This window comes from Bicyclus anynana, chromosome 12, assembly GCF_947172395.1.
Source record: "Bicyclus anynana chromosome 12, ilBicAnyn1.1, whole genome shotgun sequence".
Taxonomy (NCBI): domain Eukaryota; kingdom Metazoa; phylum Arthropoda; class Insecta; order Lepidoptera; family Nymphalidae; genus Bicyclus; species Bicyclus anynana.
In genome coordinates, this window is record NC_069094.1 from 16,288,616 (window position 1) to 16,360,704 (window position 72,089).

Here is a 72,089-nt window from a genome sequence, read left to right on the forward strand (position 1 = left end):
AATTTCTTTTTAATTATTGCACAGATAATGACTGCTTTTTGGTATTCTGTACGACTAACGCATCTCTCGCAAAGTAGTATAAACACAGCCTAACTTTAACATAATTAACACTTCGCGCGATACATTGTGAAGCATCGCTCGATCTCGTACACTAGCCCTAACAATCGCATATTTTAATGACCCTTAAGACATAGGCGATAGAGACTAAAATCATGTTTTTTCATCTCAAGTGGAGACTGTACAGTACTCTCCTAATTCTCATTAAAGTAATATTATGATTCGGTATTAAATAAAGCCGCCTCTTAAGGGAGGATTTTCTGGGGGAAATTGCGAGCATACACTCCAGTCACCGCACCTTGAATAAATTTACCGCGTTTATGCTAATATTTCGTTACAAAGTCAGGATAGAGCTTTTTATTATACTCAGGGACACGATACAGCAATTAGTCTTGTAATGTGAATTGTATGACACTTGATTTTGTAGTTTTAGATTAATCGATTGATTCTAAATTCAATGTACCAATGCAATTCAACAAACGAATGCTCTTAATTAGCGAAGTACTCGTAATACTGCCATGCATATCTACTGCAAATAGAATTGCCGTTTTAAATTTGAATGAATCGTTGCTTTTCTGTGGCAAAATAAGGGAAGAATGATATTTTAAGCGTTCGGATGGAAACCAATTTATAAACTTCAGCATATCAGCCAATGGATGTCACTGTTGGACATAAGCCTGTCGAAAGTCGTCCAAGCCTGCGCACCTAACGAACCGCAGCCGCACCGCAGCCGTACCGCAGCCGCACCAAGTGACTTCGAACGGGAGTTAGCCATTCCGGCACCTTAGAACATCAACATGCTTTCTAGTAGACTAACAATATCAAGCGAGTCAAAAGAAGTCACAGGATGCGGACGGTTGAAACCACGGTGTGTAGCATTCCCTATAAACCGGAGCTTTCAAACGAATAAAATCACAATCGATCCATTCGTATAAAACCTTTTTTTTTTTGTTACATACACTCGTAGAACCTACAGTGCCAGAGACACACATACAAACACATACGTCAAACGTATAACACCCTTCTTTATTACGTCACGGATTATAAAACATGTCTTCAATAAATAAAGAACGAGTAAAGCTCCTTTTTTCAATCAATGTATCTTCATCACAACACAATGGAATTAATATTTAATTTCAACGTATTGGGACATTTCAACATAAATCTCCGATTAGAAGAGAGCACGGAGAGAATAAAAGAGCCAGCAGCCATTTATCTGTCCCGGGAGACGGAGTGGCGAGCGGGTGGAAGTAATGTGGGGAACTAGCGTTTGATTTACTACTGGGGATTTGCATTTTGTTCGACGCCACTATCTTCTTTGAGGGTAAACAGTATAATGTGTCTGTATAAATAAACTACTCGCCAATCTACTTGTGGTGGGTTAAAAATCTAAATCTAGAGGGTGATGATAAGAATATAATTAACTAGCTTTATAACTGCTACCCCTTGTTTACTAAATCGTTGTTTGTTCGTTTGTTTGTCTGTTTAATTGAACGCGCTAATCTCAGGAACTATTGGTCCGATTTGAAAAAATCTTTCAGTGTTAGATAACCCATTTATAGAGGAAGGCTATAGACTATATATTATCTCCGTATTCCTACGGGAACGGGAACCATGCGGTTGGAACTGCGCGGCGTCAGCTAGTAATAACTAATAATTAATCAGCCGATGGACACCCACTGCAGGGCATAGACCTCTCGTAAAGACTTTTAAGCACCACTAAACCAATCAGAAAACATTAAAAAAATAAAATTCTAAGCTGTCTGAAATTAAATAAAATCATACTAAAATCGTATTTGTAGGGCGGCGTATGTAATGATGTTAAAATAAATAAAAGAAATAAAAGCCAGACGTCACATGACAAAGTTTTATGCAAACGATACAAAGCGGCACGTTGTTCACGTAGCGACGATGCTTCTGCAAATCCTTTAGGACTCAACGACTTGCATCTCGAGGCACGATCGCTAACATTCACGTTGCACGTCTTAGCGATCGTTCATCGCTACGGTGCACGGAGATATTCCTCACGTAACTATCGGAAAATTTCAGACTCAAACGGTGGGTTGAAAAGCCCGCGCTGAAAGCTTTGGCTAGGTCTGGGTATGATATTAGTTTAGTGTGTATATATTCGTATACTTATAAATATATTACGGCCTCCGTGGCGCATTGGTATGCGCGGTGGACTTACAAGACGTAGGTCCTGGGTTCGATCCCCAATGGGTGGATTGAGGTTTTCTTAATGGTTCCATTTCTGGTTGGTGGGAGGCTTTGGCCGTGGTAGTTACCACCCTACCGTGTAACTGTTTCAAAATGCCTCATATAAATATAAGAGCATAAAACATACACTTTATCAAGTGTTAATCTTCCAAAGGTTAAAATATTTTAATTGGCATATGATCGTCTATTGATTAGAACCCAGTAATCAACATTATGTCCATAATAACACAAATACTTTTAAAGTCTCAGAGGTAACAGTTCTCGTATCACGGATTCCCTAAAGTATAATTGATACACGAACTCTTCGTGGTTTATCAATACATGAACTCTGCGTAGTATATCGATACACGAACTCTTCGTGGTTTATCAAAACACGAACGATGAGTACGTTGATAAGGTCGTTTAAATAGTTACGCCTTCTTGAATCATATAAGACCACATTGACAGCGAGTGGCAACACAACATTCAGGTTTACCCTGAACGTCAGTATTACTCTCATTGCTGTCTCTGAAGTTCTAACAACTCACAGAAGAAAATAGTGCTTTGGGTGCGCGAGTGAGACTTGAGTGAGCGAGTGAGATTAGTTGTGGCATCTTTTTTATAAAAGATGGTCATTGGCTCCAACTCCTGCACAACGACGGTGGTCCTCTCCCTGAATTTGGTGAGATTAGGTTTATTTAAGAACCAGGACCCCCCCCTTTTCGTGAGGGTATAAGTTCATTGGTATATAAGCGTGAATGGGTGAGTTCCACATAGTGGAAAGATAACTGATTGTCAGACGACAAGTAGAGCAAAGCACACTGTAAACACTGTATAAATACAGGCCTAGCTTCCACTATCATCTTTATGTCAAGTAGAACAAGGCATCACTGTATAACTAGTGTAACAGGCCTAGCCTCTAGCTGGCAGTCTTAACTTTCAGAGTATCCATTACTCTCAAGAGAGTGTAATGCGTTCGAAAGAAATCTAAAAGATTTCACACCATAGGCCGCTCGGCCCTGTGTATAATTAATAAGCCATCAGAAGGTAATTAGTATGTAAAGTTTCACATATATGCTCTTAAGCATTAAGGAGTTCCTTCATGCGAAGACACTCCTGGTTGCATCATCATTTTGACTCATAAGTCAAATTTCACACCATAGGCCGCTCGACCCTGTGTATAAATAATATGCCATTAGAACTCAATAACTATGTAAAGGTTCTCATATATGCTCTTAAGCATCAAGGAGTTCCCCTCATGAGAAGACACTCCTGGCTGTATCATCATTTTCCATAAAAGTCCCTACTGTTCGCCCAAACAACCGACTTCGTACTATGCTTCCATCATACGATGGAAAAGCACGGGTAGAATACATCAAGCATTCAGTCAGCTGCTCTAGCTATTCATACTGAAAGCGCCACAGGCGTCAGCCCGCATGCTCCCAGTAAAGTAGTAAACATGCTCCCGGCGTCATCTGCCAATGAAAAATGAAAGATTTCCAAATAATATTTTTTCCAGTGATTTATCATTAATCTCATGTACTGAGCTTATTTTGATGAAAATCTATTTTTTTTTTTTTTTTTTCTAAGCACCTATTAAGTTAATAAGTATGCATAATTTGTATTATATCTATATAGTATGTAAGACTTAGAGTCGTCACAATCAACCCCCTAAATTCTATGAAGTCCTGCGGAATAGAATTTACTTTTAGGAATTTTCATAAGTATCTATATTTATTATATAAAATTTTATTGTGCCTATTAATTATTTATATCTTCAATTTATTGAAAGGATTCCACAACCCCCTGACATTTAAATAGTTATTTTATTGATCACCGAAGAAATTTTATACCTTCGGAAAAATTTATTAAATCCGTCCACGGACGAATCACCTGGTTTGGAACTCCATCGGCAGACTCTACCGAACATAATTCCTCCAGGTACGTAAGTTGTCTATAGACTACTGCGAGCCCCGACATCGAACTGAATAAAAATTGGAACTTTGACTTCGGGATGCTCTAGCACCTTTCGTCACATTCCAAATGCTTGACGCCGCACCTTACGAATAAAGTGCAACTAGTAAAGTCACATTGATTTAGAGCTTTTCGACTCTCGAGGCTCTACGTTGAGATACATGATAAGTTGCTTTTTGGCGTTAGAGCCGTTTGATCGAATTCTAAAGATTTCACACCATCGGCCACTCGACCTAGTGTATCATATAAAAGCCATCAGTAGGGTAGCCTAATCTGCCTCACGGCGGTATAGTACCACCTTAATTTATAATTTAAAATCACTTTTATTATACTTCAGATTCATATTACAACCCCCAGACCTCAAGGGTTTCTGACTTTAATCCGTACCATAAACTAATTACATAAGAACTTTTTACCTCTTCTGACTTTTCCATTTTCACGGACAACAATTGTAGGCTTACGCCAATTTAATAGCCGTTTTTGACCTATCCTGGTCACGGCACCAATTGTAACTGTTTCAAAATGCCTCATATAAATATAAGAGCATAAAACATACACTTTATCAAGTGTTAATCTTCCAAAGGTTAAAATATTTTAATTGGCATATGATCGTCTATTGATTAGAACCCAGTAATCAACATTATGTCCATAATAACACAAATACTTTTAAAGTCTCAGAGGTAACAGTTCTCGTATCACGGATTCCCTAAAGTATAATTGATACACGAACTCTTCGTGGTTTATCAATACATGAACTCTGCGTAGTATATCGATACACGAACTCTTCGTGGTTTATCAAAACACGAACGATGAGTACGTTGATAAGGTCGTTTAAATAGTTACGCCTTCTTGAATCATATAAGACCACATTGACAGCGAGTGGCAACACAACATTCAGGTTTACCCTGAACGTCAGTATTACTCTCATTGCTGTCTCTGAAGTTCTAACAACTCACAGAAGGAAATAGTGCTTTGGGTGCGCGAGTGAGACTTGAGTGAGCGAGTGAGATTAGTTGTGGCATCTTTTTTATAAAAGATGGTCATTGGCTCCAACTCCTGCACAACGACGGTGGTCCTCTCCCTGAATTTGGTGAGATTAGGTTTATTTAAGAACCAGGACCCCCCCCTTTTCGTGAGGGTATAAGTTCATTGGTATATAAGCGTGAATGGGTGAGTTCCACATAGTGGAAAGATAACTGATTGTCAGACGACAAGTAGAGCAAAGCACACTGTAAACACTGTATAAATACAGGCCTAGCTTCCACTATCATCTTTATGTCAAGTAGAACAAGGCATCACTGTATAACTAGTGTAACAGGCCTAGCCTCTAGCTGGCAGTCTTAACTTTCAGAGTATCCATTACTCTCAAGAGAGTGTAATGCGTTCGAAAGAAATCTAAAAGATTTCACACCATAGGCCGCTCGGCCCTGTGTATAATTAATAAGCCATCAGAAGGTAATTAGTATGTAAAGTTTCACATATATGCTCTTAAGCATTAAGGAGTTCCTTCATGCGAAGACACTCCTGGTTGCATCATCATTTTGACTCATAAGTCAAATTTCACACCATAGGCCGCTCGACCCTGTGTATAAATAATATGCCATTAGAACTCAATAACTATGTAAAGGTTCTCATATATGCTCTTAAGCATCAAGGAGTTCCCCTCATGAGAAGACACTCCTGGCTGTATCATCATTTTCCATAAAAGTCCCTACTGGTCGCCCAAACAACCGACTTCGTACTATGCTTCCATCATACGATGGAAAAGCACGGGTAGAATACATCAAGCATTCAGTCAGCTGCTCTAGCTATTCATACTGAAAGCGCCACAGGCGTCAGCCCGCATGCTCCCAGTAAAGTAGTAAACATGCTCCCGGCGTCATCTGCCAATGAAAAATGAAAGATTTCCAAATAATATTTTTTCCAGTGATTTATCATTAATCTCATGTACTGAGCTTATTTTGATGAAAATCTATTTTTTTTTTTTTTTTTTCTAAGCACCTATTAAGTTAATAAGTATGCATAATTTGTATTATATCTATATAGTATGTAAGACTTAGAGTCGTCACAACCGTCAAAGACCAACCGCCAAGCGATTTAGCGTTCCGGTACGATGTCGTGTAGAAACCGAAGGAGGTGTGGATTTTCATCCTACTAACAAATTAGCCCGCTTCCATCTTAGATAGCATCATCGCTTACCATTAGGTGAGATTGCAGTCAAGGGCTAACTTGTAAATAATAAAAAAACAATACAAACACGTCATAACATAAATTAAATAGATGACATAATAATGTATAATTAAAGTAAAATAACTAAATGTAAAGGCTTGTTCGGATTACTCTAGCAGTTTAGTAAAATGCTAAAGTAGTCCGAACTAGGCTTTAGTGCTTTATTTTAGTAATGATAAATTAGTATTTTCATAACATTTCAATTCAAATTAAAATAATCAAAATAAATGTACCTACCTCTTACCTTTACCTCAAAATAAATGTACGTACCATCTTATTAAAATTAAAAATAAGTCAGTAATTCTAAATATCATTTCTCAATGATTGATTTTGGAAACAAAAAAATATTTATTTAAAACATTTCCCTGAGATTTGCGTATTCAAGCAAATTCAAGGTAATATCAATTGATTCAAATAAGTCTTTTTTTCTTACTTTTCTTAACATTACTGATTCACATTACAATACATTACAGTTTTTATACTCTAATGAGGAATTTAAGTTATATTCTAACGAGGAGTCCACAAACTCGCCAAGTGGCAAACTTACTTTTTGGAAGTTGGTAATAAAATGACACGTTTGAGACTTCAACTAATTGGCACACCGTTAACTGACAACAACCTCCCCACTGGCACGATTCAGGAACACATTCCTTGGAAATTTATCGCCCAACTACCTCCCTACCTACCTGCCTGGGTATATCGCATAAATAAGCGTTTCGCGCCATTAAAGAGCGATAATACTGTTTTATTGTAATTTTATGCGCCATATTAGCTGTTCTTTTGCACAGTGGAAATTTTAAAGGCCCTTTCGATGAAATGGTTACTTGTAATATGCCCCTTTTATTTATTTTTCAGGTGGCTAAATTACAACATTTCTTGACATTCTGTATTTGATACTCTGAACTACGGTTAAGCATGCTGTAGCTAATAAAGGGGCTAAAAAAAACCCTTGCGTCACCCAGGCAAGGTACCCACATGATCCATTCTGTAATAATTAGTGTATCAGATGGAGAAGGACTAGAGTAACAGTTTTTAAGACTTACCAATCAATATTCGTCCTCAAAAGATGATGCAAAACATACCATGTTTCAAAATCCTCGGTTTCGAACTGAAAGAGAGGAAGTAACAAAGGACCTGGGACAAGAGCTGACAGTAAGTAGTAATCTAATAAATGTTAATAGGTATATAATAAATGGTATGTAGCTAAGAACTTTCTTGTACATATAACGAGTATCAAGGAGAAGTATGAAAGAGAGAATGGGAGGTAAAAGAGAGACTAGCAACATTGGTGGTAGGCTTTTTGAAAGGAACATATAGCTAGCATATAGAGGGTAGAATGGGTTTTTAGCCGGTAAGATTCTCAACACGCGTGTCTTTGAGAATTTTACCACATATAGAACAAAAATTCCTCGAAGCCTCTACCCCCACCCGATCTATTCTATATTAAATAGTGGATCAGGTGGAGAAGAAATTGAGTGGACGAGAAGACTTGCCAATATTTGTGCCAAGGTCTCAAAATAATCAAAAATCTCAGAAGTAATTTACACCAACCTTGCCTCAAAGAGAGTGTCTCAGCAACTATGCGATGGCCGACAGAGCTTTCAAAGTGGAATTTCCTCTGCTTTAATCTGGGAAATTGGATAAGTTCCGTCACACCACTCGAAATTTAACTCTATAACTTTTGTCCGCCGCGGAAGGTTTAACTTGAAACTATGTAATGGTCCAATTTATTGAATTTCTTCATAGATATACCTGAGGTACGGTTGAAACTTTAAATGCCAAATAGTTTGTTACCGAGTTAGAAGGGAGGTAGAAGGGAGTTGCTTATTCAAATTAATCGCTCTCTATATTAAAAAAATCTAAAATGTTAAAACGATTTCTCTCTATTGCAGTTGTCGAGAACTATTTTAAAAAGGGGAAGCTTTCTCAGTTCAAATGTATACATTTATATTCTATTCCCGAAAGGTGGTTTGCCTCTAGATGTAGTAGTGACTTCTAACGTGTGTGTGTGTATCATAAATTCGTACAACCATAGATTTAAGAGTCGGTACAGAGTACATTATAATTCTATGCGTACAACCGTCTTTAAATGTCAACACAGCATATACAAAAGGAGACAACATGCTTTTACTTTGTTGACGTTCAGTTTCCTTACACAGACGCGCCTATCTGTATACATAACCGAATTCCTATAATAATATATATATTTTATGTAAGTATAGTACTATTTTAATATATAATAGTCGGTAATGACTTCATGACCGACTTCACTTTTCAAAAGTTCAGCAGCCTGTATAAATTTATTTAATTTTATGTACCTATAACTTCCCTTTTTAATCAACTTGATTAAAAATCTACTTATCATTTATATCATTATTATTTTATCGAAATTGCGTAGTACGAGTATGATGTGAAAAACTCGGATCTTTTATCGGAAACGGCATCATTATATTATGATGGATTTTATTACAATCCGGGATAAAAAGGCTCAAAGTACTTTACATTCGAATTCTGATTAATATGAGCAGTGAATTATAGGAATCGCTCGTGGTTAGTCATTTCAGTGGAATTTAATATTTAATTAAAAATGATCTTGCACATGCTGCGAATAAAATCTACACAAAATGAGTATCTGTACTACATTCAATGTAAATATAGTTGAGAGGGAATAATAAAAAAAATCAGGCAGATTAGATTTTTTTTGACATTATCTTTCGTAATTCGGCAGTATTTCTACGAACAGTCAGACTATATATATAAAACTTGCAGACTGTTTTTTTTTACTCGTAGAGTTCTTTTTACTGAGAGAAGACAATAAAAGGGGCAACTTAATCAATGCATACCCAAAAAATTATAAATGATAAGGAAGTGGCTGACTGTGATTTTTAAACAACGATGTTTTCTCAAGTTAGTAGTAATTTACACGAATACACAATTGAACTTTTTTTGTCATAATTCATTACTATTGTGCAATCAGCTGCAACAGCTTTAAAGCAAATTGCTTGTGGGTTCTTCATGGCATGTGTAGCTGGCCTTCCATTGAAGGCCATGCGAATCTAATTTATTTGTCAATTTTTTGCGTTTCATTTGTAGTACTTTTGTTTTTTTTGTTTTTTTACAGGTTTCTATTGAATGACTGAAGGCAGTAGCAAGTTTGTTTTCATGGCGATTTTTATAACATTGATCTGAGTTCAACCTCTTCTTTTACTGTTTTTATCTCAAGATACTCATGTAGTTCCGATATCTTTGTGAACCATGGAGCATTTGTGATGGTTTTCAAAACTTTGTTCTGAAATTTTTGTAGTATTTCCAAGTTTGAGTTTTTGGCTGTGCCCCACAGTTCAATAGCGTAGGTCCACACTGTTTTTATTACTGTTTTATAAATGAGCAATTTATTACTGAGTGAGACAGATGCTACTTAAATCTATACTAATATTATAAAGCTGAAGAGTTTGTTTACTTGAACGCGCTAATCTCAGGAACTACTGGTCCAATCTGAAAAATTTTTTCAGTGTTATATAGCCAATTTATCGAGGAAGGCTATAGGCTGTATATTATCTCCGTACTCCAACGGAAACGGGAACCACGCGGGTGAAACCGCGCGGCGTCAGCTAGTATGAATATAATATACGAATTTCTAAAACAAACAGTACTCATAATCACTCTCGCTGCCGGAAGCGGAATCGTTAAAATACCATAAATAACATGCAAATGCTTACTCCATTAAGAAAGTGCTGTAGTATTATTACTGGGGCTCTCAGCATCTGTGCCGAATACAGCATAATAGGAGAGATAAGTGAAATGTGGCGGCAATTGTTTCAAATTGCGCGCTAAATTAGCGTTGTTTCCAAGATGGCGCAATTAAAGATGGCCGACAGGCGAATATGCGCATCGGGTGTTTTCAAACAATTTCTTTCAAGTGAAAATGTTTTGAAAATAATATTAATTTATAATCGAGAGGTATAGGCATAGGCATTCGATTCCTAATTAAGGATTTCAGGAAGGCGTAATTAAGGATTTCAGAAAGGCTGCGGTAATCGCTAGATATCACTGACCAGTGACCAGTAGTGATGAGCTTTTCCTTGTTTCTAGAAATTTTTAGTACAAATTTTCAGCCTGGAGTTTGGAAGTTGGTGCCTCGGATAGCACGTTACGATCTTGAATGTTAACAGCGTTTCGCGATAATAATACTTATTGTCACCGTACCCATGCTATCTGAAAAACACTTTAAAACATTGAATCCAAGCTTTTTTTTTTAATATTCTTTACAAGTTAGCCCTTGACTACAATCTCACCTGATGGTAAGTGATGATGCAGTCTAAGATGGAAGCGGGCTAATTTGTTAGGAGGAGGATAAAAATCCACACCCCTTTTTGGTTTCTACACGACATCGTACCGGAACGCTAAATCGCTTGGCGGTACGTCTTTGTCGGTAGGGTGGTAACTAGCCACGGCCGAAGCCTCCCACCAGCCAGACCTAGACCAATTAAGAAAATCTCAATCGGCCCAGCCGGGGATCTAACCCAGGACTTCCGTCTTGTAAATCCACCGCGCATACCACTGCGCCACGGAGGTCGTCAAAAAGCTTATAATTATGTACATTATTAGATTAAGTGAAGTAAAGTGAAGTGTAGTTAGTAAGAGATTTTCACAACGTTCCTATTTTTTATTATTATGTCAATTACAGCCAGCTGCACCTGACTTTAGATACAAATAAGTTGTCGCTATAAATAGCCAATGCTTTCATCTTCATTATCAATCCATATTCGGCTCACTGTTGAGCACGAGCTTTCTCTCAGAATGACAGAGATTAGGCTAATAATTCACCTCGCTGGCCCAATACGGATTGGCAGACTTCACACACGCAGAGAATCACAAAAATTTTCAGGTATGTAGCTTTCTTTATTGTTGGAAGCATGTGATATTTATTTTTAAACTGGAAAGTTGTAGACGCATGCTCCAGACTGATTCAAACCTACGCCCTCTGAATCAAAGGCAGAGGTCATATCCACTGGCTATCGCGGGTCAAATGGATTGCCGAAAATAAATATCATTAGAAACGAGATACATTTAACCTTTTTAACGGAGTCACAAAAGATATCGGCAACATTGGCCTGTGGTTGCCGACATGAAATATTATACACTAAATATATCTGCCCCGGGAGAACATTATGGGCTGAACGATATTGAATTGGAGTGTTCCCGGGGAAATGTTTCCGTTTGCCACTTTTTACGGATATTATTACTGCCTTATTGCTTTGTTGGTTTATTTGTTGGATTGTGTGGTCCTGAGTTGAGTCTTGGTATTTATTTATTTTATTTATTTTTAAGAAAAATCAACAGCGTTACCAAGAATACAATTATACAATATTTCCTGTATGTTACAGCCAGTTACAGATTTTTCATAGTTAAAACAATTATAAAAAAAAAACATAATGTGGAAATAATGAAACGACAATAAAAGGAAATAATAAAAAAAGAGAAAAAAAGTCACATTAAAACGTATGTAGTGAACGTTGCTATGAGATATTGTGTGTGTGTGTGTATGGTTGAGTGTGGTGTGTGTGTATGTGAGAGTGTGTGTGCTAAGTGTTTAACTATTTAGTTTCCGTCAAGATGTCGCTTAAAAGTATTTATTGAGTATCAGAATAAGTCAATTTGTGAGTATTCCTCATTGTAGCTATCTGTAACTCTGGTCATTACCGAGTTTTTAGTAAAGATTTTCCTTTTATGTGGCACTTGGAATACATTTGTATACCTAATGTTTTTGTAAATATGCTGTTCTTTAAGTGAGTTCGATTATCAGATCAGCTCATCAGCTAGGCTATTCTAACTGTAACTGTCAATGCAACGCTGGACTGGGTCCACTAATTATATTATAAAATCGAAAGGACATTTATCACGAAATGTCAAAATGGCAAAGAAAAAAGAGGCAGAGGGTGTGCTAAGAATGGATATTGTGACAGGTCCGGATTAAAGAGGTTTAAGGGAGGACAAAGCCATCGGCTAGTTTAGCATAAAGTTACCTAGTTAACCAAGCTTAGCTTTTTTATTTGTATATAATAACTGAAGGAATACCTGATGATCAGTGGAAACCATAAAATCCAGCCCATAAACTATGTAAACTAATCTATTGAGGTTTAAGTTACTTAATTGATTATGAAACAGGGCTAAAACTCACGTGATATTAGGTCGGAGTATGCCCGACTAGTTTTGAATCCATACGGGGCCCTTAGTCATGAGCTGGTTCTTGCAACGCGGCATGATCCAAACTGCGAAGCGGCGGCGTGACGCGCAGCTGCTCGCATCGCGCGCTGGGAGAGGGGTTGAGTGGTGGGCAGTGAAGGTTCTGTTACACTCTCCGACGGTTCATTAATGTCCTGTACGGGTTTGAACCTAGTCGGGCATACTCCGACCTAATATCACGTGAGTTTTAGCCGTGTTTCATAATCAATTAATATGAATAACACTCACGATAGTTTAAATTCTAAGCTAGTTATTTCGAGTTGAATTCAAAGTTGTCTTAAGTTAACCTATATCGATTCTTAGTGGTGTCTGTGTTTGAGATAAAATGTAGTGTTTAAGTTATATACCAGGCTATCAATACTTAATTTAATCCACGCAAATAAAGAAGTGTTGAGAAAACGCGTTTACTGTGAAATCACATCGGCGCCGGAGCAAACAGCATCCTCCCTCGGATCGGATGTTTTATCTCTTAAGGCTCTTACAAATTACACCATTCACTTATCTTGTGTTTCTAATGTAAATTAAAATGTTTTGCGCTTGGTGGACTCCGGCGAATGGATGGGAATAGACGGGAAAATGGAAGCAAATTTCAAATTAAAAGTTTTTATTTTATTACCAAAGGAATTGGATTAGGAGCTTTTTTTATCTAATTACAAGTTTGCGTTTAATTGGTTGTTGATTTGAACTAATGATGAGTTTTTAACGAGCGCTAATTTAGATTTTTCAGCTAACTGGTACTGCGTGCGGTAGAGTAAGGTCCTTTAATAGTTGGTTGATACCCAGACGGTTTGCATAGAGCGAGGAATATGTTTTTTGGACTGTATTTGTTATACCTATGTCATTGCACACATAATTTTTTTTAAAGAATAAGAACAATGTACCCACGCTCGTCCAACTAGTCGGGATAGACTGTATTGGGAGTGGGTATGACCATATCCAGAAGGCGGGGATCGAACCACCTCTCGGTGATGACTGCAACTCCTTTTAAAATAAAAATCATAAAAAATCCAAAATTACGTAGGCAACTACACCTTTTTACAACCGTGTGTAACATGATGCATGTCCATTGTCCGTGTGTGTAACATGATGTCTGTGTGTGTAACATCATGTCTGTCTGTGTGTGTAACATCATGTCTGTCTGTGTGTGTAACATGTCTGTCGAGGCCAGCGTGTAAACAAAGTTACGATGAATTTCGAGTTAAACTCACAGCGATATTGTTCGACACGGTTAATTGAATTTCCCAAAAACCCGGCGAGAGGATACAAAAGTTTGACCTCTTTCGTCCAAAATCATGTTTCAATATTTATAATAAGTTAAAATTAGCAATCCAAATTACCTGGTTAGGAACAAATTAATTCCCGGTGGATGTCGGGGTCTAAAATCCTGTCATTTTCAGTGCGCCGCGGAGAGGTCAGATTTACATAAAATTTGCATAGAATTTTGCGAACAATCCGCGGGGCGCCAGGTGGTCGGGGCCAAGCATAATAGATTAAGTTAAATTATTGTTACAGCGGCTCGTATCAAACCATTGGACAGATTTTAATGTCGGCACTAACGGAACTAAATCATTAACTTCTCATAAAAAGTTGTTTATATCCATCCAGTCTTTAAGGTATCATTTCACTGTTTTCTTGACGCCCTACCGTTTCACCAGTATAATTTCCGTTTCCATGGGAATAATGGGAGCCTATGTCACTCGTTGAAGATGGAACTTTTCTAAACAGTTTTGAATTATTTAAAACCAAAATCAAATGTTACACCTCTATAACGTTAGCTTAGATTAGAGGTATACGAAGTGCTAGATGTGCCATTAGAGTAGAAATAGTAAAATTAATTTGTCATATTTTTCGTGTTGGTCTCATGAAGGAGCTAGGGTGTAAAAACATACTACGTTATTTCATCTTAGTTTTAATTCACCTCTTTTGTGTCGTTACTACAAGCACTTAAGTAAATATCCAACTCAATAGAAAGTTTACATTAAATTTGACGACGGCTTTGCTAAGTCACCTCTGAGGCTCGGATAATAGTTTAAAGTGCCGCTCTAGCCTTTTGTATTAGCATAATATAAACTATCTTCACACAAGTTCTTGGCATAAATAAGGATGGCTCATCTCATAGATTTGCCACACACTGAAATATTGTGGGATATTCCTGATGATACAATGTGTTGCAACTCCTCGCACACTAAACATATGACGTAAGCTGTAAAGTTGAAAATTATTTGAATTACAGTTTTAAGAAGAGAGAGAGAGTTTTTTTTTGTGTTAGTAGTGAAAGTCTTGGGTTTATACTTGATTGTCTATCTCGTCTTTCGTCGTCCGTTTAACTATGTGAGACTTTTAGTATAACTGATAGTTGGCTGAGGCATCGGATACTACAATAGGTCTTTGGCATTGTGGTGTATGGCTAAACTTTAAAATAAACGTCTTTTCTTTCTCTCTTTCACTAGTTGTATATCGGGCTTTGAGTAACCTTTGTCTGTGTGGTGTCATACCAACAAACTACACTTAGTTTTTTTTCAAAAAACCATTGGTTATATAGACAAAACTTCGCAGGGCATGCAATGAACACATACCACAAAGTATCACCTAATTTCTATTTTCTGGGTTCGATCCCCGGCTGGGCCGATTGAAGTTTTCTTATTTGACTAAAAATAGACACAGGTCGTAAATCGTACAATAAAATAAAGTGGAATAAATAGACTAAACATACCTAGAGTCTTTTTAAATACATTAGACTTTTTACTCCCACAGTAAAAAAAAATACATAAAATTAAAAGTGTTATTTATAAAAATTATTTATTAAATCTAATTTGTTTCTGTACTCGATGTATTAAAAACTAGGTCACATTGTGATTAATATCAGACATGGAAAAATAACAAAATGAATTCCACGCTATGAAAGGATCTGAAATCCGCTAGGTTCCATAAGCTTATTGTCAAACGTATTATCCGCAAAACTTTATACAATAAAAAGCCCTTCTCTCTGAGACTGTAAGACGACTTATTTCAAAGATTATAGGTATTATCTTCGGAAACCCAATATATATCTTAATTTATACCAAGAAAACAGTGTAGGTAAGTGCGTGTCTTTTTAAAAGCTTTTGAAAATAAATATGTCAAAATTGCCTTAAACCTTTTTTGTACGATTGTTATTCCTTGGCACTTTTTGAAACTTTTTCTTCAGAGCAAAATATTAGTGTTCTTTCATATAAAGTCTGACACATTATAAAATGTCTGTATTTTTTTCGGTAGAGATCTAAAGTTTTATCCTTAACGTCGTATTTCGGGGTTTCTATTTAAAAAGAAAACCCAAATCGGGCGCATTGTTTTGAGTGTGAATTACATTAATAATGTATTCAGTTAGTACGATTATACGCCTTCGTTTTTCGGATTAGCATCAGAATGTAAACATTCAATTTGCTTGTTTTAGCAATTCCTTCCGTCGGTAACTGAAATTATATAATTTGGACGCTAAATTAAGTTTAACGTGAAATTAATACTTACGTTAAGTTTTGTGGAATTCTGTTCTTATAATTAAAGGTACACACTTTCATCTTTTACATTTAGAAGTAATTTTTCAGAAACCATTCGTATTCTGATTAAGTCGGTTAATAAAAGGAATTTCTGTAAATCAGAATGTTTAGGTTTTGTATTTATAACGTTTTCGGTTAGTTAGCTTAATAAATAAATTAACTATCAAATATTTACTAACGGCTTAATCAACAGTTGTCTTCCAATAATCAATATTTTGGAGTTAACATAAAGATAATTATTATACATAGAAAGAGAGAGAATAGTCTCATTACATGGCAGAAAAGAATTACCTCAATTTATAAGAAACTACAACGGAAAATTAGAAGGATAGCTTGGAGTTAACGATATTTTAAATTAAACTAATTCTTTCCAGACCCCGAGGGAGTTCCATCTGGGGGATGTAAATTTTTCCTAAATTATAAATCAAATGTTAGTTACTCCTACTTTGTTGTAAGTACTTTTCTTAGTAGTATTTTTTTCTTAGTAAGTAAATAAATTTGCTTACTTCGTTTATCGCCTTATCTCAAATCTTAATTATGTTATAATTTTATAGACAAGAACGGTTTTGAAAGCAGATTTCCAGGTTTAAAACTTCGTAACTTTACTTTGTAAGTCAAAGTAATATATGTGTGTTTCAAAGACTAAGCTCTCATTTTATCACGGCCCGGATAAAATAGTGGACTGTATTTTTGGTTAATCCGATAAGTTTTAGTTGTATCGCATGACTTTGAGAATAAATCATCGTTTAGATAGAAGCAGGCTGTTCCTATTTGTCGATTTATTTTCATTAGATTTCAATTTAGAGCAGTTTGGCTAAAGATCATCCTTGGTTCTAATAATAATTCTAACTAATATTTTATATACATATGTGAGTTTTTGTTACCCTTTCTCGCCTACACCATTAAAATGGACAAAATCTTCAATATCATCGATATATAGGCTATATTTTATCCCTGTATTCCCAATGGAACAGGAACAACGCGGGGGAAACTGTATATACAAGGTTTTATGTATTACTAACCCATTCTATATATCAAAACGGTTTTCGATTACCCCATATTATTCTTGTTTAATAAAACTCTGTAGCACCAAATTACACATTTTAATAAAATACTATCTAAAGCATACTCGCAAAATGCCTAGCAATCCCCAGCGGGCGTCGATTAAAAGTATTGTTTGTTTAGGGTTGTATATAAACTGAGTGGTCTGTGAAATTTCGCTTTTAATTATTGTAAAAGGATAGAAATAACTGAAGATATTATTTTTTACAGTAACTAGGTTTGTTTATAGCAAATATCATGAAGAAACTGAAAGTAATGCAGATTTTGTTTAATTTCACAATTTCGTATATCACAAATAAATAGTTTACTAAGTGTGTAATCATAAATAAAACAGAGACGTAATGAAAAAGTTAAACGCAATAATCAAAACAGAATTTCTAAAGTACCCCTACCTACTGAAAAAGGAATCTCCAAAATTTCGATTGATGTACGAAATAGACCCATCAATATATTTTATCGTACGATCCTAAAATAGGAGCAAATCGAGTGCCGCCTGTCAGAATGCGGAGCACCCTCTATACGAAGGGTCTGATTATGTTGCCGGTATTGTTTTTATCCGGGGATTTATTTACGTTATTTTATTCGGTCTTCTACGATAACATTACATATTTTTTCTGTCATCCATTGTAGTCTATACAAAATGACCAAAATTACCTTTTTCTTCATATTTATCCCATTTATTAACAACTAGCAGACTAGCTGCGACTGAGTCCCTAGTTTTTCTAATAGGTTTACTTATTTTGTGATCCGATCTGTCACTTGAGTCACTTGTAAATGCTGGAAAATCGGTCTATTACTTTCTTAATTATTTTTGGAAAATCTATCAAAGAATCGTTCTCTACTTCCTTTTGCCTCAAGACTTGAATATATAAAGTCAAAGCTCATAATCCGCGGCTGTTTACGTTTATACTTTACAACTTTACTGGTAACTCGTTTTTCCATATGTGGCCCCTTTAAAGATTACTAAAAATTGCGCATACCAGACTGACAAAGATGAACCGAAAGTTCAAAGGATTGCGAGTTTTAAATTATTTTAATGATGTGAGTTGTGAATTATGATATTTCTAACTTCTTTATAAAATCGATAAGCTTCAAATATTTACAAGTCAATCTTTGATCTTTTTCTAACAAAAAATCTGTCATCTCTATAGTAGCTTTTCAGCGTTTGTACTTTTGTAAAACGACAAAGGTCTGATCTTCACAGTCTCTCTTCTAATTATCATTCTGGAACTTTATCAATTGAAATAACAATAATATCCAATAATATTGTTTCTTTAATTTGAGCTACACATAACGTGTAGCTCAAATGGAGAAACAACTCTGGTACGAATCACAAAACAGTAAAGACATAGGTATAATACCTTTAGGTTATTACTTCTTGTTATCGGTACAATAGAAACAACAGCTGTTCTATACATTTTATTTAAATATCGACACTTATAATCTTATGATAGTTAAGATCTAGCCTACAAAACCTGGTTTACCTAAATAAGAGCATTATTTTGAGTTTTTAATTATTTCCTTTCTAATAGTCAATGTCATTGTTTTGCGTTGAGACTGTCTTTACTGCTGGCCACTGCCTCATTGAGTTTAGTCTTTTGAACAAATTCCTTAGCATCAGGATCTGTTTCAATAATTTTGTTTGCTTCAGCTGAATCTATCAGAGGTGCTTCACCCTCGAATGTTTCTTCTGTATAGACGCGGTTTACTTTCCTCATAGTGCCGTGAATCTGTTGACAAAAATAAGATATTTAAGTTACAAACATAAAACACAGTAGTAAATTAATGTCTGTACTTTGAGAAAAATATCAATATTTACTTATACGGGCTACAGATCAGTAGTTTTAACTGTATAGTCAATATGTTAAGTTAAAAGGCAAGACAAGGCAAAGTTAGGCAAAACTGAGAACCATTCCATATAGCTATTAACAATAAATATATTTTTTAATTTCCGAAAAAGACTGCATAAAGTGCGATCACATGAAATATATAAAAAAAAAACTTATGCAATCTAAAATAACATGATACAATATTTTAACATTGTGTGAGATATGTGATATCGTTTTGGAACGATAAATCGCTGACACGTAGGCAAGTCGATAAGTACTCGAAATTGTGTAAAAGAAAAGAGCATTGTCATGCAAGTAAAATTAATACGCATACAAAAACATACTCTACAGAGCGAATTCGATTTCTGTTGAAAATCCGGTTAAAAATTAAGGACGCACACAATTTCAACTTATTAACTGATAATTCATATTTGAATTAATCTGGTGCATTTTCATCAAAGAAGTAATTAACAAAAAATGGATTACAATTAAAAGTCAAATAAAAAATAGCAGAATCGCAATAAAATGCAGTTAAGCTCAAAGACCAATTGATGGAATGAAATGCGAAATGTCAAAGGTTTATTCCCTACGTACGATTTTAATTATTTCTAGTAAATGGGATAAAAACGAGTGGTGGGGTCCACACTAAAAAAATATATAATAACACCTTATTCCTTTAAAGTTATTTCATCTTTATAAGTTGACTTAATTGATGATGAAGTCTAAAGTGGATTTCGACGGGCCTAGGCCTTGGTTTTGACGGGATGTTGTAACCGTATGCTTAACTATTTGATAGTATTGAGCTATAAGCTATTCGCTAAGTAGTTACGACCAAAGCCTTCCAGATCCACCAGATCTGAATTCAGCCAATGTCCAACATGGTGCAAGCCAGGCATCCTCAAGTACGCCTTGTGGTAGCAAAATAAGTCAATAACAAAAAGTTTAAATTTTTTAAAATGATTAAAATTTGTAGTTTTGTAATCCAAGGAAAGATTGCAATTGATAACTAGACCGATGTTAATGAAAAAATTGGTCCATGGAAAGCTACATTATCAGCGAGTAACATAAGCAAAATTTTTTTTTTTCTCCGTATTCCGACAGGAATGAGAACTACATGGGTGAAATTGCAGGTAATAGTAAATCAAGATTTGTAAATAGATAAACGTACCTTATCCCAAAGGGACATGTTAAAGCCGTAATTGCAATGGAAGAACTGATGGTGCTCATCATGGAACTCTGCGTCAGGCTGCCAGGGCTGCCACCACTGGCCCTTGAAGTTGATGCCCGAGTGGTCGAGGATACCGTGGTAGTAGTTGTAGAGGGCGACCGCGTAGAAAGGCACTGGAAATGTCGAACCAGACATGAGAAAATCCGCAGAAGAACCAAAGTCACCGTCATAGCTAAACGAGTCGCGAAGCTGAATTGGCATTGGGCGGAAGATACAATTTGAGATGTACGTTGGGGTCCCAAGATACTGGATTGGTGACCCCGCACTAGAAAGCGTATTGTTAGTCGACCCTCCACTAGTTGGACCGAAGACATCAAGCAACAGGGAGCCGCTCAATGCTGGCAGCTACATTTGTTTGAAAGTCCAAGCAAGAGGCATATTATGTCCAGCTGTGGACGTCCATTGGCTGTTAGTGATGATGATGATGATGAATAAATAAATCTAACCTCCGCTCAGTAAAATGTGGTGTTCCTCAAGGCAGTATTTTAGGTTCACTTAAATTTATCTTATATATTAACGACTTTTCTAAATCAATCCTACATTCAGTTATTATACACTGTTCGCTGACGGATGTAACGAGGGCGTGTGGTACAGGCGATGGATTATGTACGTCGGCTAATGATGATGATAATATTCTACACACGATTTCTACTTACTCCAGTGCACTGGCAAGGTGAACAGCGGCAGACACATGGTGAGCTGCACGTGCATGATTTCCACGGGGTGGATGGCGGTGACTGAGAAGGCGGTCGGCTGCTTGTACTTATGGTGCAACTTGTGGAAGCGCTTGTAGAGCCACGGCGTGTGGTACAGGCGGTGGAGGATGTACGTCGTATAGTCCTGGAATTACAAATGAACTTATCAAACGCATGACATAATTAGATAGATCATCATTACAAACCCATATTCAGCTCTCTGTTGAGCATGAGTCTCCTGTTAGAATAAGAGGAATTACACGAATATTCCACCGAGCTGGCTCAACGTGTGTATGCGATCGTTTTTCGCAAATCCCTCGGAAAAAATGGATTTATCCGAAATAAAAAGTTGCATATACGTTGCTCAATAATGTTCACTATTTATCAATATTTTCTATTAAAATTAGTTAAGCCGCTCCAGAAATTAGCCTGGACATAAATTAGAGAAAAGCTACAAAAAAGTTTGCTTGTGTTTAAGTATCTTGTAAATTAATATAAGTACTTCAAAGAATACAGTTATTTTGAAATAACAGACATACTTCAATTTATTTTTATATTGATTTATTGGTTATTATCAGCCCTTTTACGACCCAAATTGCCAGGTTTCCCGTTCTTATACGTTTAATATAGAATTTGAAACCACCGCACTACTTCAATGCGGGTTGGCCAGATTTGAGTGAATATTATGGGCTAGGATAGGCTCTTTATCAGACGTTAGTTAAAAGACAACTTCATTTAATATCTCTTGGGCGCATGACATGAAAGGAAAACCCCAGACGACCATTTTTCGCTTCCTAAATATTTTTTCCGACGCACTATCAAAACCACATACACAAAGTTGGAGCACTATAGTCATGAATAAACATTTTGCTTTTAGGCCCAAAATCCATTTAGGTATTAGAATTAATAATTAAATAATGTTCTTCACGTACCGTGTAAACAAAGATTATAGGGAACTGCAAGAAGAACCACCACCATCCGTACTCATCGAACTGGTAGTAGACAGTGGAAGGGTTTTCGTTGTAGATGTAGCAGGCGAGGAAGGCGGAGAAGCTACCAGTGATGAAGAGCGAGACGGTCCCTATCATGATCTCATGGCGCTCCAGTTCAGGGGACAACCACTTCTTCGGTTGGATCTTCCATTCGTGAGCTAAATGCCTTCTCCGCACATAGAAGTACCACTGGAATGAGAAATGATACACTTGAACGAAACAGTAGTGTGCTTAATTTTGCGGAAGTACCTACTTCCTGAATAGTGAGTAATTCCTTTTTTTTCTATTCAGATATCATTCAATTAGCAAAATAAATCAGTTACTGCCTATTGATAAACTTGTGTAAAGTTAAACATTACATTGTTTGAAGTATGATGAATAACTTTCTAAAGAGCAATTTAGGCGTTTTATTAGGCGCGCCACAATTTGTATATTTATTTTATGCTGCTTCAAACATTTAGTTTACTAAACTATTTAACCAGCACTTTTAAAAAGTCAAATCTGTCTATTACAAAGTGCTTGTAAGCTACTTGAAATAAATGAATATCAATTTGAATTTGAAAATTATATTGTTAATACCTAATGCTTTAAAACTGATTAATGTTAAATGGAAACTGAGACAGTAAGATAGTTTTACTGGAAATATTTAATGAACAGTATATTTTGATAAAATTTTATGTTTATCGGTGGATCTACTTTGAGGCACAGATCTAGAATCTATTTTTTACAATTAATAGATTCTAAATATTATAAGTTAAAGTTACATTTTTTTTTAACAAAAAAGAGTTTTTAAATAGATTAAGCAGTGGATACATAATTATAGAAAGTAAAATTTACTGTGAACTCTAAGAACCATTAAGATTGTAATTAAGATTTTGTACGACTTAAAGTGAAATTCTAAGGAGGCTTAATTAATTCGAACCGTAGTTAATAGAATTAAGTAACCAGTTGTTTTATTTTCAACTCTTTTTCATTAACAAGTTTTAAAAGATTTTTTCAGATAGTACAAACAGGGCTTTAAAGTATCTACTTGCAGAAAATAAATTAAATTTGATTTTTTCTTTATGATAAAAAGTCAGCAATTTAGTGCGGTCGTTTCTGATGTTAAGTGATGATGCAGTCTATGACAGTTGTAGTAATAAGTACTCCTAAATAGTTTAAGAAACTAAGTAAGATTTAAGACATAGTATCTCATTCTTGAAGAGTCTGAATCCCAACCAACCAAAAGTTCCTAGACAAAAGAATGGCGTCTGGTGACAGTAGATTCGTTATCAACCCATATTTGGCTCACTGCCGAGCTCTAGTCTCCTCTCAGAATGAGAGGCGTTAGGCCAATAGTCCACCACGCTGGCCCAATGCGGATTGGCAGACTTCACACGCGCAGAGAATTAATAAAATTCTCTGGTATGCAGGTTTCCTCACGTTGTTTTCCTTCACCGTTTGAGACACGTGATATTTAATTTCTTAAAATGCACACAACTGAAAAGTTGGTGGTGCATGCACCGGACCGGATTCGAACCCACACCTTCCGGAATCGGAGGTAGAGGTCATTTCCAATAGGCTATCACAATATCCATGATAGTAGATACTCCCTAACAATGTTAGCTATGTAAAACTTAACCCTACTAGCAGTTTTACCCCATAGGAATCTAGTTCATCTTCATCATCACCCTATTTGTAAAGGCATATTTCAAAGAATAGCTTAAGTTATTTTAAGTGAAGGGAAACTTAGACCTGCTGCTTCAATGCGAGTTGGCTTAGACTGATGATATTTGTTAATGTAACGATCAGTATTCGCCCGCCAGCCCGCATTGGAGCAGCTTTGTCGGTCCAAGCTTCATATTCCCTATAAGGATCCCTCCTACCGACCGACCGTCCCTTTAGTGAGCCATTAAAAAATGCTGATAATGATGACTTAAGAATGATAACTTACATGCAAGAAGCCACCAATAGCAAAATACGTGCCGTAGGACACACAATGCGCTGAAATGAAGATGACAGCAAAGTTCTCCATCTTGAGGTTTTCTGATGTAAAGAGCTTGTAGATCTCTTCCGTGGTCATGTTGCGGTCGCTCTGCGTGTGACCGAAGATCTGCTTGAGCGCCGTCACCAAGATCACAACCCATTCTCCTGAAATATAAGATCAGATTCCCATGTAACTGGTTTTACAGGAATTTTCAAGTTGGCATATAAAAAGTCTATGTCTAGTAGTGGATGTAGATCTACATAAGATAATTATGTTATAAGAATAAGTATTTTACTTAATCTTGTCTTTTTGTTCATTCATCATTCATATCAGCCGATTAACGTCCACTGCAGGACAGCCTTTTTTAGGGACTTAAAAACATCACGATCCTGAGCCGCCTGCATCCAACGAATACCTGCGACTCGCTTGATGTCGTCAGTCCGCCTGGGGAGTCCACTTATTATAATTTAAGTACCTAGCATATTATAGTACCTGCTGACGATGGTAAGTGGAATTCTGTGACTGATAAACATATCAACACTTTGCAGCACAAGTCAAAGTATCTCAAATATCAAAATTCATGTATTTCAATTAGGCTTGCTTACTAACAAGTGCTTGTATACTAACAAGCACTTTTGAATCTTCAGGTTATGTTATAAGATTATGGATAGTTATTAGATATTATGTATTAGTTTTAAGTTATGTGTTGTGCTAGCAAAAAAAAAAATATTTATTTTCTATTTTTAAAACTATTTTTAACTTTTAAAAAAAGGAGGAGGTTATCAATTCGTCGGAATATATTTTTTTTCCATGTATGTTCACCGTGTAAATTATTAAGATTTAGGATTTTCAGACAGTTCTTTCAGAAACAGCTTTAATTAACACATCACTAATTTGGTACCGCCTTCAAACTGATCGCACTAAGCAACCTGAGAAGGTAGCACATACGATGTTATTTTTCGCTTTTTAGTTTAGTAAAAAAATTTTTATAATTTTGTAGTTGGTTGTATTCTTTTATTGAAATTTTAGATAATTAAAGTCAAAAAGATGAACGAAGTGCTACACAATTTGTCTTGTTTGTTTTTTCACTATTTGCCAATTTTTAAAATAATATGACCAATATCCTCTCCAAATAGAGACAATGACAATAAGTAGTATACTAGCTCAACGGTCGAGAATCGACCTCACTATTCCTCGGTTAATTCTCCTCTTTATCCGTGGAACTTAAATATCACGTGTCTCAAATGGTGAAGGAAAACATCGTGAGGAAACCTGCATACCAGAGAATTTTCTTAATTCTCTGCGGGTGTGTAGTCTGCCAATCCGCATTGGACCAGCGTGGTGGACTAAGGCCTGACCCCTCTTATTCTTAAAAGAGACTCGAGCTCAGCAGTGAGCTAAATATGGGTTGATAACGAACCGTGGGACTATTGCGCTATCACAATGTCGCAATTGGTAATTTTCGCAAGTCGTTCGCCTCGCTTGCTCGCATATCCGCTGAAAGGCGAGCTAATAAATCGTCCTGCCATTATCAGTTACATAATATTAATAGCAACCTACGACCCGGTCATAAATCAGGATAAAATTAACTACGTGACAATTTTAATATCCGTGCTATTATAAAATAGTAACGAGGTTTTATCCGGACATTACCTATTACAGTTAACTTTTTGTAAAAGAAAGCTAACAAATAAAGGTTGTTATCTGTCTCGTTAGTCCAGTGGTTAATCGATGCAGCTTCAGATCATAAGGTCTTGGGTTCGACTTCTCGGTCGAGTCATGGAACACTAACTACACTACTAGCTAACACTAACAGCTACTGAGCTCTTTAAAGATTTTCAGCCTGGACTTGGTGATGAAGTTATTATTTAAGTTTTTTTTTGTTTTATTGTTCTTATGCGATCAGTCGACAAACTATGAGCAGAGGAGTTGTAGGGAGATTTGGTGGTTAGAAGCAACCAACGGGATAAACTCCATATAAACATTTAAATCCCAAGTGACTTACAATTTATACTAATACCAGTAATTAATGAGATTAGCGCGTTCAATCAAACAAACAAACAAATAAACAAACTCTTCCGCTTTATAATATTAGAATAGAATATAGATTATAACTGCTGGAGTGGCGACCTCGCATAGAAAGCGCAGTCTTGCTCGACCCCCTACTAGGTGGACCGAGGATATCAAGCGGGTTGCAGAGAGCCGCTGGATACTCGCGGCTCGAGACCGTTTTGTTTGTCGACAACGAAAATGCAAATGATGTATCAACTAAGTTCATAATAAAAATTCGTTACTATGATCCACGAAAACTATATGTTGCGAGCTTAATTATTTTTTCTCTTACCTACATTGGATAAAAACAGGCAGAGAGGAATGAGTTTTTAAAATGAATTTTCGTATAAAATCGTCTAATAAAATTATCGCGGAATATCGGAAAATTCTTATTTGGCACGATCTCTTGCTGACTAAACACGGAAAAGCCACTAAAAGGAAAATGTGCAAGAACATTTTAGAATGTTCGAGTTACTTACGTTTGTTCAGCGAAAATATGAATTAATATATTATACCAACCCTTTGCACTTCGCTTTCATATTTAATTTGAAATATTTCATTTGGAGATAACATCTTATCTTTACCCGATTTCCGATACTTAGCTTTTAATATATTTTGTAACTTCATTTTAATTAAAGAAAGTTATAAATCTATACTAATAATATAAAGCTGAAGGATTAGTTTGTTTGTTTGCTTGAACGCGCTTATCTCAGGAACTACTGGTCTGATTTAAAAAATTCTTCCAGTGTTAGATAGCCCATTTATTGAGGAAGGCTATAGGCTATAAATTATTCCCATATTCATACGGGAACGGGAACCACGCGGGTAAAACCGGGCGGCGTCTAGTATTACATACATACGAGTAAGATGCTATATCTATATTTTAACTTTATGCTTTAAAATGCTTGGTTTGTTTAAAATCTTGTTCATAAGTTGATAAATTTGTTTAATCTTATCTCCTTAATTAATAGCGGCAGCTACTAATTCGTTTCATAGCAACCACCTGCTCTTCGATAAGTTACATTTCGCTAATTATAATTATCTATTAGGAATGTAAATCGCAATCAATTATTATCTCGTACGCGCGCGACTACGCGACTTCTAGCTCGTACGTATGTTTTTGTAACAGAATATTATGATATTATGTGATTAGCAATCAAAATCTGAAAATACATTGCACTTACAATGTAACCTAGTGGAAGTCAGGCTATAGAAGATATATTGGATTCATATATTAATCGGTATTAGTATTTATTTACTAAAACTAAGTAGTTTTTAGTATTTTTAGTTGTAAGTAGTGAATAATAAGTAGGTACTATTAAATACTTATAAATAATAAATACTAATGAATATGTAATAATCACACTAATATTATAAAGGCGAAAGTTTGTGTGTAAGTATGTTTGTTCCTCTTTTACGCAGCGGCTACTGAAGCGATTTGGTTGTAATTCGAAATGGAAATAGATTTTACTCTGGGCTACACATAGGCATACTTTTCATCCCGAAAAAATTCATGGTTCCCGTTGGATTCGTGAAAAACTGAATGCCACGAAACGAAGTCGCGGGCGTCCGCTAGTAATATGTGACAATAAATATGTGCCTTCAAAGTTTTACTATAGCTACTCAGATCATAGTTGAGTTTGCTAGCAAGACAGTCTATAGCTTCGCAACTACGTTCGTAACACTCCGTAACACGCCACGCGGGGCGTGTAGCGATGAATGAAAAACCGACGCTCACCCTCGCAGTCTTTCCCCTCGTCGCCCGCAGACTATAACGTAGGATACGGAACTTTGATTTCCAAAAAGTAAAATTTTAGACAGACTTCGTTTTCGTATGGTTGCCAATTAAATCGTTGGGTAAATACGTGCTCCGTTTCAATTTCAACAAATGGGCAGTTAAGTACATAGTTTTACGTGACCATGCAGCTAATCGTGCATATTATGCAAAACTACCTCCACGGCCATGACCCCTGTAATGCGATTTATTATGAGCTACATTGCTTCAGTTTTTTTGATATTAACAACCAGGAAAACGTCGTGTATTCATTAAAATTGTGTTTTTATACTAGATTGCATCAATTTCTCGGTTACCTGCATGTTTCGATCTTTTTTTTTTATTCTTTACAAGTTAGCCCTTGACTACAATCTCACCTGATAGTAAGTGATGATGTAATCTAAGGTGGAAGCGGGCTAACTTGTTAGGAGGAGGATAAAAATCCACACTCCAATCAACTCCAAAATCCAATATTCAAAGGATAGTTGCTTTGTAGACATAATAATAATATTCTAACGTTAATTTTATTTGTGATATTTTGCCGTCGGCATCCTCATTAAAACCCAACGTGTTCGTATTTCCTCGTTGAAATAACAATTTAATAAAAATTTTCCTTAGATAAAGAATCTAATCTCTATTTTCTTCTACATTGTTATTATAAGTTATTAATAACCATTGCAATTAACTACTTATTATTGCTTGAAGCATAAATGACTGCTATACTACTAGTAATTCTATTGTATTAACTTGTTACGGCAAATATGACAGACCAGCCGGTCAATTTCATTACATTTGACGTAAGTTAGCTATATAATAAAATTAACATCAAATTAATAAAAAACCCCATTTTTTGTATTCAGTAAAGTAAGAAACATTATGATATCCACGAACGGTTGTCAGGAGGCATTGGATGACATTTTTTGCATAGAATCTCAATTTTAATCAGTTGGCATTCAATAAATATTGAATACGAAACCACGTGACTTAAGAATTACTAACAATAGTCTAGTTGATAAATTTAAATCTTGGTAGAAGTAACAAAATCAAATAATGGTACGGAACTCTACGTGCGCGAGTCCGATTTTTCGAGTGCATTTGTCGCACGCAATTTTTTGCAGATATCAAGAAGGGGCTGTATAAAGCTAAATCCAAGTTTGTTGCCATGTAAGCCACCATCTTAGAAAAATTTATAAAAATCTTTTTTATGGTTTATCTGACAAACATTAAGTCTCACAAAAAACTTACCTATTTAAAAATTTTATGTTACAAATAAAATTCTTTTATATTTTAGACAATATAGAGATGTAAAACAAAATATTATAACAAAGTTACAGGCAAAAATCGATGAAAATGTAAGAGAATTTTTTCTATCGATTACTTTTTCTTCATCATTCATATCAAATCCTCTGTAATATCTTTAAAAAAATAAAAGCCAAAGTCACGAAATATCGAAATCCGCTAGACGAACAATATGAAATTTGGCAATAATAACGAGATGAAATTTGGCAGGTTATAGGTAGTAGAATACTAAGAACTGATTTAGCGACAGAGTCAGATAAAGGAGATCTAATGGCAGATGAAATCACAGGCATTTGCAATCATAAAATAAGATTACTTGCTCTGGATAATGCATACTCAAATTAACCTATTCAATAACCAACTTGAAGCCTCAAAAGCTCAACGGTAAGAGCGGTTGGACTCATCACCCAAGGGTGGTGGTTCGATCCCGCCCCGTAGGTCTATTGTCGTACCCACTCCTAGCACAGTCTTTCCCGACTAGTTGGAGGGGAATGGAAACGCAAATATTCTTTTTTTTTAAAAAAAAAACCTATTCAATGGACTAAAGTGTAAATAGTTCGTACCTCTCAGTGTTGAACCAAATGTGAATACAGCAAACGTGGCAATGAACGTGCTGATGAACTCTGGCAGCCTTTCGAAGAACTTCTCCAGAGGCTCGGCATACTTCTCGATCCACCGCACGCCGTCGGTCAGCGGGTCCCAGTACTTGGGTTTATTCTCGTCTATGTTCTGATCTATGTCTTCTTTGGGTTGACTAGTTCCATTGCTAACTCTTCTTTGGCGTGTCTCTGTCATTCTAGAATTTAAGGAAACATTTGATAATTTAAACAGTGTTAACTCTCATTTATATAATATAAAAAGATTACAAAGAAAAGAAAGAGACCTCTTCCGCGACTGTCTGTCTGTCTGTTTCCGGTAAACTGCTGGACAGACATGCAGACAAAAAAATATATATTTTTGGCTTCAACTAATAAATATAAAACTCATTTTTGTAGAAAAATTTCGGATTCCATGTTTTATGAAAAGCTAGTCGACACCCCGCGGTTTCACCCGCTCAGTTCCCAGTTCAGAATACGGGGATAAAATATAGCTTATGACTCACAAATATTGTAGCTTTCTAGTGGCTATAGAATTTACAAAATCGGCTCGGTAGCTCCAGAGAGTAACCCCTATAACACTACAAACTATACCTCTTTATTACGGGATACCTATAGGTAGTTGAAACAAACAAATCAATATGAAGTATGCTATAACTGTTTTGGCAGTCTTGTCAAATATCTACTTTAAAATTCTAAATCCGCAAGTCGAGCAAAGAAGAAAGTCAATCTACATAACATTATCTATACTTATAATAAATTTGTGGAAATGTCAATTCTGTACGTAAAATAATTATATTAAAAACTATCAGAAAGAGACCAAAAATGCAATCAGTAAGATTTTTGTCTGCTGTCTGTCTGTCTGTCAGTATGTTCGTTATAGAAACAAAAACTACTCGACGGATTTAAACGATCAATAGGAGCAGAGCAGTGAAGGGAAATGTTGGGAAAACGGGAGGAGTTACTCCATTTTTACAGCGATACTACTGTAACGGCTGGATTAAAGAGGTCTAAGAGCAATCGAAATCACAGGCGTCCGCTGGTTTATAATATGAGAGTTTTTTAATATTGATACGACCATTATATCATGTGTTAGGTTAGCTAATTACGTAATAACTTAAGACATTAATTACGGACTGATTTTAGTAACCGATTTGGTATTACATGGATCTCACAACTTTTTACGGTAAAACAATTGAGTCACTAGAACTGCTATATTTTACAAGTGTTGTTTGTGTTGGCATTCGTTTATTCCAGGTAGGCCCAGTTTGCATGCATGCACTTTTGAACTATTTTTAGAAAGACCACCAAATATTCAAGTAAAATTATGTTGTATTTCCAATTAAAATTTTGTTTCCGCCGATAATCAAATTCAGGACTCTCCACGGCACACTCCCCTTGACTAGATTATCAACAAAGAATATTTAAATTTATTTATTTATTCAAAGTATAATAAAGCAGTTCTTCAAAATGGGCTAGCCGTTCAAGTGGTCACATGACTTGAGTTAAGGAAAATTTACAGAATTTAAGAGTGTAATCAGAAAATACCTACTAATCTAATGGTAATTTTTATTAAATAATTTAGGGATTAAAATTGATAATAAATTTAAATTTAATTTAATTAATCTTTTTTGACTTTTTATTCTATATTTATATTATAAAGAGGTATGTAAGGTTTGTGCGGTTGTAGAGGTAATATATTTATATTATGTTGATCTACCGAACCGATTTTAAAAATTCGTTTACTATAGAAAGCCATTTATTTGTGAGGGTCATAGGCTATATTTTATCCCCGTATTCTCACGGAAACGGGAACTTTGCGTAGTCCCTGTGAGAATGCGGAGATACAATATAGCCTACTAGCGGACGCCCGCAAATTCGTCCGCCCGGATTTCAGCTTTTCATCACGCGGGAACCGTGGATGTTATTATTGGTCCGATTTGAAAAATTCTTACAGATAGCCCATTTATCGAGGAAGGCTATAGGTTATATATTATCTTCATATTCTTACGGGAACGGGAACCATGCGGGTGAAACCGCGCGGCGTCAGTTAGTAGTAGGTACATAATAATTGAAGTTATACACAATGCTTGATTTTTCCCTTAATCAGAAATGGTTAAGATAAACGATGTCTTGATGTTACCTAGAAGGTAGGTGGGTTAAAGAATAACCAAACAATTGTATTGTATTTACAGTACTTTGTATAAACAGAGACTTTGTTATTTAAATAAACATAACTTTAATTGCGGTGATATAAAAGTAACAAAGTAACATGAATTAAATCTTAACGAATTGATAACGTTGCAACTTTGTTATTCGTTTGTCATAGGTTCTCAACATTATTTTGTCCACCGCCACTTGAGAAAATATTTCTTCATCAAAGAAATTAAAAAAATATTTTAAACAAATAAATTAAGTATTTCTAAGGATTATTTTAGCATGCCTGACTTTACGTTCTTTGCCATCTCAATGCACGCTAATGTTAATTTAAATTCACACACACAGGGCGTTATCGCCCACGTTCTCAACTACTATGGTTTATGTTGATCACGTGACATACGTAAAATAAATGTAATCCTAATAATATTATAAACGCGAATGTTTGTCTGGATGTTTGTTTGCATGTTTGGATTTTTGTTACTCTTTAACGGCGCAACTACTAAAATGAATTTCGATTTCTAGCTGAAATTGGAAATATATCTTACTCTGGATTAACACACAGGCTACTTTTCATCCCGGAAAAATCGCCCGCGACTTTTAGAAATATAATACCGCGCGCTAGTAGAAATATAATTTCCATAGTTTTCTATAGCATCGAAAACAAACATGGCTTGGTCTGCGAAGCTCTATAGAACCCTCTTAGCTAGAACAATTATCATTATTACCTACTAGAACAATCTGACAAATATAATAAACATTAAGAATATTCGTGATAGGCATTTTGCTGTTTAAAACAAATAAAATATTCCTTTTTTAATGAAAGAGAGAAAGTCGTAGAGACACGAATGTGATATTATCCTTTCTAAGCAAACTATTACAATAATACAACTATTTTTAAAGTGAAAATTTCTCGTCTTTCGGATACTTACCTAAAATTTCAAAACATGATAAACATTCACATTTTTAATCAGGTACTAGTTATCGAAAAAAATATTTAATGATGTGACAGAAATATTAAATGGTAACTTTATTCTTCTGAAACTTAATTCATTTTAAGAACTCAATTAAATATTAAATTCAGAGAATTATTAGATTTTTACTAATAATTACTAGGTAGGTAATTCGTGCACAGAATATATTTTTCAAACAAATATGAAATTTTCAGTACACATTTTCCGTCAGTTTGTCACGCGAGCAGATATATCGTCTAATGCATCACAGTAAATTAGTCTCTATATAATTTATTTAAATTGTATAAGTAGATATATCATTTGGTTGTGCTCAATAACACTGTAGTGTTGCGGTCAGATCAAATCAGAAGTTAATATAAGATGACAATATAAAATAGATGGTTACCTATATTTTACGACTCGTTTTATTTACAAAGATTTTTTTATTCAAATACAACTTAAGGTTACTGTATTTTTATATAATTTTCATTACAAATTGGATTTAATTTTGGTGGATTCCAAACAGGCAATTCGCCATCTTGGGGAGGCCGCCATATTGGATTTATAATGTCGTTTCTTAGCTAATCATGTATTGTCATCAGAAGTCGGAGCGTGTGCAAAATTTCATCCTAATCGAAGACCGGGAAGTGGGTCAAATTAAAATTCCAAGATTATCTTAAATACATAGTTACAAGTGATTGGGGAGGGCGCCATATTGGATTTGTAATGACGTTTCTTAGCTAAACATGTATTCATCAGAACTCAGAGCGTGTGCAAAATTACATCCTAATCGAAGACCGGGAAGTGGGTCAAATTAGGATTCCAAGATTTTTTCATACATAGTTACAAGAGATTAGGCAGGCCGCCATATTGGATTTGTAATGACGTTTCTTAGCTAATCATCAGAACTCAGAGCGTGTGCAAAATTTCATCCTAATCGACGACCGGGAAGTGGGTCAAATTAAGATTCCAAGATTTGATTTTCTTACATACATAGTTACGAGTGAAGCTAATATAAATCTGTCTGTCTGTCTGTGGTACCATGGGTGAAGCGATTTCAATTTAGTTTTTTTTTGTATTAAAAGTGACTTTGGCGCGAGTGTTCATGACATGACAGAGTGACATGTTTGATCAAAATCGGTTGAGCCATTTAAGAATAACCGAATGTCTAAAAGTATACTCGAGTGGGGTCTCAAATGAAAGCGCACTGAAATAAGAAACTGACTTGATCGAGAGTGTAATTAATAATTTTATGACATTCGGGGGTTATTCAAAATATTATTTTTTTGTTATGTCTTACACATCTTTCTTTGACTGCATCCCACATGAGATAAAAAAAACAGTTATTTAAGTATCACTTGTAGAAAATAACAAAAAAATATGCTAATGTACTTAATAGTGATGTACTTAAAGAGTTACCTTATTAACTAAATTCAGTCTTCACAAACACTAAAGCACAACGCGTACCACATAAGTTACATTAAGACGTCTTGAGCGCTTTAATTGTTATTTGCAAATGATTAGCGAAGGTCACAAGGTCTCGTACCTCGAAAAATATAATAGTCTAGGAGCTGATGAACGGTTTGATCCAGTGTATTGTGCAGCAAAGATTTTCGACGTTAACACGTCTTTATTTAATTTGCTTCCATACTGGGTGTCAATAAAAAAAAAATAATGTGTCAAAATCAGGCTCAATTCTATAAATGTACCATCAGGTTAAACCTACATTTTCATGAATAAAATATTATTCATTCATTCATTCATTCAGTATGTCATTATCACGACAATTAATGTTCCAAGGGAAGGGAAGGGATTGATCGTGACGTGACCCAATTTAGAACACTTGAAATATAAGTCAAAACTAGGAACCGAAAAGTCGGTTATAAAATAACATACCTTAGCATAATTGTATTCTGGGACACAGCTATCCTCGCGCCTTAATATCTTCATGGTGATTGGTAATTGAACCGACGCGACGGACGATTCACGGACGGACGGACAACTGACTGACTTGAGTTGAGACCTGTTGGAATATAACACTGAAAATATTGTCGAATTTTTGGTGGGAGAGGTGAAATAATGACCAAAGCTAATACAAACTCTTTGAAATAAAAAAAATATTCGGTTATGTAGTTTAAACGCGAATGCGTAACAATCAAACGATCTCATATTTGAATTCACAATAATAGTTAGGTTATAAAAACATCATCAATGTCAGTCGATGGACGTCTACTGCTGGACACAGGCCTCTTGCATGGACTTCCAAACAAAACGGTCTCGAGCCGCGAGCATCCAGCACCTAGTGGGGGGTCGACCAACATTACGCTTTCCGGTGCGGGGTCGCCATTCCAACACCTTGGGGCCCCAACGTCCATCGGCTCTTCGGACTATGTTGCCTGCCCATTGCCACTTCAGCTTCGCGACTCGCTGAGCTATATCTGTGACTTTGGTTCTTCTCTAATTTCTGTTTGTATTTCTGTTTGTAATTCGATCACGCAGAGAAACCCCAAGCATAGCTCGCTACATCGTCCGACAAGTGACTTTGACTATAAAAACATGCAAAGTTACAACTTATTAAAATATTTAAGATAAATTAAAAAATAAAACCCAAAAGAGATTAGAAATTTCAGTTGACTCTCGGGCATTACAATAACATTACCTATAATTATTATCAAAGTAGAATGTGGTTGAGTGCGTATTTAATTAAAATGGCGACGACGGCTCCTAGCCTATAATTTCATACACGTACTGATTAATACAGTTAATGCTTTGATTATATTGTTATCAACAAAAATTCGAGATACCTATTGCGCTAATGTGATAGGGGAGGACATTGACGTTCATCGATCTAAGGTCGTGGGAGCTAAGCCTCTAATAGGCTTCGGTCGCGGCTAGATTCCGCCACGATGTCACTGGTAACCGAAAGATCATAGAGACATTTCAAAAATATTATAAACTAGCCGACGCCTGCGACTTCGCCCGCGGAAGTCTGAATCGCGGGGTACGCGTACATCGCAGCCCATTTGCACTCCCATTATAACTGTGTGTGTAGATTTCAGCATTAATTTGTTCTGTAATTATTTTAAAACTGTGATATCTCATATTAAGGATTAAAGTAAAATTATAATGACCATAAAATATAATTGAATTATTCAAGGGAAAGAATATAATATGGAACTTAAGCTAACTTATTCTAATAACTACACAAATCATGCCCACGTGGAATGGTGGCAAGAATACTGGCTGCATTTCCGCGCTGGACAGCCAGGCTGATCCTTTGCGCAAAAAATGAGCCAGCCCTTCTGTCACCAGTCGAGGCAACTAGCCGCGGTGAAATGATTCGGTAAAATTTTTTGGCGACTCCATGGCCCAAGGGTCTCCACGGCAAAAGGTACAAATATGTAATGCTCTGTCAGAGAGGCATACTTGAGCCACTTACCGGTTTCAGCTTTTTTTGCTACGGCTCCCGGTATTGATTTTGTCTCCCTAATATGACACGGTGCTAATGTGTCGACGCATGTAGCGTCCCACATTAGGGCCCGCCCCATTTCCCAGGGAACCAGCGTCAATCCATCAGGTCTCTTGCCATCGTCCCGACTGATTCCGTACGGCTCGATTAGCGCAGGAATATTTATGGTGGCAAGAGCCCTTTTATTATGTCATTAAAAGAGCCATGCCGAAATAGCCTACCGCCACTCCTTTGGCATGAAAGCCCGTGGATTTCAAATGTACTCACCTCTTTACCACATGGACATTTATGCTCTAAGCACAATGGTGTACCCAGTCTGAGTCCTATAGCCACACGAAAACTTTCATTGTCTAATAAAGTGCCAAGATTTTTCGATGGCAAGGCATGGAGCCAATACCCAGATTCCTTTTCGGATAATGCTAGAAGCCTGGCTTTATCTACAGCACTTGTAAGATTTTGAAGTAAATTTTTATGTGTCAGCTGAACCAATGGAGCATCCCAAAGTTTTTGTGTAGTACGTTCCTTTGGGATGTCAACGTTGGGACATCTGACCTTCCAACTCTCTAGAGCCTCAGTGGCATAGGTTATGCAAATTAAATTGGAATTAAGAATACGAGAACTTAGCTCTTTTATACTATGCACAGAGGAAAGAAAAGCCGGAAGAGCAACACTGGAATTTTCAAATTATTATTCAATATGTAAATTAAATAAATAAGCGAAAAAAACTTGGTCGCTAAATATGGGCCTCTTAAGAAGGTTTAAAGTCACTCAGCAAGCTATACTTTTAGTTTATCTGCGTGATCAAAATATCAAAAATGAGGGCAAGAAGCACAAAGAAGCGCAGAAGAAGCAAAATCACTGACGTAGCTCAGCGATTCGCGAAGCTGGAGTCGCAATGGGCAGTGGTGCAATGGTATCCGCTATGGCTCCGAGTCGCAACCAGCAATGACGTCATTTTAAATCGTAGTTGTAAAGCATCATTCTGCGTCTGCTTAATTTGATGTATCATTCTCCGATAGGGGTGAACCGGATGCTCCTCTCTGCGCAATTGTTTCTTTTTCGAACGAGCGTCTTCCGCAAATTTTTCGACTTTCCGAAGTCATTCGGTCGACCGGAACGGGGTTCGTCTTTAATGGATGTTCTGCCTTGTTTAAGAAGCCCATGCCATTTGTATAGCATCGTTTTAGTATGATAACATAAACAACAGTCCATTTCGTTCGTTTGCTCGTCTTAAACCGTGCCAAGTTACATTTGGATTCATTCAGTAGTTTGAGCATGATGCCCGAATAATAAAAAAACACGGACAGACAGACAGACAAAAAATCGAAAAATAATATTGTTAGCTTCAGTATCGATTATATAATGCCCCCCAACAAAAAATTTCAAAATATCTTCAATGTAAAGAATTCGTATTATAAGTGTAGATTCTAGATAGCGCTAGTCTATGCTACGCTAACGTTTGTTGTTACAAATGGTATAAGTAAAATCTCAAATTGCGAATAAATGTATAGACTTCGACCAGTTTTATTATAAGTATAGATATAGATTCATTCCTCATTCCATAATTTCCATTCCGCGGAGTTGCGTACCTCCCTCGTATGTTGTTGAATGGTGGATTCTGTGTGAACGAAGCTTAAGATAAACGGCATGTTTGTAAACTGGGGTCAGCTAGATTATCTCACATCGTACAATGTAACTAAATCTCTGATAACAACTAATTTATCGACCATTTATTTGATGATCGATTAATAATAAAATATTATAGGTAGCTGCCATTAGACATTAATATTCGTATCACTAGGTACTAAGATGTTATCTGATAGGACGTACGTAGGTGCTAATTATTATTGCCATTATCACTTACGTTAAAGTGATTTAGGACTTTGTACTAGGTACCTAGTGTAGGTATTTACCTAAACAATTATTGTAATATAAAAAATCTGCCCAAATTAAGCTTTTAATTCGCTTTCATAAAATTAATATCCATCTCCTTTTAAACTGAATGATAAGGATGAAATTACTTGGATTTTTATATTGGCTTTAGTCTCTTTAATTAGGCAGGTAAGCACCTACATACCCACATACAATACAAGCAGTCTCCCTTACATAATTTTTTTATGAATAAGGTAATTTACCGACTTGTAATAAAAATATAAAGCGTAAGTAGGTTTAAATGTTTACTAACTATAAATTACTATGAATAAGTTCATTATTATCATAAATATTTATATCTAATACAAGCATACTGCCATCTATTGAGAATACATTCAACTACGATGTCGTTGACAGAGAGTAAAGGAGACATTACTACAACACTAGGGTTTCCATCTTAGTAGTACGGCACTCTGTGGATAGATGCCGCTAAATCATGTTATAAAACAACGCCATCTATGGGAAGAATAAAAATTAAGGTTATTAAAACGCAATCTATTTTCTGCGGGCTTCACTAATTTTGTTTTGACAAACATTTCGATTATAAAAAAAGAGCTGCATAATATTATAATATTTTCACCGGTTTAGTTTTTCAGGAATTGCACGTTTGATGTCAGCAAATTATGGTGGTACATGACACATGACACGTACACGTCAGGTTAATGGGCGTAGGGCAGTGCATGGGATGTGTTGTTAGTCAACGCGGATGTTCTCCGTGGTGATAGTCAATTAACCAGTACCTAAATAATAATTATTAGCCTATACAGGACTCGAACCCAGGACCTTCTGACTGAATCAACGAGTCAGTTATATCATACGAATGCAAATGAGTATAACTGCAATTTGTTTAACTATTTACTATTAGATAACAGGTTACCATTGGAAGGACTGTTCCAGAAATATCAAGACGTTTAGTCACAGGCAGCGTCCCACTACAGAACAATATTTTATGAGATTCACATCAAGGGACCACCTGACGCGAGGAATGATTAATAAATACCACCTTGATAGCTTCCTCTATGAGATGGATTGTGGAAATTGAAGTTTATTACACGTTTATGCGTGTAAACTAGAACATGCCAACGCTTGTATTTATTTAGTTAATTGATACAGCAGAGATGCATTGTTAATAATTAATTAGAGTGATAGGGCTTCCTGATCTACAAAATATATCTTATGGAATGCTCTTCCAGCTTCCGTTTTCCCTACCAACTGCTGCAGCTGCTATGCATGCATATGGGTTTGGGTATCTTCGAGACAAGATTTAATAGACACCTTATAGGCAAACGCGTTCCACCAGAGGCTGTATCGTCACTTACAATCAGGTGAAATTGTAGTCAAGAGCTTGTAGAGAATAAAAAAAAGTGTGTGTCAGCTCCGACGCACGAATAGAGTTTACTCTTTCAGATCAACTGTCTAAATAGGTGTATGTTGCCCCGCAGCATACACTATGTACGTATCAATACTACGCCTGATAAGTGAAAGGTGCGCAACAGAGAAGCAACAGGTCACGGCGTGCGCGCCCGCACGCATTTGCACGTTGGCACGGTAATAGGTGCGCAGAATAGATTGCGCACAAAAAACTTAACGCTGTCATTCGTTTATCGAATTTTACTGCCCATATTTTTTTTATACCGGGGGTTATATATGAAAAATCGATTTATAGGAGTAAACTCCAAAAAAGAGGGCTTTTGAATAAGTTCGACTATTTGTAAAGACTCTACCGCCAGAAGAGAAGAGCTGGCACAAACTCAACATTTGCTATTATAATAAATCATAGACAATATTATTATTTACAATTGTTAGTCATTACAATTTCTTTTACTTTTACTTTCTGTGTGAAGGCTAATCCAATGGTCTCCAAGCATATTTATAATAATTAGGGAATTCATGAATTGTGTACCTCGACTATGTGTTTAAATATTTAATAACACTTTGCTTATACGTATTTATCAAAATCTCGGATAAAAGACCCAATTCTCCAACCCGTAACCGCATGCGGCGAACCCGACGAGCGTTTCGCCGCGGGCGGTTGTTGCGGTCTAATAGAAAAGCTATCGGTAATTCAGGGGGCGGCCGACCGATTTATTGCTGCATAGTGATGACAGCTTCACATTGATATCGATACTTTATTAATATTACACTGAAATCATTCTGTAAATGTTTTTGAATTTAAATTATTGTGAGTGTTTTATAACATCGATGGAACCGTTAGTTATAAGCTCGCGTCACTCGCAATTTGGTTTATGGTTGCTTGAACAACTCAGTATTAACTAAGAGCCCCATATGGGTTTGAAACTAGTTATACATCGCATACATCGATAATGATCATGTCAATAAAAAAAAATAATGAAAGAAGTTGTTTTAATCGTTAGAAATTATTTAGTTTCCATCCTACTAATATCATAAACGCGAAAGTTTGTATGGATGTTTGTTAGTCTTTAACGCCGCAACAAATTTAGTAATTTGGCTGAATTTTGGAATGGAAATAGATTTTACTCTGGATTAACACATGGGCTCCTTTTTATCCCGGAATAATCCATGGTTCTTGAGGGATTTGTGAAAAATTAAATTTCACGCGGACGAAGTCGCGGGCGTCTGCTAGTTAGTCTATAAATAACAATAAAAACGTAAATCTATTAATAAAATCAACCTTATCATTCTGTATCTACTTTAAAATATAGAGACGAATTCTAAACTCACAATCTCGAGTTATAACAACTTCTTTACAGAATAAATAGCACATCAGGGGTGCGATTCCGCTATTTTAAACTCGTCGATGTAATATTCGCGTATAATAAGTTTTATTAGAATTTAAACTTTATTTCTATGGGATGCCAAAAATAAAATGTAACTAAATGCGAAGTTGCCATGGAAATGAGCGATGTCACATCGCTGCAGGTCAGGATAAGTAAGTATCGATAAAATTCACCAAGACATCACTAGGATGACAGACATCGCCAGCGGCCCGCATCGCAACGATCACTAATCTCATTCACGATGCACCCTTTGTGATTTGCAAGTTTCGTTTTCAGGAGCGTGGAGTAGGTACATAGTGGAGTATAGCATTTGCACGTTCACTCGTTTGCATACAATATTTTATGGCAAAGTGAGTGTAGACTAGACACCTAGTATGTATATCTCATAAGCTAAGATTATTAAAAAGTAAATTTTGTGCTACTGTAGGGAATCCTATTAATATTATGTTTGTTACTCTTTAAAGTTGCAACTACTAAACTGATTTGGCTGAAATTTGGAATGGAAATAGATTATATTCTGGATTAACAGATAGATTGCGAAAAAATCCATGGTTTCCCTAGATTTGCAAAAAACAGATGATTTTAATGGTATGAATGTTTGTTACTCTTTCACGCCGCGACTTTTGATCCTAATTAACTCAAATTTGAAATAGATATAGATTATAGCCTGGATTAATACATAGACTACTTTATATCCCAAAAAAAATCATATTTTCCGCGGGGTTTGTGAAAAACTGAATACCACGCGGACGAAGTTGCGGGCGTCCGCTAAACTTTCCATAAATGTAGTGGTAAATAAAAGAATTTTTAGGTTCTCCTACCACATCACAAAATTTACCTCTTAGTATTTACTTACTTAAGTTCTGTATTTTCTATGTAGGTACGTACTCGTAACAGCAAAGCTTTTTATAGTATTTCTTTAATACTAAAGCCACAGCACCTACTCGCATGTAATTAATGATGGCAGCATGAACAGCGCAAAGCGGCAATCAGTTACAGCGAAGTTGCTTCATCATTACGCCATTATTGAGTTTTAATATAATGGGCGGGTAATGCTGCGGCGGCCGGCGCGGCGGGGGTCACTGTGGCCATAGAATAAGTAATATGTGGCAGAAACACACATCTGTTTTATTTATGCTTCATTCACTTGCATTGATATTCAGTGAGCATTTTTAACCGACTTGAAAAAAGGAGGAAGTTCTCAATTCAACGCGTACCTATCTGCGTTTTTTATAACACTTGTTCTTCTCTTCCTCATAACTTTTTTTTAAACAATACCTTATGTACATGGAAATTCCATGTACAATTTGTATGAAATTTAATAATACCAGGCAGAATCACGATTGAAATTTAGTAACAAATTAGCACTCTTCCGGGTTACTGCCTGGTATTGTACTGGTTATGATGTAATTTTGAAATAATGACATAGTAACTTTAAGCTTATATTTTTAATATTCACGACGTGAGCTAATTAAAAAAAATTCTGTATTCAAGGTGTGTGTGTAATGTATTTCTCCATTATTTATATCGTCAAAAACTTAAGCTATAGGTATGCTTTACAACTTATTACGAAATTTACAATAAAAACCTAGAAAATAAAAGGCACAGTCTGAAGACTCATGTGCCTGTTAATACACCGGTAACTATGCCTTTCAGACCGTAACTTATCGATAGTCTTGGTGGCAGAAATAATCAACTGGTACAAATAAATCAAAAACATTTTGAAGGCATGAAGCATTACCTATTCTTAAAGACACTGTCGACTCTATTTTTCCCTTTCTATTAATTTCATACAACGTTGCAGCTTAAGGGTTCAAAGGGGGGTCGTAAGCCCTCCGCGGGGGGTCGCTAAGCCCACTGCGTCATGAAATTGATACAAAATTTGGTTTCGATCAAAAGTCGTATTAAATTTTCGAAAACGCATTGTTGTTCAGATTATCTCCGGAATGATTTTTATATTTTAGGGTGTAATACGTAATAAGCAGCCATTTTATTTCTATGGGGAATAACACCCAACGGTTTTAAAAAATTTGATTGAATTATTTTTTTCATTTCATGATTATATAAGTACTTTTTTTGGTATCAAGGTTTTGAAATATTAAGATCAGTTGATACTAAATTAAGAAGATTAAAATGATTAAAATAAAAAATATTGGATTTTTGTGGTAGGTATATCAGCAAAATGCCCTGATAGTTTCGTGGTAGGTAACATTTGATTCCATGTTAATATTTTTTACTCAACCATCGATTTTGCATACGTAAATCCCTTCATTATTAGATGAAATTATACTATAATAGGTACTATTTTTTACTGAACCGTAAATAAAGTATTTTCAGTTTTTCATAGTATAGACGAACGAGGCAGGGCCTGTAGCAATGTTGCACATCGATTCTCTTTCTACAAACGCTAACGATCCGTAAAATAAAAAATAAAATATATGACAGATCTGATCGCTAGCTTGACCACGTGACCAACAGTTGTCATTCTTATACATTTTTCAAATTTTTGAGCGTTTGCGATTGTAGATAGAGAAACGACATGTTAAATTTCCCAGTAAGTACATAACATAATAAGTAAATATGGATTGACTACTTCGCAATATCACTAACTAGCCGACGCCCGCAACTTAGTCCGAGTTGAATTCAGTTTTTCACAAATCCCGCGGGAACTTTGAATTTTTTTTTGGGATATAAGTTAGTAGCCAAATCGGTTCAGTAGGTAGTTGCGGCGTTAAAGAGTAACAAACAACCATACATACAAACTTTCGCGTTTATAATATTAGCAGAATAGCAGGATTTAATAGTTTGTGACGAATTTTTATCTGATTTCCGGTCCTTTAGTAGGTAAATATAATATAGTACTATTTCCAGCCCTTCAGTAGGTAAATATATAGGTAAAGAAGTAAGGCAATAATATCGTGAGCTCACATAGCATGTAAAAGTTTTTTGAGCATTAGTAGCCCTCGCAGGGCAACAATATCTCGTTTTATGGCTCAATAAAGTACAATTCGCTCTAGCCACCTATCGCTATCGCAACAAATTGCACGTGATATATCTACCGCCATTTGTAGGGACTCCATGATTTATGTGTTTTTTTTTATTTTTTTCCTCAAAGCTATTTTAAAGTTAGAAATATTAAATTATGGAAATCTAAATAAGTCAAATTATACTTTCAAATCATAATATTATACTTAGCCTTTTCGGATACGATTTATGAGGTCCTAGGTACGATTCCTGGGTCAGACTATAACAAATTGGAATTTTCTTCTTTTATTACTTTTTAAAGACTAGGCAGGAAACTATAGCTTGGTCACTTCGTTCGCAACACTCCCGATGGCCCGCGCGTGTAGCGATGAATGAAAACCTACGACTGATGCACCTCACTTCTCCGCGCGCACGATTTCACACCCGCGCAGTCTTTCCCCAGCCAGACTATAGCCTACGTCTTTCGCACAAAAGAGGTGATATCTATCGAGCTTAGATCCACGGCTCCGATGCGAATTTTCGGTCTTAGGGTGATAATAAGAACGATAAATAAGAACTAACGATCAATGTACCATGTACATGACCAGATGACCAGAATCGACGGCTAACCTTACTTTCTACTTGAGGCTTGGTAGTGAAACACCACTACTGTCCCAACTCCAAGCAGTAATAATTCTTGTAAGAAAACACCTAGATATTTTATGGCTGGACCCAGGACTTGAACTCAAGACCTCGTGATCCGAAGACAGCTAAGCTGACCACAGCGACACAACGCCACAGTTAAGGGGAACGTAAGAGTATAAATATGACTAAGTTACCACATATCCAACCGTGATAGCCCAATGGATATGACCTCTGCCTTTAATTCAGAGGACGTAGGTTACAATCCGGTCCGGGGTACCTCCAACTTTTCAGTTATGTGCATTTTAAGAAATTAAATTTCACGCGTCTCAAACGGTGAAGCAAAACATCGTGAGGTAACCTGCACACCCGAGAGTTTTCTTAATTATCTAGGTGTGTGAAATCTGCCAATCCGCATGGTGGCCTAACCCTTCTCATTCTGAGAGGAGACTCGTGCTCAACAGTGAGCCAAATATGGGTTGCCAATAGATACCACATATCCAGACAGTACATAGTATTTTTATACTCGTAATGTCTCAAAATAAGTAGGTACCGTTGCAGTCTCGGGAATGTCCAGCAGCATGGTGCGCGTAGCTATTACTATACTCTCTCGTCCAGCGGCTAGATTTTATCGTTCCTTCGAACCATTAAACCGGCCATAATGAAGTTTCCCCGGATAATGCACTGGGGCATTACGCAATGATTTACAAGGGGCGCAATAAAAAGAATTTAAGGGATGACCCGCGTAACTGTGGGGATATTGTGTCATAAAAAAAGAAAAATGTACGCATAGGTATACACTGGCGTAGGATGAGATATCTGTGTTGAAGCCACGGACTTGCATTTAGTTAGAGATCACGTGCCACTTATACGTTCGAATGATATTCAGAAAATAACTGTCTATTTGTGACTGACTTTATTAACCAGCATTAGCCGACTTCCTCACATGTATATGTATGTTCAAGATTTAATTTTAAAATGTAAACTCATAACCCATTCATCATTTTTATAGGGAAAAAGGATTTATGTGGTTCCTTGTTTTCGTCATGAAAAATTAGGCCCTTGATGGAAAGTAACGATACAGTCTAAAATTGAAGCGGACTTACTCAAAAGAGGTACTTATTATTCCCATACCTCTGACGGTTTCAACGCAACATCGTACCGGAACGCTAAATCGCTAGGCGGTACTTCTTTATCTGTAGAGTGGTAAAAAGCTACCAAAAATTTTACTCAAACTCCTCCGATAATCATGCACATTGGGAGACTCCGGTATCTCTGGTCTACAAAGTGAGTGATACATTGGTCTTGCGTTCACATTAGGTTTATTATACGGCTTATTTTTATGAAGGTATTCATCATGAGAATAATAATATTACGAGGCAATGAGGCGAACATTAATAACTAGCATTTGTGTTCATAACAACAAATTGAATCGGTCGGGCGCGGTAAAGTATAAGCAATTAAGGCGGCACCCGTAAATCGGCGCGTATCTGATTCGGTACATGGAAGAGGCGTAGTGAGCCGCCGGCGACGGTGTCAGTGGCACACCGAGAGCCTTGCTCACTGATTCTCTCTTAGTTTTAATTTTATGACTTTACTTAGCAACATTAGGAACCTTTTATTATAATCTTGTAAAAAACGATAATAGACCAAGAGCTTGTAATAGCTCCACTTTCAACATTTTAGCTGAGAGTTTGACAGCTCTCGCTCTTAAAGCAAGGTAACTGTGGTAAAAAATTATAGAAATCCTCAATTGTTCAATGTTTTTTACGAGATATCACGGGAAATTATATCCCCTCGTGACATCGTGGCAAGTCGCTTCGTGGCAATTTGCTAGAGACTCTTGATCTTTAGTAGTTGATAGACGGTGTGGAACTCTCTACAGAAGTCTTAATTTCCTTATTCTAAAAACCTAGCCATTTGTAAAACAAGAATGAATAAGTTTCTCCTAGGCAAGTTTATTTCACGTTACGTTATGTTACGTCATTTAACGTTAGGGCACATCTATATTTACCTTCAGTTTCGATCATCAAACATCAAAAAAAATATTATTAATAAATTGGTTCCTAGCGAGCGTGTGGAAGCGAGTTACTAGGAACTATGGATACGATTTCTCTTATTATAAATATAAAAAAGCACAGTTTTGAAAGAAATGATCGCTTGCGCCCGGTGTACCACTACACCCGATAACACAAATAATATACGGTGAACACACGCGGACGTTTGGCATGACGCGCCGCACCCCCTTAAGTGCCGCCTGACGTGCCGAGGAATATATTACACCAGATACACCATCAAAGGGCATCCTCTCTCCTTTTAATCATCAGGGAGAGATAAGGATGCAGCTCTTTGAATAGTCCATCCATTTTAATTTTAACCAACTTGACGTTAAGTGGAGAACCATCACGTGTAATAAACTGCACTTTGCAGAGCATCCAATGTAAGGAATACATTCCACCCTAAGGCACATTGTGAGTCCTCATGTGCCTGAAATTGCACCGGCAATAATGCATACAGACAGAAATACATTGACGCTGCTTGGTGGCTAAAATAAAATTAAGAAAATCCTCAATTGTAACGTGTACTTGATTTGAACCGAATAATTAGTGTCAAAGAGTGACAATCATATTAAGTAATACAACTAGTAAATAACACACTCATTTGAGTATGCACAATACATCAATAATATCATTAATAATACCTAAATAATTCATGGGTGTAAGAACCAACAAATTACGGTCTATTATTCTGCCACGAACAATCCCATAATTATACCATTTGTCCGGAAGCAATGCCTATTCGTAAGTCAATTGTAGATATATTTTGCATTGCGGCTTAGCAAAGATTAGCTCTAGGCATTGGCCTGTAATAACTATGTTTTATTATGTAAAAGTTTACTCTGCCAAAACAATCGACATTTGAAAGTCAAAAACCGTAGGAGTAGACATTCGTAAAAAACAACAGACATGATAAGTTTCTTGGAAAACCTTACTCCAGTTTTTAATCAATCAAAAAAGTAAAATCAAGCGGCTATCTATATAGAATAAAAAGAAATTCACTAAGAGCAAAAGATATAAATTATTTTTATTTATTGTAGTCATCATCATCATTAACAGCCGATGGAAGTCCACAGCTCGACATAAGGCCTCCTGCATGGACTTCCAAACAAAACGGTCTCGAGCCGCCAGTCCAGCGGCTCCTTTCTTGTAGTACGTATAGTAAATTAACCTCTAATAATAAACAATTTTCCCCATCCCCTCCAAACAGTCGGAAAGACCACGATAGTTCAGCGACCGAGGATCAAACCGCAACTTCTCGGATTTGTCTCTGATCTCTTAACTATAGAGCTCGGACGCATCGCATCAAACGGATTTTATTATTCTTTGTACAGAAAGTCATACAAGTGCGTCCACTGATCCGCTTCGTACGGATCGCATCGAACGGATTTTATCCACCGTATAATTAAAAATCTGTTTGATGTTATCTATCCGATACGTACCACGATGCGGATCAGTGGACGCCTACCACAATAAAGAAGTTTTGCTTGATAGCTTAACTTATAACTCGACCCCATGCCATGGGAAGCAGTAATCGTTTCTATTGGCCGTAACTCACTGGCCGGGGGCAGGCCGGCGGCTTTCCCATAACTCAGCGGCGAAGCCTAACAGACGGTTTTGAAAGCCGTCGACAACACGGCTTAGAGGAGCTTGCACAGGGAACGCGAAGCGAAAAGGAAGTGTCTTATATCAAAGGAATAAGGAGCTAAAATTTATCTCATGTGTCAAATCTTTGTATCCCCGAGAATGAAAAAGTGCTTAATTGATTTTTGTTCTTTTTCTTTTATTTGTTTTAATACAAAAAATTTAAAATGAAAAAATTAAGATAAATATAAAGCTGAATGGCTGAAACACTGGTGCAGTTTTTGTAAGCAATTGTGTATACTTTAAACACAAGTAGTGTAACTTACCAACGTCTAGTATATATAGATTTTATAGAAAACGCTGCATAATCATATGATGCCTCAAAGCTGATGTCGGCTATAGCGACGCTTCTGACTCCTCAAGTCTGGGTAAGGAACTCGGATGAGTTCTCTTGTGTGCTTTCCAGTGGCTAATGTACCCTATTTTGACCTTAAAAGTGCGACTACATAGGGCACAAGCTAGCACACCATCACAGTAATTGTATGGAATTGCGGCAGGTGGACGAAGCTTAAGATCACCTCGCTTCCGATCGAAGTCGATTCGATGTTGTTGGGCATAATCAAATGCAGATATTAAAAAGCTGAAACCAGTAAGTGGCTCAAGTATGCCTCTCTGACTGAGAGTTACATATTTGTACCTTTTGCCGTGGAGACCCTTGGGGCCATAGAGTCGCAGTGCCAAAAAAATTTACCGAATCATTTAAAGAAAGAAAGAAGAAAGAAAGAAAAAACATTTATTTAAAAAATTGTGCCATACACCACAATGCCTAATTAAGCACTATTGTTGTGTCTGATGCTTCAACCACCTGATCAATTGAAAATCAAAACTAAAGTAGTTGAAGCATCAAAAACCACTTCGTTATGTTTGGCACAACCTTGAAAAAAGGTAACAGCTCAGCATTGTGCCGCATAAACCAAGCAAAGTACTTGGCCAAGCGGCGCTGATTTTCAGCTGCTACCTCGATCCAGGTGACACCACGGATATACATAGCCACAGTGACAATATGCTATATTACCTTTAAATTAAAAACAAACAACCTTGAATTAATATGCTAAATAATAGGATTACGCTAAACAAATAAAATAAAATTCACATTTCACCGCGGCTTGTTGCCTCGACTGGTGACAGAAGGGCTGGCTCATTTTTTGCGCAAAGAATCAGCCTGGCTGTCCAGCGCGGAAATGCAGCCAGTATTCTTGCCACCATTCCACGTGGGCATGATTTGTATAGTTATTAGAATAAGTTAGCTTAAGTTCCTTATTGTATTCTTTCTCAATAAAAAAAAAAACAACATGCATGGCGGTGGATATTTATGCGGTCGAAGCCGAGGTGGTCTGCTAGTATACAATATTTTTATAGCTGTGTCCAATCAAACTGTAGGCACGATACCTAAGCCATGGCTCCCGGTCAGCAGTCGACGGCTCACGAGTCAGTATTTACGAGTGCGGCAGATATCGGTTATTATTTATGTCTCTGTTTACCATTTTTGCCGCAAATCCTATTTATGAGCGGGCATTTCTTATAACTATTCAATTCTAGGAGTTTCGTATGTCAGGCTTGCCGTTGATTGGCTTACCCGTAGGCTGTTATTTCGACTTGATTAGCAAAGTATTACCTACCAAGTCTCTTTATCTTGGTTGCTATTTACGGGACTCATAATAAGGATCAGAGGATATGTGCCCACCCTAGAATTCAGGGCTACCGATTTAAAATTCTACGATGGATGCCATAATACAAAATGTACAAAGAAAAATCAATAAAATCAGTAGACCCGAGACGAGGCCAGCGTCCACAAACTTTGTAAACTAAATTTCTATATATAGTGTCGACTCTGCTTAGCGGCATGTCAGGGGTCACTCTAGGAACTCCTAGATACTCCAATGATCGCACTCAGCGAACTATAAATCGACTTACTCTCGTAGTACCTATATATACCTGATTAAATCAGAAAAATCTAAGTCCATTTAATATCTTAATTTTCGATTTTCATTAAATGGTTTAGGCGGTATAGTGCGTGTAAAATAGTTATCCTTGTTTATAAATAGTTGACGTTTTCCACTTACAGTGTAAATTATTATAGATACTTGAATGTCTATGAATGATATACATGTCGAAGCAGTAATAAAAAGGCTCATATTACTTCACAAAAATCTATAAGAGACAGTAGCTGTTACCGATACAGTAAATCATGCAGCTGTGTTATAACTGCGGTCGGGTAAACAATGGTAGGGTCGCGATGCCTGATACGAGGGCAGGCAGGTATGCAGTACGCATAGCACTCGCGACCTCGCTCAGGGCTGCTGGAGTGTTATGGCTTTCATTCAACCCATTTTCTCTTTACAACCGCTCTCTTAAACTGAAGACTAGAATGCGCCTAGTGTAGTTTTCCTATTGCCTATGTATGTTTGCCGTGATAGTCCAGTGGATATGACCACTGCCTCCGATTCCTGAGTGCATAGGTTCTAATCCGGTCCGAGGCATGCATCCTCCAACTTTTCAGTTGTGTGCATTTAAGAAATTAAATATCACGTGTCTCAAACGGTGAGGGAAAACCTCGTGAGGAAACCTGCATGCCAGAGAGTTTCTTTAATTCTCTGCGTGTGCGAAGTCTGCCAATATGCATTGGGCCAGCGTGGTGGCCGCATTTGGCCTAACCCCTCTCATTCTGAGAGGAGACTCCAGCGCAGCAATAACGCCTGGTCTTATTCATAATCATGGACAAACGAAACAATAGATATGATTTATCCACATCAAAAGTAAGCTTATGATGACACTCATTTATATCTATAATCTGCCGTCAACTTGCCTACCAAAATGATATTCGTGCTAGATCCATTTAATACTTACACAATAGATACTACTATGATTTAAGATCTGTGTAGATATTCAACATATAGAACATAGATACTTACATCCAAATAAAGGACTCGTTCCAACAAGTGTTATATCAAAGTCTTGCTATCTCAATAATTAAGCTAGCCCCGGGTGATAATGTCGTTTTGACGTGACAAATGACGCGGCGGCCCGTTATAACGAATGCAGTGTCACGCCGCGCGTTATAACTAACACGTTTTATGTTTATGCCGAGATCTGACGTGTTAATAGTTTACGTATATTATTTAATGCTTATGTGTATAAATTATTTAGTATCTTTGTTTCTTAACAATATCGCGCATAATTATATGTAGACATGCAAGTAATTTGCAAATGAATATTTTGTTTGTTTTTATGTCTTTTTTGCAAGAGTGAATGGGAGATGAACTATTGGGATTTTCTACTGTGCTATATTTAATAAAAGTTACAGTAATGTATTAGCCAAAACATAGAAAAATATTCACTTAATCATAGTATGTTAAACAGAGATCCACTCAAACGTCATACAAAAAATTCTAAAATAATGCACTGTATTTTGGAAATGGATTTTTTCGATATGTAAAAGAAACCAGCAGACGCTTGTGACTGTCCACGTGGAAACCCTTAATCTAACCTAACGTACCCTTCAAATTATAAAGAACATAACTATCATACCAAAGTTTTCATACTTATTCCGCTTCCTCTTCTCCTTTGAAATAATCCTGTTTCTTTCAATGAGTCTAGATCACACGGAGTAACATAGGCATATCATATAAATAAATATTTCTTACAAACTGACTGGATAGTGTGGGTTCGAATCCGGTCCGGGGTATGCACCACCAACTTTTCAGTTGTGTGCATTTTAATAAATTAAATATCACGTGTTTCAATCGGTGAAGGAAAACATCATGAGGAAACCTGCATACCAGAGAATTATCTTATTTCTCTGCGCGTGTGAAGTCTGCCAATCCGAATTGGGCCAGCGTGGTGGACTACGGCCTAATCCCTTTCATTCTGAGAGGAGACCTGTTCTCAGCAGAGAGCCGAATATGGGTTGATAACGAACGAACGAACGACTGTTAGGTCCAGAGATTAGCGCGTCTAGACAAACAAACTTCCGCTTTATAATAAATATTAGTATACAGATAAATGTTTTAACATTGTACTAGGCGATGTACTTACTCCACAGCCCTCAGTTGTAAGCGATACCCGATAGTACAGGCCACGCCATGCTAGTGATTTAATGCGAAGCAGATTATCTGCGTACGGAACCAAGTGGGAACTTAAACTGGTATATAATATGTACCCGTTTAATAAAATATTCATTATAATTACCAACACAGAAGCCATTACCCGAATTTGTTACCCAAAAGGTGCCCATAAGCAGTATTATCATTATTTTTAGAGCATGATTCGGTACTCTAGCTCTAAAAATAATGATTAAAACATATTAACTGTTGTGATTCCTCGATGAGCGAATTGTCAGCCCATGATCCTACCATAGTAAATACAATAAACAATTATGGTGCTTTTGAGAGGCAGCAGGTTCTTTAATTTCATCATCAACAGCTTAAGGACATCCACTACTGGTCATGGGCCTTTTGCTTCTAAGATCCACGGTCCCTGCAACCCGCTTGAAGTCCTCAGTCCACCTAGTGGGGGTTGTCCAATACTGCGCTTTCCGGAGCGTGGTCGCCATTCCAGCACTTTGGGAGCCCAACATCCATCGGCTCTTCGAACTACGTGGCCTGCCTATTGCCACTTCAGCTTCACTCGATAAAGCTATGTCAGTGAATTTGGGTTTTCTGTGGATCTCCTCATTTCTGATTAGATCATGCAGAAAAACTCTAAGGTTAATTTTTTCTTTAGGAAAATGCAAGAAATCATGTTGTCCTCAATCATCATAATCACACCGTATAACAACCCTTTTCCAGACACTGAAAGGTACAAACCTAATGTATGGGAGGCAAAGGCTTTATCCCTCGGCATTTTAAAAATAACTGCAGCCGGTTTGATTACCCCTTAAAGCCGATTATTTTGTATCCTAAATTGCTTCCCTCATTTGTATCCTCGAGTGTCTATAGGCGTGACTCTTGTGCCGAGCGGCTGCACCCAAATTGATGGGCACAGAATGTTTTAACGAACGCCCATCCCGGTGTCGTTAGAGAAGCCTTGTTGTTAGCTCAAGGCCCTCATTAGCAGGGGCGGGGGCGGGGCAGAGACGGCGAAAAGGTTCTTTAAATGTCTGAGTAGAAATAATGTGCCTTTTCAAGATTTGCAAGTGGTTTCGAGTGTTATGAATTGCTTTGAAAGTCTGGAAACATGAAATTAATTTAATTTAGTCTCTACTCGAAACGTGCTGACTGTATAAAAATATGTGATAAATATTTTTGTAGAAGTCAAACGCATTTGTGTGAAAGAGTGCGCTTCAGTTTATGTGAGTGTGTAGGTTTATCTATACTAATATTATAAAAGAGGAAAGTTTAAAAAGATTAGTATGTTTGTTTGCATTGAACAGGCTCCGACACAATTGAACTAATTTGAAAAATTCTTTCACTATATCTAGAGGCATCTGCTAGTGATAAATAAATTTTTGAAAATTATTTGTCATTTCGCGAGATTATCTGAAATATTATTCTAGGCTATTTTGTATTATCTAATATTTCATTACTTGAAGATGCTATGAAGTTTATTATTATATAGTTTATTTCAGAAAACGACGCCGTTGTAGATATTTCCTTTTTAAATCCAAATAGGCAAATCCTGCTTGCAGTGCTTCCATCAATTTGCAAGCGACCGCTACAAAAACTTAGTTGGTACAAACAAGATTTGTAAAAATGAATATCTAACAAAATCTATACGCTTTAAAATTATATTTTTCTATATACTCAATTATCTACGAGTAAACGATTTCCTTATACATCAAGCATGTACAAAGAATGTTAAACTGAAATGGTTTTCAATACATTCCCCTCTATTTAAGCGTCGGACTTAAGCACGGGTTTGCAATCAACATAAAAGTGGTCTTTACTCTAACGAGGTGTCCCGGAGAGCCGGCGAGGCGTGTCGCTCCGCCCATCCGGCTTGAAGGACCATACTCGAATTGTCAACTACCCTCCAAAAATCTGTTGTGCCGTACTTTAGAAACGAAAGAGAATTGAATATATTTATGGGCGTTATACGTTTTCATGCCTAAATGACTACTATTAGCGCATTCATTCATTTTGTTTTTTTATTTGAAAATAATTGTGTTTTGAATTGTGAACTACAAATTCTTTGCATGGAGTCTAACATTTTAGGTGTTTATAGGGTTGGCTTTAACACTGCGGTTGGAGCATGCTGCTTGTTTATTGTTTTTCTTTGTTTATTCGAAAATAGAGCGTGTGAACGTATTAGGAATTTATGTGAGACTAAATATTGTGTTTATGTTTGTGTTCTCAGTTTTGTATAAAACAATTTACCAAATAATTATCTAGTGCTTCACTGTTTTCTTACAAGATATTTATAAGTGACTACTAAACAGCTCAAGATTTTAACTTCGGGTTTATTATAATTTCATTTCTGATTGTTCCTATAATACTGCTTTTGAATATTGAATTTTTTAAATGCTTTTGTCTTTTCAGGAGACTAGAAATTTGCCGCGGATGAAACCTACCATTAGATCAGACTGAGACCTCACACTAATATTATAAATCACACTAATATTTATAAAGGTGAATGTTTGTAAGTGTGTAAGTATGTTTGTTCTCCTTTACGCCGCGCGGCTATTGAAGCAATTTAGCTGAAATTTGGAATAAATTCATTTTACTCTGGATTAACACTTAGGCTACTTTTCATCCCGAAAAAATTTATGGTTCCCGCGAAATTTGTTAAAAACTGAATTGCACCGAACGAAGTCGCGGGCGTCCGCTAGTTAATTTTAAATTGAATTTTGATCACGCTAATTTCTAAACTGAACCAAACCTAGAGATTTAATTATATCATAACTGTTATTATCATAATATGCTAAATGGATAAAAAAGAAGCATTTGATTACTATTAGTACACACTTTGAAAAAAATACTAGAGCAATCAACCATCTTGCAATATCGCAAATAGGAACGCTAAATATGGCATACAAAAGACATTTTAAATAAAGTTAAAAGACAATAACAACATAATATATCGAAGAACAGAAACATGCGACCAATTTGGCAAAGCATTTTAATAAAGGGTAACATTAACAGAATGTGAATCTTTTGTTACAAACTACAAGTTGCCATATTTCGCGTTTTACATATGAAAATAATAGCGTACGACTAAAATAATTGTACAAACTGAATAAAGTAGCTCTAAATAATAAAATGCTGGCACGAGGCAACGCAAGTATGCACCAAGACTTGCTATAATGGCATGGTTACTACCATAGTTTTAAATTACTACGAAACTTTGTAAGTGAAAATGTTAATGTTGAATGGAATAATAGTACAACAGTTTCTACTGATTTAATTTTGTAACAGATCCGTGCTTGAAGTTACAAAGTAAGAATATGTATTCCAAGTTTATTGAAATTACTCTTTCTTTACTGTAGAAGTTTATTTTATGGGTCGATCCGACAGACATTGTCCTGTCTCCAGAATGGCTTACAAGTTACAATATTATCAGTGAATTAAGAAGTTATTACAATTTTAACTACAAATGTTAAGGGTAGTGGCTAGTGGATGATATTTTGAGGTTGTATAATGTTATAACATTATCTAAAGACTAAAAATTGTGAGCTACTCAGAGTTGTCATCAATCCATACGTTCGGCAAATTATAGATCTTCACATTAAAACGAGGTACCTCTTACTCGTCTTTTCTAGTTCAAATAATACAAATTACAGTCAGTAAGTCTTTTTCCTTTTTATAGGAATATTTCATTCATCTTCTTTCTTTCTTTTTTTTTTACCTACCTTACAAAAAAGTGGCATATTATTTTACAGCGACTACCTATCTATTTGTGTGTTTCTCTATACCATCGTAGTTCGCAACCAGAACGATCGATATAGATGTAGTATTGGTATGTTCTGAAAAAGTTTATCCATTGCTGTATTCTATTTCTATGTTTCACTTTGAAACGAATGATTTATTCAATAAATTATATTATATTTAAAGAAATCTTCGTGTTCCATTAGATCTCATGTCACAATAAGTTGTAACACACAGCAGCAAATGGTAGGAGCCAAGTTTTTCATAACTCCTCGCCTGGATGCTAACGCCGTAATGGGCAAGTCACTGCCAAAATAAATGTTGCTTAATACGCCGAAACTTTTGAAATATGCTGCGCTTAAATGTGCTGTTGAAAGCGTAATAATTCTCCCCTTTATGCACCAACTTCTGGGGCTTTTTGTTTGCCCGCCCGTGTATCTTTTTTATTGTTCAATATTTCTATGCAGTCTTTTGTGAACAAATTTCTGTGCGAGCATTTTTATTATCGTCCCATTTGAATACGCTCCGCCGATGGTTTTCTTGCGAACTGTGTCAACTGCTACTGCTTTGTAAGAATTACATTTTTATTTCCCAACTGATTGTACGACTATGTACAAATTCAATATAGATGCAGTATATATTGGAGGAAGCACTTCTCAACAAGTCTCTTCTCTTGATTTGAATATTCCGAGTTAAGATGTCGCTGGCCCAGTGGCAGAACTGAGTAGAGAAGTTGGTGGTGCTAAACTCTCGTGTTTCGGATAGCACGTTAAACCGTCAGTTCTGGTCATTATCATTGACATCTGATAGTGAACGTATATCGTAAGGCGGATCCACATAAGAACCAAAGTCACTGACATAGCTCAACGAATTGAGAAGCTGAAGTGGCTATGGTTCGATGGCCGTTTGTGGTCCCAAGGTGCTGGAATGGCAACCCCGCAATAGAAAACGCAGTGTTGGTCGACCCCCTACCAGATGGACCGCCGACATCAAGTCGCAGGAATTAGCTGGATGCAGGCGGCTCAAGATTGTGATGTTTGGATGTCCCTACAAATATGATGGTGATGATCAGTGATCGTAAAAGAATTTAACATTATCATTCATTACCTAAGACCACTAACCCGTGCTAGATGGTCTAACCTCCATATCTCATCTCCTTTAAGGAAAGAGACCTGACTCTGTAGTTAGTGAACCGTTAAAATAGAGTGATAATGATGAGTTGATTGACTTAGTGATACACATGCACACAAATCAAGTAACCTGTAACATCCCTTTGGTAAATTGGTGGCAAAAGCAACTAACTAAAGCAACAGAACATCAACATAACAAAGTCGCACACCATTATAGACCATTGACAACATTACCGATAAAAATATTACCTACATCGAAGAAAACACGTTACCTCTCTGCAATAGAGTCATAGCGATAGCATCTACACGAGCCGCTCTAAGGGCGTCGTTAGATAGTGGATAGCTATAACACTCCGCGGCTCACGCCAGACTATTTCCATATTGAGCTGAATGGATACTGATAACGGCCGTTCCCCTGTATTGCCTGTACCTGCCTGCCTCGTATTGGAGCTGGTAATGTGAAATGTATGTTATAGTGTAAGCTAGGTTTCTCAAATAATGCACAGATAGATTTGATGTTTTCTTGCATTTGCATTGTCTTTTATATAGACGACCGGATATTTCTGACTAAATTGCATTTTATCCCTCAACTGCTAATGGACTTTCAGTCTAAGACAGCGAGACAAATTTACCTCATTAGAAGGCTAAAAGTTAGTCAGTCTATGTTTCTACTACACTTACGGCAGTCAATAATGTAGTTTGAGTTGAAGTAGCTTCAGAAGGTGGTCAAGACTAATTCAACCTTACCCAGCTAGGGTAAGAAGGGTAGAGAAGAGAAGGCTGAAATTCAATTTAATATTTTCTTAAGCAAAGTAAATCATTAACGCTCCACACATTTTTGGGCTCATTTTGAAAGTGTCGGTCAATAAAAAAATTGGAGCAATAGCTAAAAAAGTGTTAATACAAAACAAATACTAATCTCCTGATGTTACGTAAACAACCGTACCCATGTTAACAGATTAAATAGAAGGCTTTAAATGAGTCTTTATGATAAGCATGAAACCCATTCAAGTTCCACCTTAGCTTTGCGATTCATACACAATTATGCATCTTCATAACGCAATAATTGATCTTTGTCTCTATAACCCTCTCCGCTGTGGGCACGGAATTATCGCCGGCACAGGATAATATTATTGGATTTACGGGGGCGGTGATTTACACCTTCCTTCCTCGATAAATTGTGCTTAGCTGATAGCGCCGCAGTGTTGTAGGTGCTTATACATTGGACAACGTTTGAACCTGCAAGCAAATTATTAATATTATCTTCACGTCTTAAAACACTAGTCCTACCAAGAATGACGAAGTTCATCTATTTGTTTATTTTAAAGTTTAAGCCGCTGATTTGATTTTGATGAATTTTTACTTAGAGATAAATTGGATCTTGGTGCGCAACAAATATTAGGTACTTACTAAGAAAACACCACAGACCACAGAAAAAAAACCAAGGTTCCCAGTGAAACTTTCGAAAAATAGAAATTCAAATACGGATTTGCGGACGCTATCTAACTAATACCTTTATCTATGTAAGAAATAAAATTATGAAATACCTTAAATTCTACTTGTTTAATAGAATGGAAAAAAGAGATTACATGATAAACTCAAGGATTGTAATAAATCTAAGCAAACTTCAAGAATTTCTAGCGCAATGTAGAAAATGTAGCTACCGTATATCTCGTAGTAGCCTGAAGGCAATATTTTACGGTTTGGGTGTGCGTGGAGCAAACTTTGCAACACCAAATTTATGTACATTCAGACCAAAAGAATCTGTATTTGACCTGCATATGTGTTACTGTCTTTCGGCTCAATGGTTTGATGTTATATGTTAACCTATAATAAGTAGCTTTTTTAACAGCCTCTGTGTGGCGTGGTATGTGCGGTGGACTTACAAGACGGAGAACCTGGGTCCGATCCCCAGCAGGGCCTATTGAGATTTTCTTGGTTTATCCAGGTCTAGCTGGTTGGAGATTTTGGGAGTGTCTAGTTACCATCCAACCGACAAAAACGTACCTATATGATGTCGTGTAGAAACCGAAAGGGGTGTAGATTTTTATCTTACTTTTAAAAGTTAGCCCACTTCCATCTTTGTTTGCATCATCACCTTGAGCTTGTAGTCAAGGGCTAATTTGCAAAGATTATAAAAAAAGATCACAAAGTGCAGGGTTCCAATCTTGGATTAAGCTATGAAGTACTAAGACTTAGTTTTCTAATAATTTATTTGTAAAAATTCTTAGCCCGGAGTCGGATAGACGATGGTGTTACAACCCCGTGTATAGTAAGCCATCAGTACGAGTTATTATCGTTACGTTTGACAGTTGTGGTTAGGAGTCACACTATACACACACTAAAGTAACACTATCACCCTTTACCCTTTCACCCACCAACCCACATTGGAATAGCGTGGTGGCTATATACTTACGGTCGAAGGTAGCGGGTTGACCTGGGTTGGTTGGCCCCAACTGACGGGCGATATGAATGTGTAATGTGTCTCATGTAGGTCGAGGATCTATAGAGGTTAGCAGTGACGTGCACTTCATAGATGCACAAAAGCACTGCCTACCCTGAGGACTCATTAGGAGTATTATTTACAATTTGTACGTATAACATACATACCCTAGTTAAAAACCATGTGCACGCCACAGCAGATGATCACTGTCATAGAGCCCTACTATTATTAACCGATGACTACTTTACCGATAGGCCCGTAATATATGTAAATTATAAAAGGTGCTTATTACAAAGCAATACAAACCCACATCCCACGTATAAACACCACCTCGGAACATCAAATTACGGGCCATCTCGACCCGCTGCCCAAACAAAGTGCATTCGTACAACGATCCACCGTGAGATTATCATATTTCATACACCAAGAGTCGGTCAGTGGTTTGTTGAATCGATTAAATCAAGTGAAATGTACTTTAATGTAGAGATGCGACGTCAGCTAACAAAAATCCAAAGTATGTCCGAATGCATCATCAAACAATTGAGAATTATTTCCTGGACCGCCATTATTCAAAGGCATAACAAACCAGACACTACGCGTGTAGCCGGCACCACGTACAAGCTACAGTATACATATTTGAAAAAATGAAAATGAAAAAATCTTTATTCGTCAACTAAGTCTTACAAACAAGTAGCAAGGGCCCCTGTACTAGGTGGAAAACCCGTATTACTGGGTGCCCCGCTCATTCACCACACAGAACAACCGTAGTTAACAAATAACAGAATAATAAATTATAATATATTTATTTATTTTAATCAAGTGTTACTAAGTAAGAAGGCTCAGTATCGTGATGTTTGCAAAACATCCTCCTACAAAAGACCTATGTCCTGCAGTGGACGTCCATCGCTGATATGATGAAGTAAGTAAAATGATGTTGATTCTAAATGACACAAAAAGCACAATTATAAAGCTTCTATTTTACGTAGTAAGTAGTAATTAGAAAGCTCATTTAAACTAGCTTATTTTACTGTGTAAATTGTCATTGTCCTACCATAGGACGAAGTATTGCTCCTTTCAGGACAAAATAGCGTTGCCGTTCTCTTGCGAACCGTATGAGATAGGTTCCTCATAGGGTTCGCATGTTTACATTACAGAGGATCTTAACAACTTCTTCGATACCTGACCACGCGATTTTTGCTGAAACGCAAATTAAGGTAGAAGGGCGTATGCAGGGCCTATACAACAACCGTAGATACGCATAATTGTGTTTATAATAATACAACTTGACTCAGTGTACAAACTACTACTGGTCCGATTCAAATTCGTGTTAAATTGAAAAGCATTTCCTTTTAAGAACTCAGTCAATGGTTGTTCATTTTTAACGTTTCATTAACTTCAAATGCAGTCCAGCTCTCAGACTACGGTATTTAATGGGCGGCTCGTTATTTATGCCATGTTGCAACGTAAATTGCACGCGGTTACGCCCTAAGATCTCAATATGGATGGAGGAGATAGCGCGAGAAATATTGCGGTGATTCTGCCATCGTGTTTCCGATGTAAATTGAAATAATTATGCTCGGACCTTCTTGCCTCGGGACGTAACAGCTTAGCGATGAAGTCCATGGATATATCAATGGGTGAAAAGAACCTTTAAAGAAAATCTAAAATAAAGTATAGTACGTAGATTTTCGATAGGGTTTTTTTTAGGTGAAGGTAGGATAGATATTGATTTCCTTCATTTTATGGAAATCGAGTTTTTAACGGATCTCGACATGCTGCATCCCTAGAAAGCCTTACCGACTATTCTTAAGATGGTGTTTGATTGTCATGTATGTATTTAAGGAACCTTCTCATAATTTCAAAACGGCTTAGCCTTTTTAATAGCAGATCTATGTGCTTAACTGATAAAAACGCCATTGATAGCATTTGAAAGAGCTTCACCAAACTTAGATTTCTTGAAATTTTATCGGTAGATTTTAAGATTTAGGTCTCAAAACAAAAAAAAATAAAAATAGTTTTTTTGCTGCGTCGTTTGTGTAAATTTTGTAGAAATCGATAATGTATATTGATTCAAAAACGCCAAGACGTTGTCTAAAAGACTTAGAAAAGGGTTAATTTTTCAAACATTTTCGTCAGATTTTGTAAAAATGTTGACTTTCTAAAACCTGCGTCAACGGTTGCCAAACCCTTACGGTTGATTTTTCTCAAAGATTTATCAGATTTAAAAAAAACTTTTAATCATGAAACTTTTATCTCAATCAAATAACCAATAAACTTAATAATGATAACCACTAAACACCGCCTGTCCTCCGCGGGAACACAAACAACAAATCAATGGGCAGACTCGTGTAAGTTGTTACATGTCCCTCTGGACATAATTAAAACGCCTACAGCGGTATACGAGCAATAAATATTGGAACTGGCGAAACACTTGCATGTACTTTTGCTGGATGTATGATATAAGATTATTGTTTAAAGTTTAGCATTATTGAGCTAAGTTAATAGTTTTTTTTTCTGTTGTTTCGATGCGTTTGGCGAGATTTTTCAAAAGTATAAGTATAATCAACAATAATTAATGCATGTGCTACTTTCCTACCTTATTTCTCCTCCTCTTGGCCCTATTAAAATAGGCTAATAAAGTATGCTAATAATAGGATAAGAAAATATTAAATTCTTAATAATTGTTCACATTCATAACTAGCTATATTATACCCTTAATAAAATATAGTCCATGATAATCGCTGATGTAGCTTTTAATAGATGAAAATTTTTATAAAATATGTTCAGTAATTTCGGAGCCTTTTTGCAATAAACAAATAATCAAATCCTACCTCCTAATAATATTACTAGGTGTCTTTAAATAATTAATCAGCGATGTAAATGTAATTAATTACTATTAAAACTAGTCTAGACTATATTAGTCTAGTCTAGTGGAATCCGTTTATAATAACATCGAAGGGAATTGACAAACACGTCATACAGCGGACGTCGTATAAATCATTTTTGTGAAAAAGACATTTTTTGAAAATCATTGAGATTGTCGAGCCACGTCAAAATTATTTGTGGGTGATGAGTTTCATTATCCATTATCGCACCTTTTTCCTATATTCGTAATCATAATAGGCAGGTGGTCAATATAGGCGGAGTCATAATAAATGGATTGTACTGTACCAAATTGTATCTAACAATATTTTATACTAATACAATGTTACCTGTTTGCAGCGGCAGTATGGAATGTTGCTATTGTTTCTGCATTCGACCCGAACATTACTTTTTATAGACTAGATGTCGTTTCCATATACAGAGTGTTTCATGTAAATGATGCAGCTGCTATGAAAAATATTATTACAAGGATACAAATTGTCTATAACAAATAATAAATATTGTGGTCTGTTGTTATTTAAATTTTTTTTTTCTTTAAAGTTTCGATTTAGTGTAAAGTCTACTTATAGAGCTTTTTGTCGCAGGGATCTACCTCCATTCATGTTTCTACCGCGAAGCAGCGTTGATGTACGGTTACAACAATTAAGGCATATTGGTAACTTAAAAATAATCTTTACAAACGCAGCAATACTTTTTGATGACAGAGAAGCTATCACCATAGCATATTACTTCGGTGTACCAACTTTATCTCAAAAAGCTCCAACTACTAATGTCGAGATAAATTTTAACCAAAAGGTGTAATCTAACGAGCAATTTGTTGTTTTATCTGTTAAAAATCAAAGCAATGCTACTTCGTGGCAAAAATAAGCAAGGCAGTAGTGCTTTTCTGAAAGAGTTTTATTTGAAAAATAGCTCTACTTTTAAAGTGAAATTTTGTTGCCTTTAGCATTAAAATGAATCATCCTGTAAGTCGTCGTTCCCCTGGCAGATTATATGAATTGCTACTACTTATGTTTCTCCTGTTATCTATTCCAACTACGGAAAATCTGAAATACCTTGTTGTTGGTTCTTTACTATTGATAGTAGATGTAGTTCACGTTGGAATATAGTTGTCTTTTGATTCTTTATTTACACGTCTTTTTGCTCATGTATGTAATTCTTTACAATAAAATGAGCTTTTTCTATAAGATAGCGCTTGACAATAACCTTGATCTTATAGAAAGACATCCCCATAAGCCAATTATTTAATTTGTAGTTAAATATTATGAAACCCTTTATCCTAGTTATCAAATATTCTGAGGTTATACACAAAATACATAACGTTCCTTCAGCAGTTCAAAGCTTAATCACATTGAAATTGATATAATATTTAAATGATCAATACGTCGTTAACAATTAATGTTCTCATTGCATGTTACATTGTATTGAAGCAACACCATTACGACGCGAACGTATCTCTTTAATATGAAGTTTTCAATGAAATAATTTCCACGTCATGCAATAGCAACGGTATTTCGATTAAGACGTCAAACTGTCGGTCGGGCGCGATTGTTGTGTCAATCTCTGCTACTGGTGCTGTAATGGCGGTATAATGTAACACGCAGACAGATGCAACCGGTATGTGTTGAATCAACTCTTAATCAAATGTGAAGGTCATGATGATGTTAGTAAAATAGATTTTAATTACTTATATTCGAACTGCTTCGTCGGTCTTTAGTTTCTTTTCTAGCTCTTTAGATATAGATTATGTAGTCCGAGATTCAAATCAAAGTCAAAATATATCAGTCAGTGATTTGTTCCTGAACAATCTTGGCCTCTACCAAATAATCTCTGAAAAATATTAGCCAAGTGTAATAGAAGGGCACTTAGAGGTAGGTACAATTCTAAAGGGCCTAAATTGGTGATAAAATAGAGACCTCAGGAAAAAGGTAAAAAAAGATTCAAATTCTGTGAAAAATATTTACTAATGATAGGGTAATTATTTATTTGTGTGGAAAAAGATGAAAAATAAAAATTAACGGAGAAAATCTTCAATTAGAGATTCTAATTCAACCGTTAAAGCCGTTAAAAGATTAAACCCATAAATGTCTGATACAAATGGCAAGTGAGCATGATATCACTTTGAAACTTTCAAATCAATTAAATAATCTCTCTATAACTCACAATACAGCTTATAATTTCACGTTCCATCTGTGGCCATTCGATGAGTAATTCGCAATTAATTTTTATTTATCGACGCTCGTCTAAATTGGACACGACGTACGCAATTGACATGGGAATGGCTTTTTTTGTTTATGGCTCGATTGTTTTGCGCAATTCCTTTAAATTATTGCTATGATGTAGCTAGGTTTTGTCCAATTGTACGTTTAGGTCAAGATTATTCTGATAAGTTATTGATGATGGTTCTTTTGCAATAATTGCATATAGTTAAATGCTAACTACTAAAACTTCAGATAATTGTAAATAGAAATAGTTAATTTACTACATCATTTATTCTTATCTTTTAATAATTAATAGTTTCTATTAATTATTAGTTTATTGTTAAAAGTATTATTAGATGTTGAAATTTTGCAAATATTTTAATAGAATTACAATTTACATACTTAACTATCCGAGCTTTAATATTAAATGATTTTAAACTTATATTGATTACTTTGTCATTACTGAAATAAAAATTGTCTGGTTGGAAGTCAGTTTTTATTACATTAGTATGTAAGGTAATAAAAACAGATTTTTTAAAATAATCTTTCTATACTTATACTAAATCTGTAGAGAGGTCAATTTTGTACACGAAATATATTTTCAAAATAACTATCAGGTGGTGATTAGTGATCGATACTGATGCCAAAAATGCAATCAGTCCAATTTTTGTCTGTCTGATTTTAACGAAACTTGGTACGATTATTCTTCATACTCCTGGCCAAGTTATAGTATACTTTTCATCATGAATCATCACGATCAATAAGAGCAGAGCAGTGAAGGAAATTGTTGGGAAAACGGGAGAAGTTACTCCATTTTTAAACCGATACTACTGTAAGGGCTGGATTAAAGAGATCTAAGGACGGACGAAGTCGGGAGCGTCCGCTAGTAAAAAATAATATAGAGGACATTAACGATACGAAAAGATTTTGAGAAGCAATGCAGTTTCACCATGATTACGATTTCCGTGAAAAAGAATTTGTTATAACAAATTCAAACAAATTATACAATCAATGGTGATTTATATTCCATTGAATAATGTAGAGTATGGAAATTATTAGTAATAATTTATGGCGCAACTGATAGGGTAACAGTATCCGCTGCAATTGTCTTTGTTAATGCATATTTATCGATTACTGCTGTATTTATTCGAGGACTTCAAAGACTCACGACTTGACCACGGGCTGTCACGATATTATTTATAGGCTAAGAGACAGCCGTGAAATATAAAAAGTAAGAATGCCTTCAAAATTTTAATACATTTTCAAATCGAATGTAGTGTAAGGTATAATGAAAATAAATCGAAAAATAAATAGTCGGAACATTTGGATGTATGGATAATATTTCCATAAAAATTTGTTGGTATATCGACTAATTATTATATTATTTTCTATAAAATTGAACTTATCACTTTATTTATTTTGTTCCTACTGCGCTAACTAATTAATTTTGCACTTTCTGTAAGTTTTTATCATATTTTTCATCCTTTGAATTTATTTTCTTGTAAATTATACCATTTTGATACAAAAAGGTCTGTTTTATTAAAATAGAGGAGGAGAGTTATTTTTAAAATAAGACAGTCACTTCAATTTTATACATATTATTATTTATCAATTATAATATTGTGAATATCATTTGAAACTACATATGATACCCTATCATTAACATATCTGACTGCTGACATCTTTTTAATTTGTTAGCCAATGGTATAATCTTTTATATAATAAACATTGTTGTTAGCTGACAAATCTTTCAATTATTGTAAAGTACGAGTTTACGGAAAAGTGCACATTGGCTAAACCTAGCGTAATCATTATCTTTATATCTAAAGTACTTAACTGATGCCTGATATTACTGTTGACTCTAGGTGTGTTCCCATCGGTTGCTGGTCTATTATTTCCCGCAATTCTCTAATCATAAAGAAGCTACGTTTAAGCTACTAATTCAATAGCTATTGCTGTATCTATAATTATTTCTTTAACTCTTACATAGTCTGTTTGTTTTCAGTTAGCTGAGATTACAAATTCTAGATTGAAAGTCTTTAATAGCCATACCTTCGTAATTTTATAAAAACTGAAGGTTTTCGACGTAAGCGCTACTTAACATTTATAATTTAGACACCAATAAAGCAATAGGCATCTAAACAAGCGAGCTTCCAATTATACCTTGCTCCTTTCATCTTTCTATGAAGCACAATTATTGTAGTCAAGTGCAAGCAAAAATTTAATCATAATTGTAACAGTTGAAATGAACTTTTCTACTTTTTAACTAACTTCAAAAAAAGGAGGAGGTTCCTCAATTCGACCGTATATATTTTTTTATGTGTTCGCGTTAACTTCGTCTTATACAAACCGATTCTGGTGATTTTTTTTTTAATGGCAAGTTAACCTTTGACTGCAATCTTACAATCAATCATATGTGACAATGCAGTCTATAATGGAAGCGGACTTACTTAGAAGTAATACAATTTTATTCTACCCACACCAGTGTCTGTTTATACGCAGAATCGTACCGGAACGCTTAATCGTTTAGTGGTAGGTACGTCAAAAGGTAAAATCTATCAATCAATTATTTGCATAAAATATGTAGATAAGATGATACATTTGCCTAAAAAAGTAACGTGTTGCAAAGATATAGGTACTATTGATATGTCACTAGTGCTAGTAGTCGAAACTGAGGCAAACAATGGCTGCATTTCATTAGTCGCATAGTAAACAACAAAAGTTATTTAAACAAATAATATGTATCTAAATATTGTCTACAATGGCGAGTGTGTTCAGGAAGTTTAAAAAAATATATATAAATAAATATATACTTTAGATAAATACAAAATTTTGCATGTTTGCGCACAGTGGAGGAGATAAATTCGGATCACTTTTTGCGGTGGTTTTGTGGGCACGTTATATATCTATAGTATAAAATATAGTTTGGTAGCAATTGAGTAAAAGAGATGACAACGGCCAAAACTAATATCGGACCAATTATTCGAAAATTGATTAAGACATGAATCGAAAATAGACCCTTTCTATTCACGGCTCAGATAGGCAGTTTAACCACGTGAGCTTTAGCGTTTTCTATGTTCAGTGGTTGTAACCTCAAGCCACTTGCCTCGTAAATCAAAGGCGGCAACCACAGCCCGGCTCATTGCGTTTCATCTGATTTATCGAGGCGCACTTTCACTGCAATTGCTCTAAGCACTAGTTAACTGCGCCTGTAGTTTACGATTCCTAAATTAGCAGTTATTTAACTAACAGTTAGATATTTAACGTGTTCCGTGTAGTTTCAAATTTGAACTTTCAGACTGTGAATGTTCTTTTCTTTCACTTGTAAGAATGTTTAGAGAAAACTGTTGTCGTTTAGATTTTTATTACATTCTATTTGAATTGTTACTTACTACTATTTTACGATAATAATGAATTACTTAATTTTGTTTTTTTTTTTTTTCAAAAGAAGTCTTGGACTGCAAAAATGTGTGAAAACTGTTAACTTTGTCAATCGTAGACTGAAATTCTCTATTAACTGGTATGTAATTGATTATTTTCTTAATTTATGACTGGACTTTCAAGTTTTCAATAAAAATCTACTTGAAAAGATGAATTTGTGTGGGATATATTTCCACCTCTTTCACTACTTGTACAAAAAAAAAAAAACAAATTAGAAAGTCTTTTTATACAAAAATACTTATACTGTACTTGTATGATATTAAACAAAAATATATTCTCCAAACGAACAACAAATAGATGAGTTTATAGATAAAGATTGCCCATTTATAGATGTGGGATAGTGGCTTTAAGAAATTTCACCTGTATCCACGTTCCATACCACCCCTACATAGATATATTTCCAAATATATTAAGAAATCTTATTTTCCTGTTATTGTAAATACCATGATTACAGAATATTTATGACTCAATATTGAATAATATTTATGAGCTTAGCTCGTAATAATATCTAATGTAATGTTTTATTGTTGTAATTTTTTAAGCTTACATCCAGATCCACTGATATCTGGACTAATATTTATATTTAGGTTCCGTAGCACAGAACATTCGACTTAATTTTTGGTTATATTTAGTTTATATTGTTATGTTTATTGAATTTTCACCATTCATTATCGTATGTGTTCAAATCATTGTTGATTCCAAGCTGTGTTTATTCGTAAATAATTACTACACTTATTTTGATTTATAATTTAGTTAAATTTGATTATTTTAGTTAGTGTAAGTGATTGTAAATAAACTTAATAAATTAATAAATAAAGGTTTTATTTTTCACTTAAACAGTAATCATTCTATTTTAACATATAACTTATTTTAATAATAAGCTTGATTTTTATAAAACATTTTATTATTAATTTATGATATTATTTGAGAGATTCATTAGTATATTAACAACGGATTCATAAAAAAGAGGCCAACTGTAGTTTATAGTAGGATAGGATTATGTATTATTACTTATAGGGGTTTATTAATTTTATATGATGATATCTATGTCATATTTCACTTATCTCTTCATATTTTGGGGTTTCCCACATCATAAATTATCTACTAGCTTATGACTACGAACTGTTATCGTCATTTGTGATCGATTTAACTTTATTACCATTCATCTTTAACGTTATCGACCTGGCTAGTTACCACCCTACCAGCAAAGACGTACCGTAAAGCAATTTAGCGTTCCAGTACGATGTTGAGTAGAAACCGACAGCGGTGTGGATTTTCATACTCCTCACAAGTTAGACCAGTTCCATCTTAGATTGCATCATCACTTATCATCATGACTAGGGCTATAAGTCAAGGGCTAATTTGTAAAATATAAAAATAATAATAATAAATTCAGCCTATGTTCTATTATCGTGAGAAAACCTGCATACCAGAGAATTTTCTTAATTATCTGCGTGTCCGAAGTATGTCAATCCACATTGGGCCAGTGAGGTGGACTATTTGGTCAACCCCTCTCATACTGAGAGAATACTGTAGCTCTGCAGTGAGCCGAATAGGGTTTGATAACGATGTTCTACTATTATTATTTATGGTTCTACTATTTATGGTATAATATGAAAAACGAAGCAGACTGTGCTTCCACTTATCATCATATATATGATGATATATATGATGATAAGTGGACAACCATCGTCTGTATACAAATCAACACTTTGCATACCAGCGGAACGTCCTACAAAGTTTCGGCCAGTGTTCATTATCTGAGGCCTCATGTGCCCTTAATAAAACAATACACATACATTCGGAGGAAGTAGGTTCAAATCCGGTTCGAGGCATGCACCTTCAATTATTCAAATAATATGTGCATTTTAAGAAACGGTAAAGGAAATACTTCATGAGGAACAACGAGTAGTGTGATCTGCAAAATGTTGATCGATTTTCGGAAATAATTCAACATAACCAAATAAATAAATCATCTGCTTTGTAGTTAAATTACTAGCGGATGCTCGCGACTTCGTCCGCGCGGAATTCAGTTTGTCAAAAATTCCATAGAACCATGGTTTTTTTTGCGGGATGAAAGTACCCTATGTGTTAATCCAGAGTAAAATCTATTTCTATTCCAAATTTCACCCAATACGCTTCAGTAGCCGCTGCACAAAGAAGGAACAAACATACACATTTACACACAAACTTTCGCCTTTATAATTTAGTGTGATAGTGGGATGTATAACAAAAATAAGAAAGCTTTGACAAAATTAAAAAAAAAAGAAAATTAAGTTAATTATTTAAATATAAATGATTTATGATGATTTTCGCAATTTTATTATGACAACAGTTGTTATGAAAAAATAATCTCATCGACGTATTAATGGAATCTATGGCATTGGTTTTCCCCCTTATAACATTTAATTCAAAGAAATTATAAAGAGATTTGCATAAGAATGATAGATTTATTACTATTGATTGCTGTGTTTTATTACTTGATTAGTAATATAATTTACAATAGTAATTTATATGTTTAAATAGTATAATTTTAAAATGACCTTAATGCAAATTGGCGTTTAAATAGCATCGTTCTTAATAATTTATTATGTGCCTCGTTGGTTCAGTGGTTGGTTTATGTGGTTCGGTGTCACGAAGTTCTGCGTTCGAGACCATTTTTAAGCTTTTCTTTTTTCCGCAAAATTCTAGTGCACTATCAGGCACTAGTGTTACAAAGTTGTTGGTGTTATATCTCCGTGCCTGAAAGAGCACGTTAAGAATCAGTCATTACAATTAACATCAGAGCTAAAAATTATCACTTAAAACCCACCAATCGGTATTGGAGCAGCGTGGTGGGTCTAAGCTAATATTCCTCTGTTCTATTAGAATGAAGACTACTTAAATTGGCTAATAACGATGCCAACAACTTATATCTACTATACGTCAAATGTCGATGTTAGCATCGAATAAATTATCCTTTCGATTGCAATGAAGCCCTACAGGTCTATCGTGCGGGTCGGTACGTACGTACCCACTTATAGCAATAAATCTAACAATCTAGCGCGACAGCACCGACAGCGCGTATTAACATAATAAAATAGTAATGGACGACGCGTAATAACCGACGTGCAGCGCTGAGGAAATCGTTATTAGAGCCTCTATGAGCGGACAAGGAAAGCTGTGGAGCTATATTATTTGTTTTGTAGAAGACTTATTTTTAATGGAAGTGGAGAATTTTGTAACAAACAGAGCAAATACAAAGAAGATAGGTCTATGCTTATTTCTGTCGTCAAGTAGCAATAATAAATTAGGCATTTATGTCGGTAAAGTAAAGGCATAAATAAGGCTTTGGTAGGTACTATAGGACTATAGGACTATAAAGAAAGTGATTCTTGCATGCCCTACAAAATTATTGCTTTATTATAAGCGATGATTGTATTAATTACTCTAAAAATTTTTATATTTCAAATAGGCTTAACTTTTGAAATGTCAGAGTTGGTTATATAAAGTCTCTACCACCGTTTCGGAAGGCAGGCAGGAAACTCAACAGTTGCTCTTTTGAAAGTCTACTATTAAATCACGGACAGATCAGATCATGGTTCAGCCACAGAAAACATAGGTTCAGCGCTGACTGTAACCTGAATTTTGATTGATTGATTAATTAAAAAAAAATCAGTAGCGTTTCGGATTGCACTGATATTAAGCACGTAGATAGTTATTGTGAAGTGAGCGTCTTAGAAAGGATTTTTTAAATTCACTCCCTAAAAGAAGTTCCGTGGGATAGAAAAAATCTTAAATCACGCAGAAGTCGCATTATCAGCTAGTTTTAAAAATATTTGTACAACGAATCCCCTCAACTCATGCCGCAGTCCGCCCGCGCACGGTGGCCGCTAAACAGT

The 72,089-nt window shown here is 35.8% G+C and overlaps 1 protein-coding gene across 1 annotated transcript; it reads right to left on the minus strand.

Annotated features, from left to right (window-relative positions):
* Positions 1–18,706: 18,706 nt before the first annotated feature.
* LOC112050995 (lathosterol oxidase-like) lies at positions 18,707–29,930 on the minus strand. The gene is made up of 6 exons (XM_024089434.2): positions 29,699–29,930; positions 23,978–24,174; positions 21,985–22,233; positions 21,014–21,197; positions 20,298–20,470; positions 18,707–19,030 (listed from the first exon to the last, which is right to left on the minus strand). The coding sequence occupies exons 1-6, from the start codon at positions 29,928–29,930 to the stop codon at positions 18,839–18,841; spliced, it is 1,227 nt and encodes a 408-aa protein (XP_023945202.2). The 3' UTR covers positions 18,707–18,838.
* Between the last annotated feature and the right edge of the window lie 42,159 nt (positions 29,931–72,089).

Coding starts and splice junctions, on each gene's coding strand:
- LOC112050995 (XM_024089434.2), bottom strand. CDS start 29,930: ATGACAGAGACACGCCAAAGAAGAGTTAGCAATGGAACTAGTCAACCC. Junction 21,198..21,984: donor CTATAATCTTTGTTTACACG/GTACGTGAAGAA, acceptor TTGTAATTCCAG/GACTATACGACGTACATCCT. Junction 20,471..21,013: donor CACCTTGCCAGTGCACTGGA/GTAAGTAGAAAT, acceptor CGACATTTCCAG/TGCCTTTCTACGCGGTCGCC.